Source organism: Arachis stenosperma, chromosome 2 (assembly GCF_014773155.1).
Source record: "Arachis stenosperma cultivar V10309 chromosome 2, arast.V10309.gnm1.PFL2, whole genome shotgun sequence".
Taxonomy (NCBI): domain Eukaryota; kingdom Viridiplantae; phylum Streptophyta; class Magnoliopsida; order Fabales; family Fabaceae; genus Arachis; species Arachis stenosperma.
The window spans coordinates 113,354,857-113,416,842 of NC_080378.1; the positions used below are offsets into that span (position 1 = coordinate 113,354,857).

General features: G+C 30.8%; 4 protein-coding genes and 1 non-coding gene across 7 annotated transcripts; 2 read left to right on the plus strand and 3 right to left on the minus strand.

The window, feature by feature from the left end:
• The first annotated feature begins 2,986 nt into the window (after positions 1-2,986).
• Positions 2,987-3,090, plus strand: LOC130965105 (small nucleolar RNA R71). Its single transcript, XR_009081159.1, has one exon. It is a non-coding gene; the product is annotated as a small nucleolar RNA R71 (small nucleolar RNA).
• Positions 3,091-8,015: 4,925 nt separating this feature from the next.
• Positions 8,016-9,039, plus strand: LOC130963475 (protein MAIN-LIKE 1-like). Its single transcript, XM_057889587.1, has 2 exons — positions 8,016-8,087; positions 8,365-9,039. Exons 1-2 carry the CDS (start codon positions 8,016-8,018, stop codon positions 9,037-9,039), a joined length of 747 nt encoding a protein of 248 aa, XP_057745570.1.
• A 21,167-nt stretch (positions 9,040-30,206) lies between these two features.
• Positions 30,207-35,456, minus strand: LOC130963476 (uncharacterized). The gene is made up of 9 exons (XM_057889588.1): positions 35,294-35,456; positions 35,106-35,183; positions 34,564-34,597; positions 33,783-34,475; positions 33,547-33,740; positions 32,578-33,468; positions 31,964-32,290; positions 31,052-31,873; positions 30,207-30,991 (listed from the first exon to the last, which is right to left on the minus strand). The coding sequence occupies exons 1-9, from the start codon at positions 35,454-35,456 to the stop codon at positions 30,207-30,209; spliced, it is 3,987 nt and encodes a 1,328-aa protein (XP_057745571.1).
• Positions 35,457-40,858: 5,402 nt separating this feature from the next.
• On the minus strand, positions 40,859-42,642 carry LOC130963477 (uncharacterized). Its single transcript, XM_057889589.1, has 6 exons — positions 42,384-42,642; positions 42,179-42,275; positions 41,968-42,089; positions 41,311-41,395; positions 41,107-41,233; positions 40,859-41,029 (listed from the first exon to the last, which is right to left on the minus strand). The coding sequence occupies exons 1-6, from the start codon at positions 42,640-42,642 to the stop codon at positions 40,859-40,861; spliced, it is 861 nt and encodes a 286-aa protein (XP_057745572.1).
• Positions 42,643-47,553: 4,911 nt separating this feature from the next.
• On the minus strand, positions 47,554-53,382 carry LOC130960256 (replication protein A 70 kDa DNA-binding subunit E-like). Of its 3 annotated transcripts, none has more exons than XM_057885624.1 (14): positions 53,087-53,382; positions 52,764-52,893; positions 51,537-51,620; positions 51,311-51,455; positions 50,935-51,217; positions 50,277-50,373; positions 50,050-50,177; positions 49,870-49,954; positions 49,634-49,766; positions 49,355-49,512; positions 48,471-48,594; positions 48,185-48,367; positions 48,017-48,082; positions 47,554-47,903 (listed from the first exon to the last, which is right to left on the minus strand). In XM_057885624.1, the coding sequence occupies exons 3-14, from the start codon at positions 51,545-51,547 to the stop codon at positions 47,754-47,756; spliced, it is 1,563 nt and encodes a 520-aa protein (XP_057741607.1). In that variant the 5' UTR covers positions 51,548-51,620; positions 52,764-52,893; positions 53,087-53,382; the 3' UTR covers positions 47,554-47,753. The 3 variants fall into 3 exon arrangements, with proteins under 3 accessions (XP_057741607.1, XP_057741608.1, XP_057741606.1); XM_057885625.1 differs by lacking the exon at positions 51,537-51,620 and adding an exon at positions 51,621-51,709; XM_057885623.1 differs by having other exon boundaries at positions 51,537-51,709.
• Positions 53,383-61,986: the final 8,604 nt, after the last annotated feature.

Sequence of the window (61,986 nt, forward strand, 5' to 3'; positions counted from 1 at the left end):
GAGAAAGATGAATTGCTTTTCACTTTCTTGGAAGTATTCTGGGTGCATTAAGTTGTACATGTAGCTATCTTTTCATGCAGAACTTCCTTTTCCCATGTGTTAGTTTCAAAGACTTGTGAACTCCCTTTTTGACCAAGCACCGTACCTCCCCCTTTGTCTTTTTCATCCATTCTTATCCTTCCTTTTGTACCTGCACAAACAAACAACTTTGCTATCATTTTTTTCGGTCCATGTGAATAATGAATAGTACTTGCACATGTTTTTCATTCTTTTTGAATTGTAAATCAATGATTGACTTCATGAGCTTATAGCCGTGACCCTTGTATGTATGCACACTTATTACTGGACACCAAACTTAGTGTTTGGTAATGTCTCCTGATGACATGAAATCCATGTTGGTTGTCCTTAATGAATGTGCATAATTCTAATAAATCATAGTCACTTTGGCTCTTTGATCCTAAACAATTTTACTACCTAAAGTAATTGAAATCAAAGTATTAAAACATGCAAATGGTATACTTGTCATGAATTTCTAAATCCAGAGGAACTTCTTGCTTTTCATTAACTGTGTTCAAAGAGGAACACCAAACTTAATGTTTGGTTGTGCACCTTGAATGAAAGATTGAATACAATTTGAATAAGATTTGGGGTGCCTTCAGGCACACCAAACTTAGAGACCAATTGTATTTTACATGCAATGTTTAGTGCACCTTATCAACAGTTGTCCTGAGGATTCAAGTTCATGCATAAGAAACCATGCTTTATTAGATGCAAAGCAAAACAATAAAGAGTAAGGATACTAAAACATGGGTTGCTACCCATGAAGCGCTTCTTTAACGTCACTAGCTTGACGGTTGTCCCTTGTTAGGGTGGATTGTAGTGCTTGATGTCCTCTCCTCTCACTATGAAAACGTCCCCATTTGATTCCTTCATGATTTCCAAATGTTCCATAGAAAGAACTTTTCTGATTGTGAACACTTGAGGGAGCTGGGAAGGAATGGTTTTGAGGCCAGGTGGGATTGGCAGATAATGACTTGATATCACTTTATCTCCCGGAGAGAAACCTTCAGTGGGAATTTTCTTGTTTCTCCACCCTCTTGGCAATTTCTTTACAATTCTTCCCTCTCTCTTGAGGATTTCTTCATTGACCCTTATGCCAGGAGGATCCTTCTGAGCTGTTTCTATTGATTCTTGTGGCTTTAACTCTTGCAATTCTTGTTTGCCTTCCAAGGACTGTTTCAGAGTTTCAGCTGCTGGATTGCTTTCCTCCAAACACAGATGGCTACTATCATCCTTAGGCTTTTCAGGTTCTGGTTCAGGCTCAGATGCAGGTTTGAAAACATGGAAAATGAGCTGTTCATCATGTATTCTCAAAATTAGCTCTCCTTGTTCTACATCTATGAGCGCTCTAGCAGTGGCTAGAAATGGCCTTCCCAGAATGATAGGGTGTAGGTAGCTTTCCTCCATGTCCAAAATGACAAAGTCTGTGGGGAAGAAATAATTTCCCACTTTCACCAGCACATTCTCAACTACCCCTTCAGCTTGCTTCTGAGTTTTGTCAGCCAGTTGTATGATTACATCAGTGGATCTCACCTCATTCAGTTGTAGCCTCTTCATAAGAGTCAGAGACATCACATTTATGCTAACTCCTAGATCACAGAATCCTCTGTCAATTTTTGTTTCCCCTATGATGCAGGGGATATGAAAACTTCCTGGGTCTGTTTTCTTAGAGACTATGTCCTTCTTGATGAGGGCACTGCATTCTTTGTTCATTATTACAGTTTGTCCTCCCTTCAAAACTCTTTTCTTGCTCAGCAATTCCTTCAAATACTTGATATGTGTAGGCATCTGCTGGAGAATTTCAAGAAAGAGAATATTGATATGGAGAGACTTAAATGTCTCTAAAAACCTTGAATATGTTTTCCCTTTTTCACCTCCTCCTAACCTCTGAGGAAATGGTGCTTTTGGTTGGTATGTTTCCAGCATGCCTTTATTTTGCAGTTCCTTGGCTTGCTCAGTTTCACTTTCCTGCTTAGCTTCTTCCACACCTTCCTTCAAGATTTCTGGCTCCTGTTCTGAGGGTCTGATTCCTTCTTCTTCTGAGGCTTCCTTCAATATGGTGATGGCCTTGCATTCTTCCCATCTCACTCCCTTTTGTTCCCCTTTAGGATTCTTTTCTGTGTCACTAGGGAACACTGCAGTTAACTTGGGGGCCTGTTGAGATAGCTCTCCTACTCGAGACTCCATCCTCTTGAGTTTTTCACCATGGTTCCTTAAGGTAGATCTCACATCATCCCTAAAGCTTTTCAACTCACTTATGTCCTGACCCATGTTTGCAAGCATTCCTTCTATCCTGTTTAATTGATCTTGAAATTGTTGGTTCGGATTAGGTTGGGCAGGTTGATTATTTTGGCCATGATATGGTGGTTGGGAGTAAGTGTTTTGTGTGGCTTGGTATGATCTTTGGTTGGAGTTTTGGTATGTGGAATTGTTTTGTTGGTTGGGGTTGTAAGGTTTGTGATTTTGTGGTTGGGTTTGCTGGTTTCCCCACCCAAAATTTGGGTGATTTTTCCAGCCTGGGTTGTAAGTGTTGGAATGTGGATCATATGGTTGCCTTTGTTGATTTCCCACATAGTTGGCCTCTTCCCAGTCACCTCCTTCAGTGCTTACTTCCTCTTGATCTTGTGTGTGTATTGCAGCCACTTGATTTGTTTCTAATTTCCTGGTGAGCTCTGCTAGTTGCTTGGCAAACACCTTGTTTTGGGCTAGAATTATATCAACATGGTTCAGCTCCATGACTCCCTTAGTGTTGTGTCTCTCTGAAGCATAGTAGTACTCATTCTCAGCCACTGTCTCAATCACTTCAATGGCTTCTTCCACAGTCTTTTTCCTGTTCAATGAACCTCCTGATGAATGGTCTACAGCCTTCCTTGATTCATAAGAAAGTCCATCATAGAAAATATGCAATTGCACCCAGTCATGGAACATGTCTGGTGGGCATTTCCTTGTCAAATCCTTGAACCTCTCCCATGCCTCGTAGAGAGTTTCACCATCTTGTTGTCTAAAAGTCTGAACCTCAGATCGAAGCCTATTGACCTTTTGTGGGGGGTAGAAACGTGCCAGAAACTTGCTTTCCACCTCATCCCAGGTTGTTAGGCTCCCCCTTGGGAATGATTCCAGCCACTTAGCTGCCTTGTCCCTAAGTGAAAATGGGAACAAGAGCAGTTTATAGGCATCTTCCTGGACTCCATTGGACTTCACAGTGTCGCAAATTCTCAGGAATTTTGTGAGATGTTGGTTTGGATCTTCATTAGCACTCCCACCAAATGAACAATGATTCTCCACCAGTGATATTAGCTGTGGTTTGAGTTCAAAATTGTTGGCCTGAATGGGTGGTTTCTGAATGCTGCTACCACAATTCCCAGAGGTTGGGTTTATGTATGAACCAAGAACCCTCCTCTCGGGAATGGCATTGTTTCCATCAGCTCTCTCATGGTTGTGAACTTCTCTATCCATGTTGAGATCTAGAGCTTCCTCAAAATTGTCCTCAGATTCTCCTTCAGATTCTTCTTCTCCCAGTACTCTCTTCCCTCTTGCTTCCCTTCTAAGTTTATGAAGGGTCCTCTCTGGTTCGGTATATGGAGGAGTTGATGTCTCTCCTCTCCTACTTGTCATACAAGAACACAGCACAGGCAACAAACAAGTGAAATACTCTTGGTTAATGGAAGAGTATGGTTAGAGCAGTTGAGGAATTAATTCAAATAGTTAGTGAGTCAGTGAGTTAGTTGCTTGAATTTAAAGGCATAAAGAAAGAAAGCAAGTAACAGAGTGCAGAAATTAAAATTCAACAAGTAACTTGAACTGAATTAACAAAACAAGAAAAATGCTCAATCTAGTTAACTTCCAATTTGAGAATTGTCAATCGAAAACCAATTCCCGGCAACGGCGCCATAAACTTGATGCTACGATTTTAGGAAATTGCACGATCGGCAAAAATTCCTTCCGGCAAGTGCACCGGTTATCGTCAAGTAAAAACTCACAATAGAGTGAGGTCGAATCCCACAAGGATTGGTTGAGTGAGCAATTCGGATTAGAAGTGTGTTCTAGTTGAGCGGAATCAAGATTTAGATGAGAATTGCAGAATGTAAAATTGGCGGAAAACGTAAATGGCAAGAAATTGAAATTGCGGAATCTTAAATTGCATGAATTAAAGAGCGAGAAGCTAAATTGCTGAAATTAAAAAGGGATCAGGGTGATTGCATGAATTTAATTGCAGAATGTAAAGAAAAAGTGGTAGATCAGAAATGGGAAATTCATTGGGTTTCAGGAGATATTGAGATCTCCGAATCAAAACATTTTATCCCTTCCTCAACCAATGCATTCATTGAATTTTGCTTGGCAATCTTATATGATTGGATCCCAATCCCTTGGCTCACCAATTCTCTCTAAAAACAAACAAATTCCCAATCCCTTGGTTTAAATGTTCATAAGAAGAGATGATGCTCGATCACTGATTATACCACACAGTTTCATGAACCACAATTTGGTAGGATTACATGTCACAATATCCATCCAAACCCCAATCCAATTCACTATGAGAAAGCTTCTCTAGCATGAATCCTCCATTCCTTTCCCAAGGTTCCGAAGGATTCCAATTATGGATAGTTTCTTTCCCAAGACAACTAACCAATGGAATTAGATCGAGAAGCTTTCTAACAAAATTCAAGAGAAAAGATTGAAGAAGAAGATAAAAACTATTATTAATTCATTGAATTACAATAGAGCTCCCTAACCCAATGAAAGGGGGTTTAGTGAGTCATAGCTCTGAATTCAATTACAAAAAGTATGAAAACTAGAAAAATGATCCAAAGTCCCCAACTGACTTAAATTCTATCCTATTTATACACTTTCTAAATTGAGCTTCTGTTGTGTTTCTTGGGCTTTGAGGCCTTTCCCTGATTTCCTTTTGCTTTGGGTTTATGATCCATAATCCTGATGAGGCTGCTGATCCAATTCTGTAACATTCATTGAGCCAACTTAGTGATAATCAAGTAATGACACATGACTCAACAAATTGAAATTCCAGACTCATCAATTCTTCAGGCCCAATCCCATAAACCATGATATTCAATTGGGTTTCATACCAGAGTACGTTTAAGTTAATGTTTGTGCTCAAATGCTAACTTAAAACTGCAATATCTTTGGCCCAGAAACCTTTTCAAATAGTGGCGTTTAAGTTGCAGTTTAAGCTTAAACTGCAACTTAAACGCCAGACACTTCCAGTGATGCCTTTTGTGGAAGCACGTTTAAGTTCCAGTTTAAGCTTAAACTGGAACTTAAACGTTGGACACTCCTGGAGGTGGTATAACTCAAGCACGTTTAAGCTTCAGTTTAAGGTTAAACTGAAGCTTAAACGTGAAAATGGAAGAAAGCAACCCTGGAGGGTAAAGTAGTCGAACACGTTTAAGCTTCAGTTTAAGGTTAAACTGAAGCTTAAACGTGGAAATGAAGAAAGCAACCCTGGAGTGTGAATTTGGTCGAACACGTTTATGCTTCAGTTTAAGGTTAAACTGAAGCTTAAACGTGGAAATGAAGAAAGCAACCCTGGAGGAGAATTTGGTCGAACACGTTTAAGCTTCAGTTTAAGGTTAAACTGGAGCTTAAACGTGGAAATGGCTCCCTGATGCATTTCTCATTTCTGGCGTTTAACTTCCAGTTTAAGGTTAAACTGGAGGTTAAACGCCACTTTCAGCTTTTCCTCAGCTTTCATGATTTTGGCGTTTAAGCTCCAGTTTAAGCTTAAACTGGAGCTTAAACGCCGCTGATAGTTCCCAGCATTATATGGCTTGGCAGTTTAAGTTCCAGTTTAAGCTTAAACTGGAACTTAAACTCCACATGTGATATTCAAGCTTCCTTTATTGATTTTGTTGCTTCCTTGCCTAGCCTCTTCTTCCCTGAAATCATCCAAACAACTGCATCAAAGTCTTGCAAAATTTCATGAGAAATCTTCCATTCATAGCATTCAAGTAATATAACTAAAAACTCATGGAATTTGCATCAAAATCATACTGTTTGGATGGTTCATTGCTTTGTTATTCATTTAACCATTCTTGTTTACTTTAAGCTCAAGAAAATGCATAAAACAACTAAAACTAACAGAAAATTGCTAGTGAAACTAGCCTAAGATGCCTTGGCATCACACGGCTCGCAAGCTAGCCTATGAGACTGAAAGGGCTTGGGGGAGATGTAAAAATAGAGTGGACCTAATGCTGAAAAACTTGGAGAAGGATATGGGCATAGATAGCGAAGAAGGGGCTGAAAACTCTGATTTTAATATCTCTCAGATGATTAATTACTGCTCTTTAATATTGGCACTTTTAGACTCAATTTGATACTCTATTTTGTAGGTTGGATATTATTAGTACCAAAACCTTGTGACACTTTGAATCTTTTGGGATAATATTTTGCATATTATGTTTCTTTTGTCAAGATCTGTTTTGCAGGAACCCCTTTGATGACAAAAGGGGAGAATAAATTTTTGAAAATTGAAACTGAAAAACAAATGATGACTCTCTCTGAGAGTTCATGATCACCTCTATTACTGATTGATAATGTATGCTAATAATGCATTCAGGTTTATATTGATAGCTGCCATTATTGATGTTTATCTTGGTAAAATTTGATGTTTATCTTGGTAAAATATGTGTTTACTGTATTTATAATACATTTGACTTACCTTAATAAAATAATTTATGTTAGACTTATCTTTGACAGTTCCTTTGAGTTCTTAATGATTAAAATTGCTATTTGGAAAGATTATATCATGTTTGAAAAATATTTTTTTCTACCAAGATTACTTTGATTTACTGGAAAATATTTTTCACTTAATTGAACAGCAAGTCTTTTGTCAAAAACAGATTTTGATTATGGTATGATTGAACGGAGAATCAAATTATTGATAACAAATGAGTTTTGTATATCGTTCAAATCTGCTCATAAATCAAACATTTAGCATCATGTAATTAATATACTAAATAACGTTGTTACTTGAGGCTTGATTAAAATGTTACAGGTTAGTGCTTTCCTTGGTAAAAATGGCATATATTAAGGAGGAGCCATGTGACATGTAGAAAAGGGAAGAAATTCAAATCTTCAAAGGGAGTATTCTATACTCTAATCTTTAATTTCTTTTCATTTCAATTTTTAATAATGTTTGTCATCAAAGAAGAGATTGATGAGTTTGAAAAACTCTAATTTAATTTTGATGATGAACAAACATTATTGAAATATTTAATCACAAAAATATTAATTATCATATGTTTGTTAAATGGAGATCAAATTAATAATTTTGTAATTAAATATTTCGATAATGTTTGTTCATCATCAAAATTAAATTAGAGTTTTTCAAACTCATCAACTTCTTTTGATCCAACCTCAAATCACTCACACAAATCTCTCAATCACTACCTTTTAATCTAAACTCTAACATAGAAAAAAGAGAAAGTATCAAAGAGGAGCATAAAATCACTAACTAAATAAAAAAAAGGGTAAAAAACCATAATAAGCCAAGGCAAGAAGTGTGTAACGTAAATACGCCAAACCGAAAATCGTTTCAGCAATAAGCCAAACACTATCTTTATGTAATTCGAACCAAGGTGCTTCGAACTACAAACCTTAGTAAATCGAACCAGGGTGGTTCGAATTAGGGGAGAGGAAGTTTTGACGTAATTCGAACCAAGGTGGTTCGAACTCATCATGCACGTAATTCGAACTGGTCTAGCTCGAATTATTCATTCGAAATCAAACCATGTAATTCGAACCAACCTGGTTCGAATTACCCTTGGCGTGCTCCTTCATAATTCGAACCAAGGTGGTTCGAATTAGGGGTGATTCGGCTATATAAGGAGTTCGAATCACCCTCATTCGAACTATTATTCCTCCCCCCTACCCTACAAAATCTCAGAGAAAACGACCCAGATTCTCTCCGAGGAAGACCTGAACGGAATACTCTGCTCATGGGGGACGATCCGGCACGGTTATATCGCTTGGACGGAGTCGCTCATATAGCCGGGGTCATCAACGAGGAGGTTAGTACAGAACTATTTTTGATTCTAGCGGTATTTGTGCCTTAGTGGTTTTGCATGTGGGTTAGATGGTGGTTTATGTTAGTGGTTTATGTAGGTGGTTTATGTTAGTAGTTTATGTTAGCGGTTTAAATTAGTAGTTTATGCTAGTGGTTTAGGTTTGTGGTTTAGGGTATGTGGTTTTATTTAGCAGAATGGTTTGTTGATGATTTATCGTGCTGCTTACGATTGTGGTTGGTTTTTATGCTGGTTCTAACTATGCGGTTCATTTTGTGCGCAGTCCCAGCGATGCATTAGGAGCATGCGGCGGCAGCAGGGCATGCGACTTAATGACAGATACGTTCCGTACTTGCAGATGGCAGGTCTATACCATCTTGCAAGGCTGAACGACCGATGGTTCCGGCTAGACGAGGCCCTTGTCAGTGCATTCGTGGAGCGATGGCGTCCCGAGACGCACACGTTCCATATGCCGTTCGGAGAGTGCACGATCACACTCCAAGACGTGGCATACCAGCTGGGTTTGCCAGTGGACGGCAGTTACGTGAGCGGGTGCTTGTCAGAGTTCCATATATACATCGAGGGTGGCCGTCCAGCCTGGGTCTGGTTCCAGGAGTTGCTCGGAGTTATACCTCCTCCCAGTCAGGTTCAGAAGTACGCAGTGAACTACAGCTGGTTTCAGGAGACTTTCGGTGAGTGTCCTGAGGATGCAGATGATGACGCTGTGCGCCGATATGCCCGTGCGTACATCATGATGTTGTTGGGCACGCAGCTGTTTGCGGACAAGTCAGGAAACCGGATTCACATCAGATGGCTTCCGTACGTAGCGAGGCTGGAGGAGCTGGGTACCTACAGCTGGGGTTCTGCCGCACTGGCTTGGTTGTACCGGTGCATGTGTCGAGTGGTGAACAGATATGTCGTCACGTTAGCGGGCCCGCTTCAGCTACTTCAGTCTTGAATCTTTTGGCGCTTTCCTCGGTTTAGGCCTGCAGGATATGAGGAGTTGAGCTGGCCGTTGGCCTCGAGGTACTATACTAGGCCTTATCTATTTCAATTTGACATACATAACTGCGTATTCATTAATATTCTATTGAAATAGATAACACCTAGTATAGTACCTCGAGGCCAACGGCCAGCTCAACTCCTCATATCCTGCAGGCCTAAACCGAGGAAAGCGCCAAAAGATCCAAGACTGAAGTAGCTGAAGCGGGCCCGCTAACTTGACGACATGTCTGTTCGCCACTCGGCACATGCACCGGTACAACCAAGCCAATGCGGCAGAACCCCAGCTGTAGGTACCCAGCTCCTCCAGCCTCGCTACGTACGGAAGCCATCTGATGTGAATCCGATTCCCTGACTTGTTCGCAAACAGCTGCGTGCCCAACAACATCATGATGTACGCACGGGCATATCGGCGCACAGTGTCATCATCTGCATCCTCAGGGCACTCACCGAAAGTCTCCTGAAACCAGCTGCAGTTCACTGCGTACTTCTGAACCTGACTAGGAGGAGGTATAACTCCGAGCAACTCCTGGAACCAGACCCAGGCTGGACGGCCACCCTCGATGTATATATGAAACTCTGACAAACACCCGCTCACATAACGGCCGTCCACTGGCAAACCCAGCTGGTATGCCACGTCTTGGAGTGTGATCGTGCACTCTCCGAACGGCATATGGAACGTGTGCGTCTTGGGACGCCATCGCTCCACGAATGCACTGACAAGGGCCTCGTCTAGTCGGAACCATCGGTCGTTCAGCCTTGCAAGATGGTATAGACCTGCCATCTGCAAGTACGGAACGTATCTGTCATCAAGTCGCATGCCCTGCTGCCGCCGCATGCTCCTAATGCATCGCTGGGGCTGCGCACAAAATGAACCGCATAGTTAGAACCAGCATAAAAACCAACCACAACCGTAAGCAGCACGATAAATCATCAACAAACCATTCTGCTAAATAAAACCACATACCCTAAACCACTAACATAAACCGCTTGCATAAACCACTCGCATAAACCACCAACATAAACCACCAACATAAACCACCTACATAAACCACTAACATAAACCACCATCTAACCCACATGCAAAACCACTAAGGCACAAATACCGCTAGAATCAAAAATAGTTCCGTACTAACCTCCTCGTTGATGACCCCGACTATATGAGCGACTCCGTCCAAGCGATATAACCGTGCCGGATCGTCCCCCATGAACAGAGTATTCCGTTCAGGTCTTCCTCGGAGAGAATTTGGGTCGTTTTCTCTGAGATTTTGTGGGGTAGGGGGGAGGAATAATAGTTCGAATGAGGGTGATTCGAATTCCTTATATAGCCGAATCACCCATAATTCGAACTACCTTGGTTCGAATTATGAAGGAGTACGCCAAAGGTAATTCGAACCAGATTAGGTCGAATTACCTGGTTTGGTTTCAAATGAATAATTCGAGCTAGACCAGTTCGAATTACGTGCATGATGAGTTCGAACCACCTTGGTTCGAATTACGTTCAAACTTCCTCTCCCCTAATTCGAACCACCCTGGTTCGATTTACTAAGGTTTGTAGTTCGAACCACCTTGGTTCGAATTACATAAAGATAGTGTTTGGCTTATTGCTGAAACGATTTTCGATTTGGCGTATTTACGTTACACACTTCTTGCCTTGGCTTATTATGGTTTTTTACCCCATAGTTTATTCAAAAACTATTCCATAATAATAAACAAAAGAATTTGTTAATAGATATGATTATATTTACGATGGTCTAACGCTTTTTTCAGTCAAACACTTCTACCTACTATACTATTATAGCATGACTTCTTTCTGAAATCTCTCACCCATTAAAGGGAACAGAAAGAGAACAAAAGAAGAAAAAGTAGGACAATGAATTGAAAAACAAAGACACCAAGTTTATAACATTAGCTATAACCTAGTAACTATTGATGACTATTTTTAGTATAGAATAGAATAGTTATTTGCTTGAATATTATGGTACATTTGGTTTGCATTTTCATTTTCAGCATTTTCTGTTTTCTGGATTCAACAATATAATCAAGAGATATGATTATTTTAGAAATGTATATTACTCACTCCTATTGACTCACCTACTCTCCTTAACTCACCTTCTCTCTTTGACTAAAGCTTATTCATACTTTCTCAATTTTGTGAAGGGGAAAAAGATCTAAATCAAGTACTACTTGTACAAAAAGATGAAATAAAAATGATGATTTATATATCTCTACTAAATTCATAAATCACGTATCTCTAAACAAAAATTGTTTCGATTATTTTTTTTCCAATACTCGGAGCTTGTCATGATTTTGACTCATTAGAAGATCCCAAACACAAAAAGAAAATTTTTTATTCAAAAAGCCTCATTATTTTAAGTATTTTAATTTAGCTTTACTACTCATATAATAGTATTAGTCTGAAGAACACCTAATATTATGACCTAAACACATTTTTTTATTAAAAAAGAATAAAAGAAAAGTACTCTGCTTTTATAAGAGCAATAAGTTCAGAATAGAATGTAATAATCACATTTAATTTTCATTACCTCCACAATAGCTTAAAGGTCTTAATCTATTGTAATCTTCTTAGCCTATTTCAAAAAAATTGAGACAAACCAAGACCCTCCCAAAACAAACTTGATAAATAGTGAACTAACTCACAAGCAATGTCCCACAAACCCAAATTCATGGTGCTCACATCCACAATAAGCAATTACCAAGGTCCTACAATAGATAATCCTCTTTGTGATTATGATTAGTTTATAAATATAAAAGGCTCCTATAACAGTATAGCCTCTGGTACTTCAACATTGAAGATCAATGCGTAGTTATTTCCAATTTCCTTACACAAAATGGTATTATTATAAAGAAAGAAGCTAAATTTTCCTTTCAAAAAAAACTTCACTTCCATAAACTTTTAGAATTCCAAAATATTCTTCTGCTTCTTTTTTTTTTTTTTAAATCAAGAAGCAAAATCTCTTTATTATAAAGACAAAATATTTAAGCAAAGCAAAGCTTACAGTCAAACTAACATTTGGAATCTAAACTGAATTTTAACAATTGCACAATTGTGGCCCTAATTTTCTGAATTTCCAACAAACAACAAATGATTTACAATTCAAATATAAATTCCAAAATTGTACATTGACCACTTACAATTAATAACATTGTCCAATCTTTTTTCTTTCTGTTAAAGAGTGCATTAACATAGAATGTAAAAGACATCAATTGAAAATCATAGCAGGTTGAAATAGCAAGATATGCACAAGATAGACCTACGAATTACTTGAACCAAATGCGATAGAAAAAGGTAAAATATGTGAACAGAGCAATGAAAGCAACTACCAAAGTATTAGTAACAATGCACTTGAATGTTGAAAGTTGCTTTTCATTTATTTCGTTAAGGAACTGACCTTGAAATCAGAGAACAATTGGTCCTTTTTCTGGAATGTGTCCATTAGCCATAGCAACTTCAGTTTCACAAGCTGGAATCTCATCCACTGGAATCCGCAAAACATATCACAAGCAACTTCAGAAGCATATTTTTGACTATTTTGATTCTGTTCACTGCATAAAAGCAACAAACATATCAATGGTGCCCTTAATTGAATTATATATTGCTTAGTCGTAGAAACCCAGATTTTAGCATGATAGTGGATATACAATCTTAATTGCATACTTCAAAATTTAAATACTTTTTGGAACTGATATGAGTTCATATTATTATCAAATAATGATGCAAGACTTAGTAAGTAAAAAAGATGAGATCTAAGAAGGGAGAGAGGGACAGCTGGTAATGCATATAATCGGTTCCTTTTGGAAAAAGAGCTAGCCATAAAGGATCTTGACGATCCTTTAGTGTCGAAAGCATATAGTGCAGTATTTACTATTTACTCATCTATCTCCTACTTCCACTCCACTGCAATGAACTTCATAATGTGAAATCCCCATCCAAAGACAGGTAATTTCAGGATTAATCTTATTTATCATATCCATGGTAGTTCTCATATTGAAATGGGATGAAAAGGTTGGAAAAAAAAAAGAGGCCAAATACTAAAATTTTATAAGAAAACATCACAATGGACTAGAAAAGAGCTGAGAAAACTGTGTCTCTCACAGCAACGAAATGGGAATTTGAAATTGAACATTCAGGAGACACAGAATAAAAACCCAAAAAGCAGAGAAAGAACAAAAGAAAGAATTGTAAGAAAACAGATCAAAATATATATAGCAACATTTTCCACCAATTTTGACACGCAAAAGAGGTAAATTGAATGGATTTTAGGATTTGCTATTTGTGCAACTCAATTCAATAACTTCAGTGTCAATATCATTATAGCATATAGCAAGATTGGAAATTCTATTATGTGTACTTAAAAACAACAACCATTTATTAATATACACAAATAATAATAATAATAATAATAACTCATTTGATTGATAAATATAAATTTTAAAGCACAAGATATTTGTTAAGAATTTAAGATTGCTTAAAATTGAAAGTTTTAAGTCTTTTTTAAATAATAAATATTATAAATTAAAAAAAAATAGTCAAAATTCAGAGCATATTGCTTAAAATGAGTTTATAGAGTGTGCACATCTTGAATATAATTAGCCTCTGAAGTATTGAGAAAAACTGTACCTAGATTTGAATCTCTGAACTACAGCCCCAGTGCCCCTGAACCAGCGACCCTCTATGTTTTCTGCATAATCATCAAAACCGTGATATCCATAACTACCGTCTCTGACCGTCGCAATGGTAGCTGGGATACCAGAGCTTGATGCCACGCCCCCGTGTCCCGCTGCTGCCTTCGTGGTCCACCTCACTGCAACCGATCTCATAACTCTCCTCTTCTTCCCCAACATCGCACTTCCTAGCAGCTGCAGCTACTCCATCAATGTAGGTGTCGATGGTCTGCCTCCTTTCAGGGTTCATGATCATCCGAAGATCTTATTATAATGGTAAGAGAATATTATTCATCAAATTCTTCTCATTTCTGATGATAAATAAATTTTAACTGAATATATTCTGGGAGAAGGAAACCCAATAATTCTTACCTTAACACGCTTAAAATGTTCCTCCCGTTGATGCATCCTCTTCACTTTATCCTCTTGCTTTCTCCTTTCCTTCTAACAGAAAATCGAAAAATAAGCATTCTTCACGAAGACCGAGTTCAAAAAAATAATTAAAATTATTCAAAAATACTATGAATTACATAAAAGAAAATCAAATTCAATCTAATGCCTACAATTTCTAGGATACATGAGAAATCCTAAATCAATCTAAACCCTACTAACCTCCGAGATCTAATCGAAGATCTTCACCACCGACATCACCAGATCGGAGAATCAGAAGGAAGAGAGTAATCGAACTTGTAAAGCTAAATATCTTTCACTCCCAGAAATCGGTACTCATCTCTCTAAACCCAAACCTAATAGCACAAGAGAGCCATAGCAGAAAGAGGTGGTAAATAGTAAAATATTAAATCAAACAACAGAAAAAGATAAGTGAAAAAAAGAATAAACGAAGGAATCAATGAAAATAGAATGCTCACCAGCCTGAGCAGGAGGAACAGGCTTAGAAGCGGATGAACTAGAGAAAGGAGAATATGCCATCGAATGTTGTGTCGTGTGATTAATTATTAGCTAAGGACTAAAGGTTATATAAAGAGCAAGTGAAGTCAAGTAGTCAACCATGATAGCTGGCTAGCTAGATTCTTCCCGATTGTTTCTTCACTTCTTGGTTGATTCCTCTTCCTTATTAAAAGTCTCTGATGATAGCTTTGCTTTTACTTAAGTGGGCTCATCCCCTTTCAATTACACTAGGAGTATACTGGTGTTTCGCTCTGTGATCCTCATTTAAGACATACAAGAAGTACTACAAAATAAAATACTTATTTTATATTTTGAGTTTTTATTTGTACTTTCCAAAAAAATCCTAAAAAAAGTAAGTAAGAAAAAAAAATATTTTTTTACAATGAAACAAATACTAATATTTTTAATATGAGATTTTTCTAATACACTCATCTTTAAAATTGAATAAAATTATATTTGGTTATTGCTTGTTAAAATTAAAACATCAATTTTTTTTAAATTGTTTTGGTATGCACACAGTAATATGTGTATACAAAATTTTGTTATATATATTTTATAATATTATTAAAAGAAATTATTTTAAATTAAAGTGTTAATATATAACATAGTTGTTTTTTATTAATAATTTATGTAATTATTCTATTTTATATAAATAATACAGAACAATACTTTTCAAACATAGCATATAATGTCAAATAATTTTTTATACAAGTATAATAGTGATGTGTTTGTTCACTTTGTTTTCAACACAGACAGTATTATCAATTATGTATGTGTATCGGTGGAGAGTGAGTATAGATTCTCCGTGTCTTGTTTAGACAGGGACAAGTAGTATTACTCTGCTATCTCTGTATTTGTCACGTGAAGTAGTAGCCATTATGATGGGGTATGGAAGCAGCAGAGTTTTGTCTCCAATAATTTGTGTTGTAATAAAATATTGTGATGTTAAGTTTTTCGTTGACATTATTGTCTTTATGGGCAAAAAAATGTATGGGCTTTGATGTCAATTACATGTATTTTTTTTTGTTTGAAGATTTTTTTGGTTTTGGTTTTCTTTTAAAATTAAAAAATGATTATTATAAATAAATAAAGTTATGAGAAAATATTTTATTGTTGGTCAAATTTAGTTTGTTTAACACTAAATATTTAAATAAAAAGTTACAAAATTAACTGAACCAATTAATTTTTTAAAATAAATTAAAATAGTTTATGAAAATAAATTAATTATTTTATTTTACTTTTTAAAAACTAATTGATTCAATAGGCTTAGTTTTTTTTTATTTGCCATTCCGATGCTAAAAAAAACTGAATTTGACATAAAATTCTCCATGTCACATATCACATATCATGGTTTCATTGTGTGATCGTATAATATTTTTTTTGTCATAAGTTTTTTAACTCCACTTTATATCCTAGTATCCACAGGTGAGGCGGTGTCCTATTATTTAATATACCAAAATTAAACAAAATTGTAAGCTATCCTTGGTTAAATTACTTAGGTAATAGTAGTACAATATGTAGTTAAAAGTTAAAATTTATTCTACTATAGAGAAATTTTCAGGTATTCCACTTACTTTATTGGAACTTCAATGTTCTATGTACGATTAAGTTGCAGGTTAATTTTTTTTGTCATATAGCTATTTATAAAAAGACAAAAATAGTCCTTCAATCATAAAATAAAAGGACAAAAAGATAACGTACGTAACTTGAACTTTAAAGAAACTTGCATTGCACATAGAAGCCATGTGCAGAAATTTTATTTCTTTATTTATTATGAGTTATATTGTTTGTAGAAAGGGTGTGCATGGGTCGGGTGAAATCGGATTTGATGTGATTTAGACTCGGTCCAAAATATATACCAGACCTATTTATTAGATTCGAACGACTCGATCCTAAACCTGATGAAACCTATACACTTTCAGGCCACGATTATACCAGATAAAAATCGAGTGAAAATCGGGCCGTTAACATTACATTACTTTGATACTTTCTTATAAGCTAGTAGGGGTGTGCATGGCCCGGCTCGGCCCGAAGACTCGGCCCGGCTCCAAACACTTTAGGGGCTATTTTAGTGTGATTTCACCGGGTCTAGGACCGGGTAAGGGTCTCAAAAAATAGATCCGGTCATTATTTCGGGTCGGGTCCGGGCCATGGCCCGGGTCACCCGAAGTCGACCCAGTGGCCCATTCATCATACACAATTAATATTTTGTGTTATTAGTGATGGATGATGGCTATTCTTAAATAGAATTTAAGTATTGTAAACCTTAATATTTTGTGTTATTAGTTATTATAAGATTATAAGTTAATGTTTTATGTTTAAAATGCATAAGATTTTAGACTAATGCATAATATTGTGTTATTTATATTGATTTAAATATTTGGCGTTATTAGACAATATTTGTATTGATTATGGTTATGCTTTAATATTAGAGAAGAGTTGGTTCTTGTTATATTTTTCTAAGTGAATTTTACCATGTCAAATAATGGTTGGAGACTTGAAAATTTGGATATTTTCACATGCTAGCTTATACGAAGATATCAAGGTAATGTAATGTTAAGGCCCGATTTTCACCCGGTTTTTATCCGGTATAATCGTGGCCCGAAAGTGTATAGGCTTCATCGGGTCTAGGGCCGGATTCGGGTCTAATAAATAGACCTGGTATATATTTCGGGCCGGACCTGGGTCACATCAAACCCGGTTTCACCCGACCCATGCACACCCCTATAAGATAGCATGTGAAAATATCTAAATTTTCAAGGCTCCAACTATTATTTGACATGGTAAAATTCACTTAGAAAAATATAACAATAACCAACTCTTCTCTAAAATTAAAGCATAACCATAATCAATACTAATATTGTATAATAACACCAAATATTTAAATCAATACAAATAACACAATATTATGCATTGGTCTAAAATCTTATGCATTTTAAACATAAAACATTAACTTATAGTCTTATAATAACTAATAACACAAAATATTAAGGTTTACAATACTTAAATTTCACATAAGAATAGCCATCATCCATCACTAATAACACAAAATATTAATTGTGTATGATGACCGGGCCACCGGGCCGACTTCGGATGATCCGAGCCATGGTCCGAACCCGACCCGAAATAATGACCATGTCTATTTTTGAGACCCTTACTCGACCCTAGACCCGATAAAATCACACCAAATTAACCCCTAAAGTGTTCAGGGCCGGGCCGAGTCTTCGGACCGGATCGGGCCAGGCCATGCACACCCTAATTTGTGGAATCTCATAAAAAAAAAGATTTTATTTACAAGATGCTTAAAAATAAAATTATTTACAGTAGTTTGAGCTAAATGTATAAAAATAACAAATTTATTAAAAGACACAACACTTTTTTATATTTCAAAAATTATATATATCATGTTATTGTATATTGATTAAATAATTATGCATCTATTTTATATATTATTTTTTAATTTGAGAAGTTATTATTTATATAATTGACACATTGATTTTAATTAAAAAAATTAAAAGAATAAATTTTAATCTTATTTCATATATGATACATGACAAATTATTAAATTTATAAAGACTTAAATTTAATATTTGCAAATATGATAACATTATGTTGCTACAATTTACTTCTTCATTGCTCATCAAATAAAATTATTTAATTTGAATAATTTATTTGTTATTTTTAAAGGTATAAATTGTAATTGTTAATTATGATAAATGATATGCCTAGTAAAAAAAATAATTAAAACTTATTTTACTTCTATTTTTTTAAAATCAAAATATTATTGGTTTTTAGAAAACTCAAAATAAATTTTTTTAGTAAAAATTTTTCTTTTAAATGTATCAAATATGTTTAAAATTTAATAAAAATACTTTACTATTTTAAAAAGTGTTTTTTTACAAAAAAAATTCTAATCCAAATAAAATATTTTTTAAGTAATACTACACATCTAAGTTTTTTTATGAATCAAGTCTAACTAAGTTAAACAATAAGATTTGGAATAATATTAGCTATAACTTATTTTTGTTATGTTAAACTAATTTGGTTATACTTGGTTATTCAATATATTTAATATTAATATTATTTCTCTTTAATAAATATAGATGAACTAAAAAGACAATCATACTTACCTTGTATATAATGACTTCTTTCTTATATAATAGTATTTAAATATAGCATAAACATATCAATTTAAAAATATTTTTATAATATATTATTGAAATTTGTCTTTTAATACTATATTATTTTAAACAAGAAAAACAAAGAGAAATAGAAAAAAAAAACTAGTGATAAATATTAAATAGATCTCTATAATTAAAAATGATTTTTTTCTTTTTATTTTTTTCATTCTTTTTAAATTTTCTATTTCTTTACTTTTATTTATCTACTTATTTATAATATATTAAAGGTGAAATTAGTCACCAAAAAAAATATTAAAGGTGAAATTTAATATTATTATCTTAAAAAATTAACACATAATATAAGTAAAAAATATTGTACATACATCTTAATAATAAAGTTGATATATTTTTTTTCATTTAATATTTTCTTCGTCCATCTTTAATTTACTAATATTAAGATCTTTTTGTTTCATTTACTTTTCTTGATTATAATAGGATATGGAAAAAAACATTAACAATAATACTTATTAAAATCTAAATTAAAAGATGATTATTCTAAATATATTCTAAAAAATTACAACAAAAAAGTTCATATGTGCTCATTTATTTTTTGATAAGAACTATCATTATCTTTTAAAATGTTAAACTAAATTTTATCATAAAATAAAATAGGAGAAAAGAGTCAAACAAAAGAATATTAATTTAGAACAATTATTATTTTTGCCTGATCGGGCCGATGTATAGCTCGTTCTTTGATGGAGATCGGCGAACTTCTTTATTGGAGCGTAGTATACGTCGGCAATGGAGGAACAAAGGAGGTAGGTACCTGCAAAAGGCACTCCGACGTTCAAGTAAGTGAACAGATATATGGATAAAGGTTATTTCTTAAAAAGATTGCATACCTTCTAAACTTTTCTCGTCCTTCTTTATACCTAAGAGGACGAGGTCGACCGTTTCTTTCGAATAATAACGCCTAGGAAGAAAATTAACTACATATCTGACGTTATAGAATAAGGATCGGTTATTATTATAATTAACTATATTAATATGTCGGTTATGATTTGAATAAAAGTTTTACGTTTTCGAGTAACTCGTCGTATCAATTATAATTCTAAAATTTTTCATCCTCAACTGTAAGCAATTAGTTAATAAAACTTAACGAAAATAGATTTAATATTAATTTTAAATTTATTTATTAAATGATATTTTATATACAAAAAAATTAATTCATTATGGGTTTACAAAATTTGTGAGTCTATAATTCTAGCTTTTTTTTTAAAATTTGACTACGGTTTGGTTTAATAAAACTTTTTGAAGAGGTGTTTGTGTTTTTTAAAAGTACAAGCTCTTGCTTATGTTTGCAACTTTTAAAAAATCGAAATACTTTTGAAAGCAACTAAGGTGAAGCTTATTAAAGTTTACTTGTATTTTTCAAAATTTAAAAGTCTAATATAACCTCATATATTAACTAATTTTCGAATTTAATGTTTAAATTTATGTCTTTTATAGTATTTTTAAATTGAGAAAATTCTACTCCCCTCTCCTGCAAGATACTAAAATGACACTCTCCTCCCCTCTATTTTATAAATGTACATTCCCCTCCCTTCTAACTTTTAAAAAATCTCCTCTTTAATCCATATTAAATTTTGTGTTAACTAATATTAACTTTATCCATTTTTTAAGAAAAAATAAATTATTTTTTGAAAAAATACCCATTAACAAAAATTTTAATTTTTATCATTAAATTTTGCTTACCAAAATACCCTTTAATAAATTATTTTTTTATTGATTAAATTGTACTTTTACAAAAATACTTTTAAAAAAATTAATAATTAAATTATTTTTTTTCTAAGATACCTACCCTTCAATAATTTTTTTAATTATTAAATTGTGATTTTACCAAAATTTTTGTTAACAATTATTTTTATATTTTACTATTAATTTTTTTATATCAATATTCATTATTTTAACATTAAATAAAAAAATCTTACCACTGTTATTATGTATAACAATTAATATATATTGATATTGAAAAATAATCTTACTAAAATTTTTTATTTAATGTTAAAATAATATATATAGATATCAAAAAATTAATAGTAAAATATAAAAAAATTATTAACAAAAATTTTGGTAAAATTATAATTATCTGGTGGTACACGACAGCAAAAGCAGCTCCAATGAAATGCCCAACCCAAAAAAATCCACTGCAATGAAGAAAAGAACATATGAAATTAAAAAAAAAATGAGTGAGAAAAAAAAACCAAAAACAAAAAAGACATATTTAATCATTCTATGCATGATTTCTGTTGAAGATGATAGCAGTACCAAGGCTCCTAGCTGGGTTTATCCCAGTTCATGTTATAGGAATGGTTGCTAAGTGGACCAAGAAGACAGTAAACCCAATCGAAAGCAGCGACGACTGGCGAGGAGCAGTGACGATCGGCGACCGAGCAAGGAGGAGAAACAGAAACGGCGAACAAAAAGCGGCGCACAACGTCCACCCTCCCGAATCTGCTGGCGTCAATGTCGAAGAACAACGGCGAGGAGCAGCGACGGTGGAGTCCCTTCCCCTTCCCTTCCTTACCTTCCCTTTCCCCTCTTCTTCCATTAAAAATCTACCCCAGCCTGATTAACCTTTTTGCTGTTCCCCAGCCTTTAACCCATTTTTTTTTCTATATATTTTTTAATTAGGGATAATTTGGTAATAAAAAATAAAATTTTGGTAAAAAGGATGATTTTAAGGTTAAGTTAAATCTTTGAGACTATTTTGTAGCAAAAAAAAAGGACGGGGATGAAATAAATTTTCAACCCGTACCTTAAAAACCAAAATCATACTTAACCCTTTTACCAAATTAAGCCTCCATATATCCTTCACTTAAAGATGTTAATTAATGATTTAATATTTTTTTTAATAAATATTTTTCACTAATAATGTTAACTATGCACAAAATTTATTATTTATTTTTTCTATCAACCCTTATTATTTATCTATTGTCAATTTTTAAGTTGTTCTTGACAAGTCCTACTCATAAAACTATCTATACTATTATCCTATATCATAATTTAGTTAACAAGAATGATAACATTAGCTTTTTTCCTAAGATTTATCATTGATTAATTTATTGAAAAAGATTTTAATAAATTTATTTTTTTAATTAATGAATACCAGATAAAATTAATTTATTGTGAAATTCTATTTTATCCTTAAAAATTTAACACATTAAATTTAATACTTATACTTTGAAATGAATTTAGTTGATAAAATTAAAATATAAGTAATATTATTCTTGTACAAATTTTTATTAATATTATTACAGTGTGCTGTAACGAATAGAAAGAAGTTAGAGCACGCTAAGGTTAACCATGCTACCTATGCAGAAAATAGTAATAACAATCATGCCTTAAAGTCACATATATTGGAGGAGGAATTAGTTACAAGTCAAGGACAGATGGTAAGCAGGGGTAAACCAAGGCTCAAGAAGAAGTGCAAGAATGAGAACCACTAATAGGCGGTTAGCGAAATACGTTCGTTAGCGTGATGTGGTAATTCTCACTCTTTTCTGTTATTTTTTCTAGCCTTTCTATTCTCTCTCCTCTTCCCTTTTTTCTGTCATAGAAATTCTTCTCTAATCTCACCTTTCCAAAATTCTGCACAGGTCTTTAGATGAGGAGCGTGGGATTGTCTTTAATGCCTTTCCTTCACAATTTTGCTTCTCTTCTTTATTATACTGACTCTGTTCTTGTTATACTATTACATTGAGACTTGAGTGCTCCACAGTATATGTGTTATACCTGCTACTGTTATTATATTAAATAAAATTCATATTACACCCTTTCAGGTGTTTACTTGAGCAATTAAATTTAATTTGTACTAATATTAAAATTGTCGTATTTATTATTCTAATCATTTAAAATAATATATTTTTATCTTATTTTACATTCAATTAATTAAATTAAAAATATATTTAGTGACAATTCCAGTCAATATATCATTTTTTTTTTCAATAAATCAAATAAATAACACCTACCTTACTAGTAGAGTATTATTTTCTATGAAGCAAATTTTTTTTATTAAGCAAATATGTAAGCTCATTTTTTTATAAAAGAATAGAAATCTTACAACAAAATCATCCGTCTAACTTGCCCAATGATACAGTTTTAAATATATCTAAAACTAGTTTGAAGCTAAATTGAGCAAAAAAGACATTTTCAAATCAATTAAACTGTTCAAAGGATATAACGATTGCATGTCTATCATACAATTTCTTTGTGAATGTCCACAAAATTTTATTTTCTTAAATTTAGACTATTTGTATTTTTTTTTTTATATTAAATATGGTTGATTACAAACAATAAAATAGTCATATTCCAAAAAGTAAACTGAAACAGATGAAAAGCTTCCTGTATGTTATTCTATCTAGGATTTTAATCAAATTAAATAGCCACTGTATGTCGAGGATTGATGGGTTGAAAACAATTCTTATATTCACTTTTCTAAATAATCATTTTCTATAGTTTTTTTATGATGATGACACTTAACAGATCTATGTAGAAAATATATATTTGGGTTGAAGGTTATGGAAAAGACAGGCAAGGTATCAGAGGAAAAGGGTTCTGAGCAAAAACACAGAAAAGCAAAATTCCAAATAATTTAAATGTTGTAAAAAAAATTATTGGTTGGTGGTAAATTATTCTTAACTTAATTATTATACAACGATAGACCAAAAATGAAAAAAAAATTTGATATGTTAAAAGGTTAATCGAATGACATGGTACTTACTATGTAGTATGTGACACTATGAACGATGATATCGGATTAGAATTTCATAGATGTTATCATAGTTATCATATTTTGGTTTAGGGTTTTTGTTTGAGGAAGATTGTGTTATTAGGTGGAAAATATGTTTTCCAAATTTTTTAATCGCAAAAATATATATTAAATATGTGAGTTTTTAATTATAATGTCCTTTTTATAAATTATATATTAATACCATAAAATATCTAATATAAAAATTAATTGCTTAGGAGAAATGGAAGCAAAATAGAAAGGTCATGTCTTTCTTTGGAAAAATTGGCATCGACACTGATTAAGAATTTAACTATATTATTTAATTTTAAGAAGAAAAAAAAAAAAACATAGAACAATAAAATTTATGAAATGTCTAGGATCCTTATAAGTCCCAATCTCTTGTAATATTATCTTGGCCTAGTCTACAAACCAAAAAATCAATAAATTAAAAGTTTAATAGCAACTTCTAGTTAATACCAACTTTTAAATTTTTTAATTATAATTTTTGGTCTATTAGAGTTGTAAGTACTCTACTAGAATTTGTATAATTTAAAAAGTTTTTCATTGAAAGGAATTCTAATTTTACACAACAGCGAGATCAATTCTAATTTTTTATCGCCACATTAATAGAAGATAGTAGATCAAAAATTGACAGTAATAAAAAACGAAAGAGACTGAAAAAGGAGAGAGTGATTCTCTTTGATAATAAAGACATTAAAGAGGGTTTGGAGGTGTGTGGGAGAAATCTTGCAGGAAGGATTATAGCTGATAAAATCTTTACCATTGGCACTATTGAACCAGCTATGTACACTATCTGGAGACAGCCAGATGGGTTCTGAGCAACTAAACATGGAGATAATGTATTCCTTTTTTTTTTTTGGAAAAAAAAAACAGGACATGATCAAAATAAAAAAAGGAGGTCCCTTACATTGTCAACATTAAGTGATGGAGTAAGAATATGGAGATTAATAATGCTGAGTTCTCTTGTGTTTCGATTTGGGTTCAATTATGGGGTTTACCAGAATACTATAAAACTTGTGACTTAGGACGAAAGATTAGAGAAGCGATTGAGGAAGTCTTGGAGGTTGGGCTGTTTGCCATAAGGGGAAGAGAATTTTAAATTGTTAAGGTTAAGATAAATTTAGGTGTCACCCAAAAACTCAAAAAAATTGTTAAAGTGGCTGGGGCAAATAAAAAGTCGTGGAAGTGTAGCTGAAATACGAAAGAATAAGATTTTACTGCTCACTATGTGGATACTTAGGACAGGAATCAAGAAACTGTAATGAAGAGGTAGTGAATTCATCCAATGGGAAGGCTGTGGAGGAAGGTTGGGGGAATGGTTGAGAGCAGAACAGTTGAGAAAGAAGATAGAACCACAAAGGAGAACTTAAATCTCAACAACAAATCCAACACTTTTTACAACAAAAACCATATGCGAAGGCCTACACTAGTTAATTTTCTTAAAAGTATGACAACATTATCAGTGAAAGAGAAGAATAATTGTGACCAAGCTGATGGAGTGGAAAGAATGGAGGACAGGGAGATAATGGTGGGAGGAAAAAGCACAATTATGGTGGACCTTACCAATATCCAGAGTTAGGAAAGATGAAATGTAAGAAATCAAATAAGAAGTGAGAAATGGGCACTTTCAATTGTACGCATTGATCAAAACTCAAAAGATAGGCAGAACACAATGGATGTAACTAAGGTGATTGGTTTGGACAAAACGTATAAATCAATAAGAAGCAGCAACAAAAAATCGAAACTCAAGCATTTTGCAAGAGGGAGAGGAACACCTATAATGAATATGGTGGGTATCAAGAGAGGGGCAGGTGAAATAAAAGGGATGGAGGAATGGCAATACAAAGGATTGGATGAAATGGAGGTTGCTGAAATGGGAAAGGTGCCAACCCACAAATGGCACTCCAAATGCCATGAAGATGATGATGTGACCGAGGGTTGAAAAAAATCTTGGCAGTTCACAATATACAAGAGATCTGAAGATCCCATTCCCGCGAAGTGATATTCTTGTATGAGACAAAAAAAATAGTGCTTTGTTCGTTCGAAAACAGTGTGAGAAGTTGGATCTTAGCGAGTTTGTTTATGTTGATCCCCAAGAAACAATGAGTGACTTGGCTTTGGCTTAGCAATCAAGTGTTCAGGTGAGAGTGATTGACATGGGTGAGTTCTTTATTCATTTTACTTGGTATGACAACCTTAAAAACAAGACTTGGGATGTAATCGGAGTTCACTTGCACAGTAATGATCAAATGCGTAACACTCAATATTTAAAGATGCTAAGTATGCTAGAATCAGTTGAAGAGTGGTATATGTGGTAATAGGAGATTTCAATGCTATCTTGGCTTATCATGAAAAGGAAAGAGGGAGAGTTAAATCAGCAAGTTTTATAGATTGGGAGAAAGTTGAAAAGACACAATAGAAGCAGCAATGAACATGCATGGGCAATGAACGTCGTAGTGTGTCATATATATACCTAGCTATTTCATCATGATGATAGATTATAATTATTAAATAATGAATTTTGTAGTAACCATGCTTTTTATTTTTACCTCTCCTTGATGATTAAAGCTTAACAAGTTATCAAGCAATGCATTTGAACTAGGAAATAAATACATACTAGGTGGCTAACTTGGAACCTATATAGTGAAGAAAGAAACAAGACCAAATAGTCATGTTAATATGAAAAACATTCTAAATTGGAAAATATGCCCTAGGCTCATTAGGTAGACGTAATACTGCTTCAGCTTCACTTAGATCTATCCGAAAGCTAAGCATGATATAAATAGTGGACATTTAGAACCTTTTCTTTCCCTCTAGCTCGACGAGTTAAGTACTAATCCATCACGAATTTGAGCTTCATTCAAAAGTTTGTTGTTCGCCAATGAATTACTATATGCATAAGACGGAATTTAAACTCTATCACTTATGAACGAGTGAATTAAGCAGAGGAGGTGCAGTAATTCATCCCATCATTAATATGCTAAAGTATTTTTTTGTGGAAAAATTAGTAAAATTCTAAGAAAATATCTTTCAATAATATATTGCATATTAAAATAAAGAAAGATTTTATCAAAAACCAAAATATGGTATATTCCACTCAGCAAGTTATTTATAATGTACGGATATGAATACAAATTAAATATAGAACACAACACAACACGAAATATGTAAACACACGAATATTAATTTTTATAAGGCACGGAGACACAATATATATATATAAAATATGAAATATTTTTTAGATAAATTCTAATAATATTTTTAATTATATAAATTATTTAAAAAAATTAATAAATAATAATATATATTATTTTTAAATTCATTTCAATAATATATATTAATAATAAAGTTGAATACGCTAATACGTTATGATATTTAAGTGTGTTCAATCGCATCTAATAAATTTTTTTTTTTAAGATTCAATTAAATGCAGAAGTCAAAAAACATATATATCATTTTATCTAAAATATGTCTAACATGTATGTAGACACTTTAATTTAAGGAGGTGTATGTCCGTACTTCTTAGCAAACTATGTACTTCTGTATGACTGTATTAATCTAATGATCCATTTTAATTTGCCCTTAAGCATCAATTTCATGCACTTACCCACAATTCAGTTTAAAATTTAGTTTTACCATTTCTATTCTAAAGCTTATGTTAATCATATACATATAGGCAATCCCAGATTTAAAAAACACCTCATGCAACGTAATTATTTCTGAACAGAATTATTTATCAGGATTTCAACGTAATAATATTTCATTTCCTATTATTTTATATAGTATCACGGTAAAAAAATGTCACACACACGTATAGAAATCAAACTTCGAGTATTAGCGAAAATCACTAATTCCTTGCATAATTAGATAAAGAGTAAAGTATTAAATTAGTTTCTTAAGTTTAAATGTAATTCTGTTTTGGTTTTTAAAATTTAAAATATTTTATTTAAATTTAAAAATTTTTTATCTAATTTTAATGTAATCTCACTATAAGATAAAAACAAAAATTTCCATGCAAATTCAATAAGCAAAAATATTAAGACTAATTGTGTCGCCCAAATCATTGAATAATCATAAAAGTAACATACAAAAGCCAAATTTATCTAAAATCAGAGAAGTAATCTATGAGTGACGGATCCAAAAAATTTTGGTAGTGGGGACAAAATTGTTAATGTTGCAAGTATGAGGAGTGTTGAAATTAGTCCCACATCAAAGAAAGCATGGAAGAGTGAGGAGTTTATAAGATGAGAGACCCATTAACTTGACACCTTAAGGTTTTGAGTTGTATGTGGTGTCTTCTCATTTTATGTTCTCTCGCTTGATTCCTCCCCGAATCTCCCCGATTGTCGAGAGCTCCCCATCCAACAAAAATTTATATAACTTAGTAATAATTTTTATAATAAAAATAATATATGTATATAAAAAATTAAATATTAAATTATCTATTAATCACTATATATTTGTGTATTTTTTTTGTGACTATCTGTGTATAAATATATGTATTGTTTAACTTATTTTTATTGTATATTTTATATTTTATATAGATAATTAATTTTTATGTACATATAGCATAATTATTGTTATGATTATATTTTGTTATTGTAAAATATGATTAGCCTTCAAAATATCTAATATATAAATTAAAACACTAAAATAGTAATTTAAATAATAATATATAATTTAAAATTTTATTATGTTAGGTTTTATATTTTTAAAAAATTAAGTAATTTTTTTCTTAACACTACCATCAAAATTTTTCTCTTTTCATATATATTAATAAACAATTATTTAGAAATTCACTTCCCAACACAATTAGAAACCGACTCTTATTGATATTCATAGTTAAAAAAGTTTTTTCAATTAATACAGTTGCTACGTAAAAATTAAAGCTAATTTAAAAAGAAGATAAATAATATTCTGTTAGTTAATTTTTAAAAAAGAACACTAATTTTGTTTAAATATGAGAATTGATCATTCTAACGAATATTTAATATAAAAATTTTAAATTGACGATTAAATACCAAAATTTGAGTAAAAAATTATTGTGGGGTCAAATTTAATATAGGAACAAATAAATATTATTATCATATATTACTAAAAAAAATTCCAAATTGTAGTGGGAGCGCTTACCCCATACCTCTATACTTAAAACCGTCCCTAATTATCTATCAAACTAATTTAAAACTTATCGGAGGTGAATTAATCAAATAATTTGTATTCAATGTTAAATATAAAGTATAACAATTGTTCTTGATAAAATTATTTTAATTTTAAAATTTAAACTGATTTTAGTATATATAAAATAAACAGTAATAAATAATATAGTTATTTATAATAAATATAATATTATATTACATTTTTTAGTTTTGATAAATTTGAATTATTTTAAAAAAAATATCTCTTTAGTTATTTTTAATTATCAGTAGCTTTTAAAAATTAGGAGCACAAATATCAAATACAAATTGAAAGTGAAAATGTTTTATCAAACCAGATCACACAGAAAAAGTGTGTGAAAAATGTGATTGCGACAAGTAATTATTGTATTTGTTAATTTTCTTTTTATGAAAATAAGTACTTTAAAATAAAAACAAAAAATATTATCTTTGACCATTCTTTTTCTTGTTTCCAACTCATTCAAAAATTGATTTCATTAGCAACAATTTAAAAACTAAACACTGATTATATTCTTGCCAATTACGCATATATTATTTTAATTGCCACTGATTTATAAAATCTACTATCAAATCAAACTTGCCAATTGTCCAAGGATCTGATGTCCATAATATACAAATTAATATTAATGAAATGGAAAAGTGAGATATTGCAATATTAAATGTATTGGTGAAATACATTTCATAAGTTTTAATTTATGACATTTTCAAAGAAAAACTGTTAAAGTTTATCTTTGAAAATAATTTTACATATTTATAGGTTTCTGGATACACTTAGAAAAATTGAAGGGCTGGGTTATTAAGACGAGTTCTTTCTTTCTTTCTTTTTTTTTATTTTGTGTGGTTCGGATTTGAGTTTATAATATTAGTGCCATTATGTTTTTAGGTTATTCTTACGGCATAATTTGGGTTGATCTAACCAATCTGAAGTAATTATATCGTGGGATATCAAGGTGCCTAATGTGTTTATGTATGTGTTTAATTGTTTATACTTTATATATTTCAATAGTTCTTTTAATTGACATTGCATAGAATAAGTAAATTTAAAATAATCAAAGTAAATAACAAATTCATTACACTTTCGTATATTAAGTTTATATATGTAAAGCCCAAAATTAAGGTCTCAGTTATTATTATTATTATTATGGAGCTCTCAAAATACATTTATTTTGACCTATTATTAATTATACTAGTGTATAAACCCGTGCTCAGCACGGGAAAATTTATAAAGGTAAGAAAAAAAATTTATATGCTTCGATACTTAAAACAAAAATATAAAATAATTATTATTTTAAGATATTTATAAAATTATTATCAAAATCAAAGTTTAACTTAAAAAAAAAAGTAATAATTATTTTATATATTTTAAAGTAAAATAATTATACACTGATACAGAATTTAAAATAAAATTAAAATATTTACATTAGAATACTATTTTTTTAAAGACTTCTCTATAAACAACATTGATAGTTGAATTTGCAGACATTCCTACGTGATTCATAAGTAAAACTTTTAAACCTCTCTTACTCTTAACTCTTGAAAGTGCCACATATAGTTGGCCATGTGTAAAAACTGGTCTGGGCAAGTACAATCCAACATGAGATAAAGTTTGTCCCTGAGACTTATTAATTGTCATGGCAAACGATACTATTATGGGAAACTGTCTTCGTTGGAATCTAACTGGGACGGTTTCATTTGTTGGTACCATATTCATTCTTGGAATCAAAGCAATATGACCAACATTGTTACCCGTTAAGACTTCACATTCTATGACATGATTTCCAAGTTTTCTAACTTGTAGCCTTGTACCATTACAAAGACCACTGGATTGGTCAATATTCCTGAGTAACATCACCGGAACACCAATCTTGAGTATTAATTTATGTGGAGGCAAACCAGAGCAATTTATGCTATTTAGTAATTCAGGACCATAGAGATCTAGTTGACTCTCCATATTCCCTTCATCCATACATATGGAATCCGAACTAAGATATAATTTTTCTCCTCCAGGAATGATAGCCATCAAATGGTTGTTGACCTCTTCAACGATGTCTAGTGTGGGAGCCAGTATAGTTCTTGCTTTGAAAAAATCCTTTGAGGACATGTTTTCCAGAATATTTGGATAAGAAAAATGAACTAACTCATCAAATGCCTGGTCCGAAGAAGGAATAACAATATCTCCTGGAAGACATATCTCAGATTCACCATCCATATTGTCACCTATTAAACCATCACCAACTTTCAATAACCACTCACCAAATTGCTCTGTCTCGTCTTGATCTGAAGCAGTCGTCCCTACAGAGAGTCTCATATTTTTTGTTAGTTTGAGCACCTGGCAAAACTTCCAAAGGTAAGACGAATTCACGGTTGAATGAACGATATCTTGTCTCGATCCTCGTGGAATGACAGGAAGAATTTGTCTAAAGTCTCCACCTAGTACAACCACTTTTCCTCCAAAGGGCAAATCTTTGCTATATGTTGGAGAACACCTCATGATGTCACCCAAGCATTTGTCAAGCGCTTCATAGCAGTACCTACTAACCATTGGGGCCTCATCCCAAATTATAAGTTTGGCTTTCAACAGTAACATTGCTTGAGGGGAACCAGGTTTGATGTTACATACAGAATCCTCAGTTATATTCAGCGGTATTTTGAACCTTGAGTGTGCCGTTCTTCCATTGGGAAGAAGTAAAGATGCAATACCACTCGAAGCAACGTTTAACACTATATCACCCCTTGAGCGAATCTCAGCAGACATAAGGTTCCAGAGAAATGTTTTTCCAGTACCTCCATGACCATACACAAAGAAAAAACCCCCTTCATCACAATACACAGCTGTAACAATTTTATTGAATGCATATCTCTGCTCAGGTGTTGCGATGGCTAACATGTCTGAGGCATTTTTCTTTAAATCATCCCTGTTAAAGTTTAGCTCTTCCCTTATAACCCTTTCGGTTAACAAAGAATTATCAACTTCAGTTGCTAAAGGCATAGGAGGATAGTCTTTCAAGGTTTTACCATAGGAATATAAGATCTTGTCTATATCCATTAAGCACAACTGCTTAATCTCATCATCTGACATTGTTAACTCTGCATATTATACGATACCATAAAAATTCAATCAAACTAAAAATGATCAATAAGGAAGAACTTTTATCGTTGTAATTAATAGAAACTCACCGCTCATGTTCATCACGGCTCTCTGTCGATACAAAATATCATCTGAGAGTTCATGCCAACATCTATCCCAAACATATTCTGGTCTTGAGATATTGTTGGATGTTAATAGAATGACAAATAACCTCCTAACATATGATCCTGAGGCCCATGAGCTTGCTTCCTTAATTGCATCAATGAATTCTTTGTCATCTTGCAAGAGTCCAAGGGCGAAGCATGCATCTCTATACGTAGCATAAATTGTTCCTCCAACTGTTCTTATATCTCGAAAACTCGTACATCCTCTTTGAGTATTCAAGAGAAGTCGTTGGTAATATTCTTCGGTATTTGCTGCAAAAAACTTAGTTAAAATCCCACTCTTAAGTTATTAAATGGATTAAGCTACGCTATTTTAATTATTATGTAGCTTCACATCCGCTTAAGAATAATTTTTCTAAAAAATATAGAAAAATAATAAATCGTATAATCTACAAATTATAACTGTTGGAAGTTATTTGAACATTTATTTTCTAGTGTAGATAAATTGAATAAAATGGACATGGGGTACAGGCTGTTAAGATTTTAAATTTAAATCCTTAAATAAGTAAGATCAAAATTGAATGTAAACTCGTCATTACCTGCAGGTACATGAGTCAACCTTCCAATTGCGAAGCCTTTCTTTCTAGGAAACCACTTTGAAGAATCGTCCTTCCAAACAAACTTGGTTGGAAACTCAGCATAAGTCAGACTTCGAGTATAAGGATATGACATGTTTGCTGCCATCCATCCCAAAAACATGGACTTATGAGATATTGCTTTTTCGACGATATCATTCACATTAGAAGTTTCACCATAAACCACAGGTTGCTCATCCTCCAAATGGAATGGAAGTCTAATCACAAATGGTTCTTTCTCTTGGATTTCGTATCCAAATAGACGCCAGACTGCCTCACATGCCGAAATATACCTACAATCGTAGTAATTCCTAATTTCGTCAACAACTTGTGTGGCTTCTGACGGATCACCAGCATTGTATAGAGTAGCTGTTACGCGGTCATTACCCTTGTGTACATACTTAAACAGATACTTAATAGAACTTGTTTGGCATGTGTATTCCACATTTATGTGGCACCCGAACTTGAGCAACAATTCTGGATTATACGGAACAATGAACTTATTGTCTAGTACACATTCCCTTTTCTTCACTGTTCGACCGTTATCAGTACGCCTATATTTGGGAAATCCGGCCTCATCAATGAGTGTTCGCTGTCTAAACTCTTTAGGATAGAACTTTGAACAGGATCCATTCTTCATGCAAGGTGAATTCTTGTTGTACAGACCACATGGACCATGTACCATGTAATTTTGAACAGCTCCATGTAGATTTGGCCTTTCATTTTCATCAGAAATCTCAGCTGTTATATGTTTGTCTATGTCATCTGGTGTTTGTGGCTTGAACTCGTTACTCATGAATAAAAGGATATGTGCATGCGGAAGCCCTCTCTTTTGAAACTCTACAGTGCAAACGTCTGAAAATTGAAAAAGACAAATGAGCAAAGCATTACAACATAGGATTTTAATAAAGCGTTGCATAAACACAGACTTACATCCCAAAATTTTGCCAAAGATTTTTCCCTCTTTGAGGTCATCTATCAAACCATCAAGCTTGATCTTGAAAATTCGACACAATATATCAGGACGGTCTTCTGCCTTCAATCCAATGGAAGTTACTTCCCTTCTTATCTCATCCCATTCAGGGTTACAGGTCATGGTGATAAAATAGCTAGGATATCCTGCATATCTGCAAATTGCAAATGCATTTTTACAATTATTCATCATATACCTAGGTCCACCGGTAAAAGTACTGGGAAGAATGATTCTTTTGCCAAGCCTTGCAGCATCTACATCCCCATTTATAAGACTTTCATGCAGACATTTGTATTTATCAACCCTCAACTGTGGTTGTTTACACCTAAAGAATTTTAACCTCTCTGATTCCACCATTGTGTAGGCATCTACCAGAAACTGTTGGAATAATCTCTTTGATCTCAGAATTAACGGAGATTCACCCGTCCTTTTCTGTAGTCGAAAAGCAAAGAATTGTCGCAAAGTGATTGTTTTGTTTTTCTTTGTAGGTCTAGCGGAGATAGAATCTGATGTTGCAATACCCAAACGAAATCCATCCTCCCCATACGGAAACAACAATGGATATTGCAAGGCTAAATAAGATGGATGAAAAACATCAATCCGCTGGAGCTTTCTAGATTGACTCTCTATAATAATATCTCTATCTTTGCTAAGTTGTTCGACATCGCCAACAATCAATGCAGCCACTTCAGATGCAGATGGCAAGTTGTATGTCCTGCCATCTGTAGTCCTTTTACTAATCAACTTAAGCTTTATGTTTGTGCAATTTTCCTGTTGGTACCTATCTCTTGCATAGCGAAAACTCTTTGCCAAACTATTATATCTGTCTAGCATATTTCTTAATATTGCCACAATTTCTCTATCCCGCTCATTTATAGCTTCATTGGAACTGCGAAAAAAAAAACAATAAAATTTATGTTATTTTCTCTCACAGATAAAAAATAACTAAAAAATTTGACTGGTTGCATGAAAATTACCGAAGTGTGCCTATTCGATTATCAATCTCATTCTCTGTGTCATAGATATATAGCTGGGCAAATGTTGGTCGCAAACTATCAGGAGGAAGTAAGCTACCAATGCTATGGTAGTTTTGACCCCCAAGCTTAAAATTGGAGGAGCAGTCCCATTGTTCACCCCACGGTCAATTTTCCAGCCATTGATGTAAAACAAAACATTGAATTAAATGTCCTTATATTTTTTAGAAAATGAATACTTCTTTGATCTCCTCCAGTATGAAGCTGAATGAGCTCATCAGGAGGCACAGAAAGTAGAGGAAGCTCGATCTTTCCTTCCATACAACATAATAAAAACTTTGGTTGGGGCGATTGTTTGGATTTAGCAAGCCTTTCTCCAGACCACATCCATGCTTTATAGTGTTGACATTGATAAATAGGATCTCCTATATCCCAGACATCTGCCGAATGAACTCTCTTTAGCTACTCAGTTGTCATACCGATACAATTTAGTCCATGATGTACACAAAGATGTAAATAAACATACAGATAAAAAATTTACATACCGTCTAAGGTTTTTGAGGACGGTATAAAATTATCTTCCATATCCACATCCAACATTGAATCATCATAACCATTCAAAACTACCATAAAAAAATTATAAAAATGCAAACATAATCACTTTGATGTATTACTAATAATTCATATCTCTTGCAAACTATAAACTTAAATTCTTGATATAATGAGAAATTACCTTCATCATCAACAAAAGAGTCAACACATTGGCTACTGTGTGTGTCAGCGCTTGGTGGATGCGTCTTAACAGTCGATAAATTTACATCTTCATAAAGTTGTGCCAAATTAATAGCCACCGAAGCAACAACAGAGGAAGATTGTCCTTTTTGCACCCCAATCATAGTAGAACTTCTTTACAAAAAAGTTCAATTTTATTCAAATAAACCATAGAAATTATAGGGAAAAAAGAATATAATAATGATGATTATCTTTTCTAAATTACCTTTCTGTTAGGCACGATCGGTGGGAACCGGAGTGTGATGGAAGTTGATTTTGTGGAACGACTTCAGTTAGATTATTGGTGGGTCCTTGTACACTGGAGTATGCTAGAATTGTAATAAATCTATGTATATAAATAATTTTCGATGAAGTATACTTTTTGTTAAATATTGGTGTATGAATCATTTGGCAATCAATAATTATACGTACTATTTGTTAACACGGACAGTGGAGTTCTTGTCAATGAGGGATCCGTCTGTAGAGTTAAAGATTTAGATCTTATCTCTGATGTAGAAGGTCTTACATAATTAGGAGGAGTATTTTCCTGTCCAAAAATTCCATGCGAGGCACAGTGTATACCATGCATAGATAGTTGCTTCCCTATGAATGAGTAATGAGAAATATATAGAAAATTTTCGTCATTAAACCGATATAAATTAAATTTAGATAAATATGAGTCAATTACAGTGAAAAAATGTCACCTTTATCCTCACTGGATTGTAAACTGAGAATATTAGATGAGGTACCAGTTTATCGACACACTGTTCTTTGACTTGTAGTAATATGATGCACATTTTTATGTACGTCAAAATTTGTATTATTGTTGTTCTTCGACATTGTTAAGTCAAAAAAAAATAAATGAAACACAAATAATAATTATTTGATTAACTAATCTCGTATTTGATTTTATATAACTTTAGTAGTATACTTTTGTAGTTAAAATTTTTTTTGTATTGGTTTAGTTTTATTGAATTATTTTTTAAATTATTAAACTAAATCAATGAGTATTCATATCATATTATTCAAAATATAACCAGTCATCAGTTAAAAATAAATACAATTCAATTTAAATAACAAATAAAACTCTAAATTTAAATATAATTTTAAAATTTCAATTTATTTAAATCGAGTTAAATAGATATACTCAAAAGCATCAAATTTTATATTTTCCCAATTAGTATAGAGTTTTATGTATTAATTTAGGATAAATAGTATATTTTAAATTATGATAGAGTATATTTTAAATAATATTAAATAATTAATTAACCTAAATAGTATATGAAGATTTGAAGATTGTATAGTTTTTATGTAATTTATAGCTTATTAAATATGAGTTTAAAAAATTTTATAAAGATGAATAGTTATTTATAGTTTTCAAATTACTAAACTAAAATATTTAAAAAATTATGTATAGTACAAACTACTTCGCTAATATTCTCAACAACGATAATAGTTTAAACTGTAATTCCCATAAAAAATAGAAATTAAAGAAGTTTTAGAAGAACACTTACCAGAAGCACAAAAGAAAGCAAACTCATTATCATCAAGTCTTTTTCGTTTTCTTGCCAAAATTATCTTTCGTCTTAACCTTGCAACCTTCGATTGTGTGATTGGAGTGTGATACATTATCGTTGTTAAGTCCCTTATCTACAATGTACTTCTTCCACAACAATGAGCTACGAATACAAATTTTCAAATTTTAATACTTATTTTGAAGTTGAATTTTAAATATCCATTAACTTACAATACTGATTATTTATTGATTAATTTATGAGGTATCAATTTTTACTTAAAAAATAAAAAACTTAATTTTTAAATATGTAAAAATATATTAACAGTGACTTTTAATTCACAAATTAATAATCTAATTAAAATGAATATATATATATATATATATATATATATATATATATATCCATTTTAATATTAAGCAAACTAATTTTTATATCATATATTATCAAATAATTAATTAAAAATATACACTCCTGCACGACAAATTTTAAATTTGAATTTAGAAGTGATCAATAAATCACATTTTTTAATCAACGTATAACAAAAAAATTAGTTAAAGACAAAATATTCAACATAGAATAATTTTAGTCATTTAAAATTTAAATCTTAAAAATTAGATTACATATTAAAAATTAAATACAACTTTGTGGTATGCTTCAATAATAATAATAATAATAATAATAATAATAATAATAATATAATACTTTTAAAAGGTGGTACTACATGTTCTCTGTGATATAATTTTTAAATTTATTTTATAAATAATAAAATAATTTTTTTGAATAATTACATTAAGTGAATAATAAAAATTAGTATCCAAATTAACAAATTTTAACCTATCTGATAAAAGAAAATGAAACTTACATAAAACATATAAAACTTACATAAAACATAGTGTATTGTGTAGTAACAATATTTTTAGAGAGTGTATAATAGTCTTTTTTTTCAAATATTTAACAATTAAGCTATATTATATTAATTCTTTTCAATTACTAAGCTAATAAGTTTATAACATGTGAACAGTAAAAAAAATAAAATTGTAAAGAAGTTGAACAAAATAAAATGAAAACACTAATCAATAGAAGACTAATCAACACTTAAAAAATTTATCTGAAATGAAAAAAATAAATAAAACTTACATAAAGATGTGGTGCAATGTGCAACAGTAATAACACCTTCAAAAAAATATCTAATAATCAAATATTGAATATGAAAGATTATATGTAATTGTAGAGTTCTTATATAGAGCTATTGTATTTTGGGCTGGGCTAAAATATTAATGTGTATATGTTATAAATTGTTGGAAAGAATCAAAGATATTATATTATTTTAAATCAATAGTTTTCTTTTTGAACGAAATAAAAGTTTCTATTTACGGAGTCATAAATATAATATAACATACTTTAATGAGTCACAGCAGCATACAACACCAACACCCTAACAATCACTCTCATTCAGGAATTACTCTCATTTAATAATATTTTTATTTGATAATTTAACGTTCAATGATTAACTAATAATAAATTAAAAGTACTTTTTATTACTGTTATTATTTTATTTCGAAAAAATCCATATACTAATTTTTATTTGCGAATTTTGAGTTTAGGTTGAAAAATTTAGAATATGATTAATATATATTGATCTCATGTCATGATTACTTAAAACTTGTGCCATCTTATTCGTGAACCACTCCAATTTCTAAATATTTTTCTGATCTCTAAACAACTTCATGAATTAAAATTTTTCTCTAAATCTTGATCTTAAAGGGGGGGAGGAGGGAGAGTGGAAGGTCACTATTGTCAAAGTAGAGACAACGTATCAACCCTCCCACATCAGCTAACTGTGTGTTACCAGAAAAAAGAAGAGAGTTTTTATCAATAGAGAGAAAAAAAATTTTTAAGTAATAATATAATTAGAATAATTCCATAAAATTATATAATTTATTTAATTAATCTTATTAAAAATCAAGAGAATTAAACATAAGTCACCTAATATAAAATTAATAGTTCAATATTAGAATCTTAAAATAATGCTACATGAGAATATAATCGAAAATTGAAATTTTATTATTCTTAAAATGGATACTGAAACCTTTTTATTTCATTATTTTAATTTTCATAAAAAAATTTTCATTAAGAATAAGTTGAAAATAGCATATAATAAATAAGTGACTATTAATTAGATTTAGAAGTCGGTAAAATTTCTATCCTTTGAGTTAATACTAAATTATAAAATTGAAAGAAAAAAAAGTGTTAAGTATACTGATATTTAGGAATCCATGATGAACATTAAAAACAAACAACACCAAGAAGCTTAAATTATTGTATCTTCTTTAAAATACGATTATTGATCCCCACGCAAATAATAATAACTTGAGGAGTAAAGTCGCTGAATGCCAATGACTATTGTTTGATATACAGGTCAATTAGACAATTACTTTCTTGTTCTTTTAGTCAATTATAGAAATAGCAGATATAATTATATAGTCAAAAAATATGTATTCTAAAAGTATTCAATAAATTTTAATAAAAAAAATAACATCTAAAATAATATATATATATATATATATATATATTATACGGTAACAATACCCATAATTATCTAATTATATATTAGAGTCATGTTTGACTTGTATCAAAAATAAAAAGAAAGTACTTTCAATGTCACAGGCATGTCCCAAAAAACATAGATAATTAAATAAAACAAAACAGCAATTATTTAATTTAAAATATTTTAAAATTTGAATAGTATCTGTTCTCTCAATAAACAATAGTCATAGCCAAGACTCCACCAAACCTTTAAAACATGCTCCTTTATCTCCATTACATGAAAAACCTCATGTTTCACAGCAGCTACTTTTTAATGGAAGGAGCACCAGACATGTTGAACTCATCCAACAGACGCTTCAAACAAAACAAAACAAAAAAGTATAATTAAGATTTTAACCAAAAAATAAATTCCAAAATATAAAAGAGGCTATATAAGTGAAGACTAAATGAATACCCTCACAACAGGTCTTTTAATAACAGACAAATTTTCCACGATTGGATCAGGTGACTCATCACAAACAGAACATTCATCTTCACCTCGAGGCTACATAAAAAACAACGAAAAAAATAAATAAACAGCATCTCATATTTGGCAAATTAAGTCTTAGTATACATAGTCTAAAAATCAACAAAAAATAAAGAAGAAATCATACATGCATAGGGTTAATAGGACCAGCACGGGGTACACCAGATTTTACCGGGCCTTGAGTGTCCCTCCACCTCGGTAAATTGGTAGTATCAGAACGTATCACCGATACATCATAAGAATCGCACCATCCAGTAGTTTCTACTTCGACCTTGAATAGAAACTCCTTATCAAGGAAAAAACTCATTAAAACCAGTAGGATCTTTGCTTGCTTTCCCTTTTTCCTACACCAAAAATTTTACATTTATATCGTTCTAAATAAACAAACATATCTTATTGACAATCATGATGTGTTCAACAAAAATTGGTTTCACGTACATTCAACTCTTTCACCATCTCAGTACAGGTTCGTCCGAATAGTGCTGCGACCTCCTTATCGAACACAACAAAGTTCGTTGTACCAGTACCATCAAAAACCAACAAATTCAACTTATACCTATTTTTTTTTTTTAAATTCAAAAACATCAATTAACACCTGGCCTATCACCCTTTAGTTACAACAAAATCATAAAAATGATATTCAACATAATTTAGATGCTCAAACACAATTTTTTTTAGATTTATCAGTTTTCTAGATTTTAGCCTAGCAAAGGAGACTTTGGTATAAAAGTGTTGTAGGTACATGAATTTTTTTCTGTGCACTCTATCTTTGTTTGCCAGCTTTTTTTTTGTGGCTAAACCAGATTTCTATCAACCAAAGCAGTTTTTGTTTTTAATAAATATTACTATTAAGCCAGATATTGCTAAATCATTAAAAATCAACATAATCAATTAGTTAACTATATTGCATTTTTATGAAAAGATTGCACAAATAAATCTAATTAGAGTAATACCTGTCAACCACATTATTCACATCCCTATTACAGCCATCGCAGAAGTATTCATCCGCATTAGCTTCTGCCTTCACGCTGCAAACACATGATTTATACCACCAACTTGGAACGGGTTCAACATCAAGAACAGTGGCCCGAACAACATAGAATCCAACCTATATAGGAACAGTTTGAAAGTTTTTTAAAAAAAATTAACCAAACGAAAAAAAGTAGTTTTATGTAAAGCACTCACATCCGCTGCAGCACGTAACTCCTTTATTGTCTTCCTCCCAATGGAATATAAAATTTCATCTTCATCAAGATATGCTGGTTTGCCAGAAACTACAGACAGGTACTGCGAGATCTCTCTATAGTACACACTACTTATCAATCACGATGCCACAAAAATACAGTCAATATGCACAACCATAAATAATTCACAATATTATTACAATACCTTTTTCGAAGCATCAAAGCCTCAGGAATATCTGGATTTATCAAGAGTCTAGTACCATACATAATGTTCTGCACAATATTGGTACCTATATATAACAATCATTGTTTAAATGAGTTGTACAATTATACATGACAGAAGAATTATCGAATGGAAGGTAACCAAAAGTGTACTTAGATTTAAAAAAATAACTATAACCTACCGTGAACCTAATTAATTATTAAAACTTTTTATTTTAGCAATGACATATAAAAAAAATATTCAATGCAAATATAAAATAATAAAAAGTATTATATAATAACAGAAATATAGTTTAAAATTATATATTGATTAATTAATTCTCGAGTAATTCAACATAGGATTTACAATCAACGAAGAAAAAAAAACTGCTGATACCTCGTTTATCCAATTTTAATAATAATAGTTTGTATCACTTCAACCAATTAAATTTTAGAAATTAAAAACAAAAAAGAGAATTTCCAATGATATTTAAAAAAATCTCTACTTATCTCAACAGTTTTTACTATATGAAAATATTGATGGCATAACCTTCCTTCTATTGACAACCTTTCATGAGCCACCCATTTTGCATCTCAATAATTAATAGAAATAGTTACAATAAGAATATAATCATTTGATAGTAATCAAATACTCACGTACCTCCAGTATTTTTTACTCTTGCAAATTGAAGAATAACTATTGGCAGTTGTTGATCGCCCGATGCTAGAAAATTCTTGATCCGGTCCACCATCTCTCCAAGAACAACAATATTAAGCTGTAAACTGTATAGGAATGCAAATTATTTAGAAAATAAAAGATTACTTATTTAAATATATTAAGTGGTGAGTAAGGATTGTTGGAAAAAACGCACCCGTCATTCTCAATACGAATGACCATCATGTTAATAAGTTTGCCATCGTTCATGTATTTTCTCTCACCCTCTACGCCGGCCATAACTCCAGCAACGTCTTAAATAAATATCAAATAGAAAAATGTGCCCAAATCACACCTTTTAGTGATATTTTGTCATAATGAAAAAAATCAACTTGTGTACTTGCCATAAATTATACACTTACCAACCAAAAAAGGATGATGAGGAGAGTATCCCATAATTTCCCTAAAAGGGACCAACTTAATACCATATAATGGTATTGCATCACAGAAAGAGGGTAAGACAGTAGTTCTATCTTGAAAAAATAACCGAAATTGATGCGATGTTGTGCGATACAACCCACAGTTGTTGTTAACTCCAAAGTATGTAAAAACATACACAGTTCCTTCCGATATCAATGACTCGAACACAGATATCAGATCCTCACCTACAGAAGCATGCATAGTTGTTCCCTATTTTATTCACTTTCTACACCCAGTACCAATAAACTCCAACTAAATAAACAAACAAAATTTATATAAAAATTTTCTTTCAATATTTATAACTGAATAAATTAAAAATATGATTTAAATCTAGAATATTAAGTATTAAACATTAATAACAGATTTATATGCAACCAAAGGAAGAATATACACATAATGGATTCAAATGTTTAATACTTTAATATATACTATCGTTATATTTTAAACATATATTTAACTATATATTGAAAATAATTAGAATATTTAATTTTAACTGTATATCTAATTAGAACATTTTAAAAAGTTTGCTAAAAGTCTCTCAAAATTCCCTCTTTATTGGCCAAATATCCCTCCCTCCATTCTCAATTTAAATGATTCTCTTTTCCATTATAGTTCCTCATGGCCGACAGTGAAACCTTTTGAATCTTTTTCTTTTTCCTGGTGTACATTTTTTACAAAAAGAAGAGTTAGTTTTATATTTTGCACCTAGATTGTGTTCTTTTCTATATATATATGCGTGCTAGTCACACTTATTGAAAGACTTGGTATTTGGATTGAATTATTTTCATTTAAATTGACTCTTAATGAGGACATATACTAAATTACCTAAAAAATTGATGAAATAAAATACAACAAAATAGAAGGCAAAGATTAATTTTTCTGATACATGTAAGTCGCAAGCAAGATGGGGATCTCATTGTGACATGACTTCATCATATTGAAGATAAAGTTGCTTCATATATATTAAAAATAAAAATATAGAATACTGTTAATAAATAGTTATGGCCTAGAATATGATTAATATATATCGGTCCCATGTCATGATTGCTTAAAACTTGTGCTATCTTTTTCGTGAACCACTTCTATTTCTGAATATTTTTCTGATCTCTAAACAACTTCATGAATCAAAATTTTTCTCTAAATCTCGATTTTAAGGGGGGGAGGAGGGAGAGTGGAGGGTCACTGTTGTCAAAGTAGAGACAACAACAGCAACTCTCCCACATCATCTAACTGTGTGTTACCAGGAGAAAGAAGAGAGTTTTTATCAACAAAGAGAAAAAAAATTTTAAGTAATAATATAATTGGAATAATTTCACAAAATTATATAATTTATTTAATTAATTTTATTAAAAATCAAGACAATTAAACATAAGTCACCTTTAATAAAATTAATAGTTCACTATTAGAATCTTAAAATAATGCTACATGAGAATATAATTGAATATTGAAAATTTATCATTCTTAAATTGATAATGAAACCTTTTTATTTGATTATTTTATTTTTCATAAAAAAATTTTCATTAAGAATAAGTTGAAAATAGCATATAATAAATAAGTGATTCTATTAATTAGAAGTTGGTAAAATCGCTATCCTTCGAGTTAATACTAAATTATAAAATTGGAAGAAAAAAAAATGTTAAGTGTACTGGTATTTTGGAATCCATGTTAAACATTTAAAAAAAAAAACACCACCAAGAAGCTTAAATTATTGTATCTTTTTTAAAATACGATGATTGATCCCCACCCAAATAATAATAACTTGAGGAGTAAGGTCGCTGAACGCCAATGACTATTGTTTGATATACAGGTCAATTAGTCAATTACTTTCTTGTTCTTTTAGTCAATTACAAAAATAGCAGATATAATCATATAGTCAAAAAATCTGTATTCTAAAAGTATTCAATAAATTCTAATAAAAAAACATCTAAAATATATATATATATATATATATATATATATATATATATATATATATATATATATATTATACGCTAACAATACCCATAATTACTAATTATATATTAGAGTCATGTTTGACTTGTATCAAAATAAAAAGAAAGTACTTTCAATGTCATTAGCATGTACCAAAAAACATAGATAATTAAATAAAACAAAACAGAGCCAATAACAAATTGAAGAAAAATTTTATTAAATAATACAATTTTTTTTAGTTCTATACCTATAACAAAAAATGACGCATCAGCCAATTCAAATGAAATACACTAAATATAAACATATTATATAATACAATCATATTGATAAATTATTTTGGCTTATAAAATTATATTTCCTTAATAAAATTCTTTAATGCAGAATTTAAACCAAAATAAGACACATTAATTTTTAAAGCATTATTTAATTGTTATAGGACATTATAAGGATAATAATTAAAATTATATAAATTTTCTTATGAAACAAAATTTAAATGAAACAATATTTAACAGAGTTAAAATTTAAATCTTTTTTTACTGTAAAATATTCTTTTATAAAAAATTTTCTTGCTTTTCTTGCAAGGAAATATACAATGGGTTTTATTCTTGTTCAGTTTTTAATTGAATGGTCACAACAAAACCATAAAACTGTTGAGATTGAAATTGTAATAATTATGAGAGTGAGGAACATACAAATGTAGGAATATATGTATAAAAATAGAGAAATAATTGTGTGGATAAATAAATTAGAAGTACCTGCTCATCCATCAACACCATTTCAATAGAACTACTGGATTTGGGGTCTTTGAATTTTGGTAAAGACCAGAGTCTAAGTATTCTGACATGAATCTTCCAGCTCTCTTTTGGCGGTGCAATCACCTCTAACAAATCATATTGTCTATCCATTTTTTCTCTAGATAAAAAAATTAGAGCAAGCCGTAAATTATAGCAAGTATGTGTGATAACAGTATAAGACCATACTTCCTAGGCTTTTATAGCAACTAAGAAGAGGTATATTTTTGGATAAATCACTTTAAAATTAGACTGCATCCAAAATCATATTTCTTCCATAATCCAAAAGAAGAAAAAATCTGTCTTGATAATTTAAAAAAAAAAGATTTGAATTGAAAATACAGCTCTTATTCTATATCATAAATACTGTCAATTAAAAGTAAATTGAGTAAAAAAAGATATGAAAATAACAGCTGAATTCATGTCTTCCTTTAAGAAAAAAAAAATATATATATATACGTATATAATAATACCCATAATATATGTATCAGAAAAATCAATAATATATACGTGTACAGTAATACACATAATATATGTATCAGAAGAAAGATATTGTATTATTTTATTTCGAAAAAAATCTCATCATTTTATTATTGTTTTCTAAATCATGTATCGTACTTAGCAAATTTAAGATAATTTTATCCAAATCATATGTCTTTTTTATGAGCTTAAATTATTAGAAAAAATAATTTTATAACATAGTATCATATTTTCTTTAATTTAAAATTTGAGGTATTGATTTTTATTGACTCCAAAAAAAATATTGCAACATAAGACAAATAAAAAAAATATATATAAGATTTAGACAAAATAAAAAAAATTACGTGAAAAGACGTATTAAAAGAGGGATCAATTGTATGATAAATTTAATTATATATGGATCGCATGCAATTTGGGATTAGGTTTTAAATTACATATATTAATGAATTAGTTCAGAGACTTACCATGATTACAACCAAGGTTCTGAGAACAGGGAAAGGACCCAAGAAAGGATCCATCGGGAAGCTGTTGTTAGGACTGGGCATGTTTGTGTGCAAGTGTTTCAAGTTATTGGTTTTTTTTCTCTATAATCTAAAACACAAAACATACAACGGTGAGCTGAATAATCAAATAATAATCTACAAATTTCACAAAAACACAAAGCAGCAGCAGTACAACAGATCTAGAACCCCAAAATCAAATAATCATTCAACAAAACAAAATCCTATAATCATTAAATAATTTGTTGATTTTAGAACAGAGATCCAGAGAATAAAATGAAAATCGAAGAATAGGTGCACACCAAAGCCACTGACCTTCGAGATAATGACGCCGAGACGACGGCGACAAGACGACCGCGAGCAGCAAGAAGAATCCGACGGAGAATGGGCGCCGAGTGATGAAGAAGACATCAAATAGGGGATCTGAATTGGAAAAACACCGACAGTACAAAGAGAAACTCTTCGGACAGCCACGGACGGCGGCAACCGGTCACTCCGTTCGGTGGCGGTGGAGGCTAGCTAGGGTTTTCTCTTCTTGTTATCTTTAAATGAAAGAATGAATAAAGGCAACAAAAGAGAGGAGGGAAGACCAACATGCAGTAAGTGTTATTCCCTTTTCGTTTTCTTTTGTTTTATTTATCTATTCTAATTTATAAAAGTAACAAAAGAGAGGAGGGAGTAAGTGTTATCCCCTTTTCGTTTTCTTTTGTTTTATTTATCTATTCTAATTTATAAAAGTAACAAAAGAGAGGAGGGAGACCCGCTAACGTGTTCTTGTTTTCTTTTGTTTTTTTTATTTATTCTAATTCCCTTTCTGTTTTCTTTATTTATTTTAATTCCCTTTTTATTTTCTTTTGTTTTCTCTATTCATTCTAATTTATAAAGAGTATAATTGTGATTGATCAGATTCTCTATACTTATTGTGATAAACGAAAAAATTGATTAAAAAAAGTTTTTATTTCTGTTCATTGAATAAATTTTGTCTATTTTAAAATAATTGTTATTTTAATTTTAACTTTTAGATTCATTAAAAAATTAAAATATGCATTTTAAATTAAAATAAAAGCCATACCTATTTTAAAACTGAAGAAGTATATGATAATGATAATAATAATGATGCTGAATGAGCAAATAATTTCAGTAATGCATGATTTATTCCCAAGTTCTCAAAGTAGTAATCATATCCATGTGAGAGAGGGGATTCCAATGCAAGGTTCAAGATATTCCAAGACCAAACATGCTGTGCATAGTTGAATTTCACTCAACTCTCCTTGCAATTGCCAACATATTATCACCACCACCAATATTACACTTATTTCTTCAACGGGCTTTCATTTTTTTATAAATTATTCAAATACTAATAATAATAATAACAGTTTATTAAAAGAAAACACACTCAAAATCTTGGATTAAATAAACAAATATAAGAAACAACTCTTGTATCAAGTTATAAGAGATAAATTAATGTCTAACACAAAAACTTTGAAAAATAAACTACTCATATATTGTAGATCCTAATAACTCTCAAACAACCATAGTTCATTCAAATAATAGTTTAAATAAATTATTCTCCTATATTTTAAATCGAACTGTGTAAAGGCATGTTGATTTAGTCCTCCACCACAACCCACTTCCCTTTCTTAGATTTGGATGAAACTGACTCCTCTCCAATCTCTTCATTATGTTTCTTAGCTCCGAGAATCTTAGAATTATGTTTCTCATCAACTGCAGGTGATGGAGTTGGCTCACTCTCACAAGCCTGGGATATGCCATCATGTACCAATAAATATAAGAATAATAATATTTTAGTTACTATGTAAAAATTAATAACATCACTGTAACAATTTAAATTGGAAATCATTTGACACAAACCTTAGAAGTGTTGTATGGACCAGTAGACAAACTCAATAGTTCAGAATTTTCATGGGACAAAAGGCCCTACAAAACAATTGATCCAATAAAAAGACATCACCAAAATCTGGTTGCTCTGTTTTTCTAATACAGAAACAAAAGAAAAAGTTATTAGACAGAGGGAATTACAGTGTCAGGATTGTATTTATCAAGGAAGGCAGAGACCAGAGAATTCTCATTAGTCATTCTCAGCACATGAATCACATATGGTTCATAAGAGTTCAGATTCCTCATCTTGAGTTGCACTTTGAAGATGAACTTAATATCCCTAAGCTTATGAATCTCTTCGGGACAGGAATTTTTCTCAACACCCTTCACAGTTAGGGAAAAAAAACTTCATTCATGCTCTCATAAGTAATAAAAATTAAGGTATAGTCCAGACTATTAACACAAAAAAATGAATATGACATCAAACCTTAGTCACACAAGACTGCCTAAGGTCCTTAGCAGAAACTCCAAGAAACTTTGCAGCTTCTCCATCGAACAAAACAAAAGAGGCAGCATCGGTGTGGTCTATCACCCTTACGTGGATGATGTACCTATTATTCACCAAAAAATATATAGTCCAAGAATAACACACTACATAAATCTTACCAATAATCAGTGTCTATACTATGCTATTACTGAATTGGATGCAAATAATTTTTTAATGGCTTACCAAAGAGTCTCCATCCCACAAGGAAGAATAAAATGTATCAAATGGAATTAAAAAAATCTAAAAGCAAGTGACCCCGTGAACAAATCAAAGCTAAATAAACCAGTAGCCAATAAATTTTTTATATTTCCCTTGTGAATCAGAATCCAAAAACACAGAAATAGCAAGCCACGAAAGTAACTTTGCAATGTGATTTCAATAATAGTTAATCTAAATCTCCAACCCCACATTCACAGAATTATCACCGACTGGCTATAACAAAAGCAAAAATTATGAGCAGTGCCTTTTAATTAAAAAAAAATTACTAATCAAGTAGAATTTTACAACATGTAATCAAGAAAAAAATAAGAATAATGAACAGTGTGAAACTTCACATCAAACTCAAAAACAACACATAAGATTCCATATTCGATCTGGAAACTCAGAAAGGGGAATTATCCAAGAGTCTCCATCCCACAAGCGAGAATAGTTTAAAATAATCCTTATTATATATAATTCATAAAAAATGTTATAAAAATACCTATTTGAATAATAATAATTTAATAGTGTCTGAGCAAATAATACAAATGCATAGATTACACCATTATCTTCGAGGACAAAGAGTATATAATGTGTGAATGTTAAAGAAGTATCGTGAGTCATACCTTGGCTCATAGAACCCGTAGTCTCTAATGCAATTGGGACAGAAATATTTTTTATCAAGTTCCCTCAAGCCACGACGACACTTCTTACATCCTTTGTACCACCAACCAAATTCAGTCTCAACTTCTTTAATCGTCCTGGCTGTAACAAATACAGCATCCTAAAATCAATGGATAGGAGGGTACAACACAACAATTGAGATTATGATCCAACAAACATTGGAACTAATACAATAAAAAAATACAATAAAAAAAGGAAGACTAATAAAGAAAGAATTTTACCTGATTATGCTCCTTTATATCTGCAATTGTTTTGTAGACTGACAGACGCAAAAAATCCTCCTCATCTGAAACAGGTTGACCACAGACCAGCGGCATTATGCCTTGTCCATCAACAGGATCCAATTTGTTCACCCTTGCATTTTTAAATGAGAAATTATGAAATTTGTCAATAGTTTAATAATCAAAAGCATTGTATAAATAATCTGCTGACCACAATACTGATCTATATACTGTACCTCGCAAAGAAATCCCTGGCAGCTGGAAACTCAACATTGATAAACAGTTTCGAATTGTAGTTTGTGTTAGATACACCCATGACCCCTACAAAAGACATAACAAAACAAAGAAAATACCATAAGCATATGATGACAGAAAACATGCATTCAAATACCAGTAAAATAAACAAATAAACAAACCACTATAAAATTTCATCTTGCCCATTTGGAGAATAACCACATAGGTAAGAGACGGGTGTTCCTCTAGATATTTGAGCAATTCAAAAGCAAAAGACTGCCACAACGTTACTCTTAATTTCTGTCCACCCCTATAAAAAATAGCAATTCTTGTAGATTAAAGAGAGACACAAAATTCCAAAATAAGATTTTAAAACAAAAGTCACTATCAAAAAGATATTAAGCATTACTCAAGATCATCAAGTTCTATGGTGATATAACTTGACGGCTTCCCGTCCCGTGTGAATTCGACCAAGTTACCCTTAGAAGCAAGCTGACCTATCACATCTACAAAATAAAGGCACCAATCTATTGATTAACAAAACTCTATATGCCCAAATTTTTCTCTTTGGAATCAACACATTTTATTCATGTTGAAATCAGACCCCTTAAATTCTCTTAAAAATAAAAATATAAAAAACTATTAATAAATAGTTAGGGCCTAGAAATCAAAGTTTCCGAAAAAACAAAATTATAGGACATTATAAAGATAATACACAAGATTATATAAATATTTTTATTAAACAAAATTCAAATGAAACAATATTTAACTGAGTTAGAAATTATATTATTTCTTAATATAAAATTACAGCAAGGGAATATTTGTTACAGGAAGGGAATAATAAAAAAATTCTTCCTTAATATAATATCTCAATGAAACAAATTTTAGATTAATATTATATGAATCTACAATAGTTGAGACTTGAGAGGAATAGCAACAACCATCAATTGAATCCATATCTGTCCACTATATGCTCATAATAAAAAAAGACAGCAAAGGATACAAAAATTAGACTTTAAAGAATTAAACAACACATGCATCATAGATTAATCTAACAAAGTACTTACCAACTAAATAACCATCTTCTTTAGACTCTGATTGTATTGTTTTGAACGGAACAAAATTAAATCCGTTCAATGGAAATGAAGAATCTTGTACCGGACGCACAATCGTGTCCCTCTTGAAATGGATCCTAAATTCGTGTCTAGTAGGCTTGAACTTGATGGTATTTAAAGCAACTCCAAAATTAGTGACCACGTACACGTTGCCCTCAGCGAGTAAGCCCTCAGCGAGTAAGCCCTCGAAAATAGGAACAAATATGTCTTTTACAGTGCATTGAATTGTATCTCCCTGAATGCATTAATTTTATAGAGTCATAGATAAATAAGGTTTATTGCTCAGTCATTACCAAAATAAATCTAAAATGAAAAGAGAAAATTTTACCTCTTCATCAAGGACAACCATCTCAATAGGTGCCTTCATCCCAGATCTTGCAAATTGAGAAACGGTCCAAAGTCTAATGACACGTACTTTGAGCTTCCACACCTTATGCGCTGGACCAGCATTGATACACTTGATGAGATCATACCTAAAAATCAAAGACCTCATATTTAGTGAAAGATAAAAAAAAAACTTATTGTGAAACAATCCACATGGCACATGAACTCACCTAGCTACCATTGCTACCTGCCACTACAAAATTACTCAAATAAACTGAATTTCAGTGTAGATAAAGAACAAATGTGGTGATCACCTATGCCAAATTTATAGAGAGTCACAGCACTGTTCAGCCCCAATATTGGTAAGGATTGCAAGAATCTTTATATTCCTATCAAAATCCAGCTAAAAAAAAGGGAAAGTGTTTAGACTATTCAGGATTAAAGAATCTGAATCATATCAATAAAATCAATAAATCAATAAATCAATAAATAAAATAAAATTCAAAATTAGGTTAGAAATCAACGGCCAACATTTACTGTGTTCCATTTACATGGCAAACTGGAGTTTAATTCTGAAAAATCAAAATAAGAAGCAATATATGCTGAAGAGGAAATCACCATATTTACATATATTAGTAATGTAAAAATGAATTTTCTACTTAATATACTAAAATTGAATAAGTAATGTGAAAATGAATTTTTTTAAATTATATTAAGTAGAAAATTCCGAAAAAAATATATTAGTAATGTAAAAATGAATTTTTTTAAAATGAATTTTTTATTTAAAATTAATTTGGCTTATTAACCTAAACAAAATTTTTTTAATCAAACTTAGATTTATTTTTTTTTGTTAATCTTAACTATATGTATTCCTACATATTAATAATAAATTTAAAAATAAAATAATTATATTTATAAATTTTATTTTAATATAAATACTAATATATTTCTTTATTAAAATTTGTTGCCTCTTCAAATATTTTTTTTAAGTTCCGTCTGTACTCCCACGTACTCTCATTTTTTATTAAATTAATTTATATTTGATGTAGAAAATCTGGAATCATAAGCTATTTTAATTTCAAGAGGTACAGACTAAAGGCGTTATGAGAATTAAATTTGGTATTTAGCACCAATTTTTTGTTTCCTGATCTGATATAATTCCCAAAAGGTTTGTTATCAGTACCTTCCATATATGACCAAAGATTGTGTTGAGAGGATAGTATCATATTTTCTATAATTTAAAATCTAAAGAATTAATTTTTATTGACTCGAAAAAAAATATTGCAACATAAGACAAATAAAAAAAATATATAAGATTTAGACAAAAAAAAATTACGTGAAAAGATGTATCAAAAATAGGATCAATTGTATGATAAAATTAATTACATATGGGTCGCATGCAATTTGGGATTAGGGTTTTAAATTACATACATTAATTAAATAGTTTAGAGACTTACCATGATTACAGCCAACGTTCTGAGAACAGGGGAAGGACCCAACCAAGAATTCATTAGGAAGCTGCTGTTAGGACTGGGCATATTTGTGTGCAAGTGTTCCAAGTAATTGGTTTTTTTTGTTCCGTGTAATCTAAAACACAAAACACAAAACACACAAAGCAGCATCAGTACAACAGAGCCAGAACTCATAAATCAAATAATCGTTCAAAGATTTCAGCAAAACACAAAACCCTGTAATAATCATTCAATAAATTGTTGATTTCAGAACAGCAATTCAGAGAATAAAATGAAAATTGAAGAACAGGCACACCAAAGCCACTGACCTTCGAGATAATGACGCCGAGACGACGGCGACAAGACGACCACGAGCAGCAGGAAGAATCCGACGGAGGATGGGCGCCGAGGGATGAAGAAGACATCAAATAGGGGATCTGACATGGAAAACACCGACAGTACAAAGAAAGACTCCTCGGACAGCCACGGACGGCGGCAACCGGTCACTCCGTTCGGCGGCGGTGGAGGCTAGCTAGGGTTTTTCCTTTTTGTTTTCTTTGAATGAAGAAATGACTGAAAGTAAGAAAAGAGAAGAGGGAGACCAGCAATCAGTAACGCACTAACGCGTTATTCCTCCCCTCCCCCCGAAACGATACCGCATTAGGCAATATACCGGTCCGGTCCAAACCGGCCGCTGGGCTTTTATTTTTTTTAAGCCAAAGGATTATAAATTAATGTATTATAAATTAATGTTAATTGATATGTAGTAGATAAACAAATTTAATTAGAATAAATAACAATTTATTTATTTTATTTTAAACTTTTATTTTACTTTAGACTTTATAAATAAGAAAATGAATTATAATTAATATAGTATTATTAATTAAGTAATATAAATGATAATAAATTATCTAAATTATATTAATTATAATATTTAAATATATAATCAAATCAAATCAAATCAAATAAATTAAATCGGGAAACACTCTCTGAAGCATGCCACGTCAGCTTCATCATTAAGTGCAGACATCCGATTTTTATATAATAGAATAGATTATGGAAACAAGGCATATATATTATAGACACACGCATGCTATTATTCTATAATTATGGTAATTATTAGGGGTGTTCAAATTCAAACTGATCCAAATTAAACCGATCATTCAATTCAATCTAAATCGATCATTCAATTCAATTCAAACCGAAAATCGATTAAAACCGTACTAATTCGAATTTGATTGGATTCTATTTTTTACAAACCGCTGGATCGGATCGGATTTCGGATCTACTTTTCATAACCGATCCAATCCAATCCAAACCACATAATGTGCTATAATATTATTATTTTATTATTATATTTACAATTATACTTATTATAACATGTTCAATTTTTTATAGATTTTTATATTATTCATGTATTATTATTATTTAATAAATATTTTATGTTCAAAATGTTATTTATTTATTTATTTTAACTAATCTATAATTTTATTTCTATCGTTATGTTATCGTTGGTTTTTTAAGATATTATTGAGACTTGTTATGCTATTGTTGATTATATAAAATTTGATGTTGAGACTTATTATATGTATTTAATTTTTTTAATTTATAAACCGCAAATCCAATCCAATCCAAACTGCTTGAAATTGGATCGGATCGGATCGAATTTTTTTTTTAAAGCATCCAATCCAAACCGCACCACAAGTAAAATTAGTGTTCGGATCGGATGAGTTTTTGACTCAAAACCAATCCAAATCGTACCGCAAACACCCCTAATAATTATAGTAGCTATATAAATTTAACAACTTAAAAATTATTATTAAAATTAAAGTATTGTTTTGTTTATTAGTTAATGACGCTTTTCAATTTAAAAAATAATAATATTATCAAAATAAAAAAAGTATAACTTCAATTGTAATGATGCTTAAAATATATTAAGATTTAGTTAATATGTATTTTAAGGACGCATAATAAATTTATTATTAGTAAAAAATTTTAAATATTTTTATTTAATAAATATAAAATAAATATATTAAAAATTTAAATTTTTTATATTATCAATAAAAACATTTTTGTTTTGTAATCTTAACACATGTCCTAAGAATAGGATATATAATAGATAAACCCAACATATTATTATGCTTACATATTAGGTTTAATTATTTTGTTGGTCCCTATAGTTTCAATTTAGTCCTTACACTACTTTAATTTTGTAATTAAGTCCTTTCTAGTATAAAAAATATTAGAATTAATTAAATATTTTTTGCAAATTAAAGATATTTATAATAAAAAATTTAATTAAATCTTTGATCACATGTATTTTGGTAAAAATATTATGTTAATTTTAATATTTTTAACATAAAAGAACGTAATTACAAAATTAAAAGATTTAATTAAAAAAATATAAAACTTAATTAAAAATTTAATAAAATTATAAAAATCAGCATAATCATAAGCACTTGCCATAAACTGTAATATGCTTATATAGCTATTATAATCATCATAATCATAAGCACTTGCCATAAACTTCAGTTAACGATCAGACAACAACAACCTAGTGGAGTAGGAGTAGTAACACAATGTCCTATAACATAGTACATGTCTTGACAGTACTTATAGCAAGCATCATCTTTTAGGTGCTGAGGATCTGGACAAAATAATTTAGTTGCTTCATCAAAGCACTGCATACTCTGCTTCTCATACATTGTTCTTGCTGCCATTGTGCAAATTGTTGCTTCTGCAATATTCAATACACATTGTGGTCATTAGAATTTGTATGTGCAAAAAATATATAACTTCTTTGAAAATAAATATATTTGTGAAAAAATTATAATATAAAGACAAAATTGGTTTTTACTTTTATAGGGCATTTTTTTCCTTTTTCTTCAGAAAAGTATAATAAATAAATTCCCTTAATATCTATCCAAAATTTTAACTTTGTTCTTAAATTTTAAAAGATTTTAATTTTTTTTTCTACTATGTTTTTTTACCACGACAAACTAGGGACTAATATGTTGCAAATTATAACTCTATTTAAAGGTTTATTGTTAACCAATGAGTAGTTATATGCACAGAATAAAATTTAAACATATGACACTTGTTTAAGCACATAAGTAAAGTAGTAAACTAACCACTTGACCAACCCAAGTACGAGAGTACGCGGATCGAATCCGATTGGATATGACCAAAATCTCTATCCAATACACCCTAAAATCATCATATCGGATTTAATGTGTTTCAAATCGAATCTAATATATTTTTTGAGAAATACATATTTAGTGTTAGTTTTTTTGCAAGATTATCTAACATTAAATATGTATTTCTCAAAAAATACATTAGAGATTGAATTTTGATACCATTTTTTGCAAGCATGATTAAAAAAATGAGATATTATTATCCTTAAAATTTGGTAATTTTTCGTTAAGTATATATTTTTTTGTTAACAACTAATAATACTTTTAAAAAATTATAAAAAATATATATTTATAAAAAAATTACCAAATTTTAAAGAATAATAATATCTCATTTTTTTAATTATACTTGCAAAAAACATTTCAAAATTTAATCTCTAAGGCAATTTTTAAAAATATATATTTACTTTGGACATTTTTATCGCATTTTTATATTATTTAAAAAAACTTTTGTCAATAATAAAATTTGGGTGTATTTTTATCGATATTTAAATAATATAGAGATATTTTTTGTGGTTAACCTATATATATATATTGGCTCGGCCTTCTTAGAGAGCCTTCTTGCAAAAAAATCCAATAATAATTTATCAATTCACATATTTGTTGTATTCGTTCTGTTTCAAAATAACCGTGGTTTTATTTTTTAATACATTAAAAAATTTAATAAATTTAGACCTATTTGTATTAAACACACCATTTTTTAATATATAAAAAAAGTCAAAGAAATCATTATTTTAAAATGGATGGGGAAATATTTTTGCTTACCTGAAGCCAAAAGCAGAGCAACAAGAAGATTGCATAAGAAGATTTTTGTATAACCGTTGATAGCCATTGTAGCAAACTTTGTTTTGTTTTCTTGAAAGATTAATAATCAACCTCATTGTTGACATTATTTATAGTATCATGGAAACTAATTAAGGGTGTGATTTATTAATGATTTTTTCCTTAAAAATTTGTGAATAACATTATCTTTTGGTTCCACAACATATCCTTGTTCTAACTTCTAAGTAATATTTACTTTTGGCCTTTGGGTCAACAAAAAATATCCATATATGTTTAATGCCGAAAGGAAACTTTTTTTGGGGTAGAAATAATAATTAATTAGAAGACATAAAAAGGTTAAAATCATAAGATAAAAATGAATTTGAACTTAGTTTAAAGATATGGATTATTTAGTGTGTGTTTGGATTACAGTTTGTAAACCAGAGTTTGCATAAAATTGATTTTGTAAAATTGATTTTGATGATAAGTTAGTTTGGGTTAACGTGATTTATGTTTGGTAATTTTTATATCAAAATTGATTATAGTAAAATAAATGTTGTTTGGATTACACTACTCAAAATCACTTTTAGATGAAAAATTACTAAAATAGACATCAATTTTATATACCTGCAAAATCAGAATACTATAAAAAATAATATAAAAAATATTTATCATATAAATAAAATAAATACAATAAAAAATAAAAATATAAAAGAGAGTACTATAAATTTTATAATGTCACATAAAAAGAAAATATTCTATAATTTTTTTTAGTATCGTCAGTACTCTTTAATTTAGTATTATTTTAGACTATAAATTTTTATTATTTATGATTCTATTGTTACTTATAATTAATTTTTTATTTATTTTGTCCTTTTTTTATATGATCATAATTTATATTATTCAAAATTTTGATAATAAACGTAGTATATAATAATTATAATTACAAATTTTACAAATTTAAAATAAAAAATAAAAAAATTAATACAAAACAAAAATAGAGTACATCAAAGAATAGAAAAAAAAATTATACAGATAAGAAATAATAAAAATTCCATAAAACCAACAACATATATCATATGAACAAAAAAATACCATAAAACATAAATAAAATTTATATGAATAAAAACAAATAAAAATAAAAAAATTTCAATTTGTTAGTGATTGAAATAAATCTGAACGATTTTGATGAAAAAAATGGAACTAAAAAATTATGAAGAAGTAGGAAGAACTACAAAGAATGACTGTGAAGATAATAGTTACTAGTATCATTCTTATAGAAGAAAATGAAGGGTAGGGTTGGTAAAAAAAAATATTTTAGCTTCTCCTAAACGTAAAACGTGAAACGCAGAAGCTACAAATTAACGTGGGTTCAGAGGCAGAATCAATTCTGCGTTCACAAAGATAAAAATTGCCAAACATCAAAGTGAAACTTTCAAGAAGCTCAAACGGGCTTCTCTCCTCCCCAACGTATTTGCCAAACACACCCTTATTGATTGATTTTGGGTAAAAGTAAATACAAATTTGATATCTAAAAAATTTTTATATCGATAAAATAGTATATGACTTTTGTTATTTACAAGGAGATTTTTCTTTAATGTTCAAAGATAATGTTATTATAATTTCTTAAGGAAACAAATCATAAACAATCACACATTTACTTAATTTATCATGAAAGACGAATTAGATCAGACATATTTATATAAATTTTATAAAATAAAAAAATCTTTAAAAATCAAATTTCAAGTTAAAAAAAGCTCAAGTTGTATAATACTTTTTTAAGAAATTTAAAAACACAACCATAATTAGTTTTTGTAATACCGTAAATAATCTCATCAATGTTATATTTAAGAGAAAAGCTCTACATACAAGCCATTAGGGCTTGTATGCTTTACAAGTTCATTAAGCAATAAACTCACAAAGCGCGCTGCATGCCCTACGTTCAATACACACGCTATATAAAAATCCCGCGTATATGTAACTACCAAATTTAAAAGATTTGTTTCCTTCTTTGTTCTCCTTATCGTTCTTCTTCTTCTCGTTCTTCTCTCCTTATTTCTAGATTTGTTTTCTTCTTCGTTCTTCTTCTCGTTCTTCTTCTTCTTGTTCTTCTCTCTTTCTAACTCTAGCTTCGTTTTCTATCGATTTTTGTTTACTGAAATCAAAGTTTGGATTCGTTTTGAAGATAATGGATGATTCAATCTCAGATTCTCAGCTGAATCAGGGCGAAGTGGATTATGAATTTGAATCTAACGAAGTTCCTGAGGTTTGATTTACATACGTTTACTCTGCATTTTGTTGCAGTAATTTGTATAGCATTGTGTAGCTGAATAATTCGTGAACATTGACTGTGAGACTAACGTGTCAACATAAATCTGTGGATTGAATGTAATGTATTTGATTGATTATCTGGAATTTATAGCAGACGCTCGGGTGTAGATCAAAACTTGTTTGGGTGTATTTTTCTGGAGTGTGGGTGTATTTACAGTTTATGGCTTTTTCTGTTATTTTAGCTGAGTTGTTGTCGTTCGGGTGTATTATATGAGACATGATTGGGTGTATTTTTAGTTTTCGTCATGGTGTATTTTGCAGCCTGTGTATTTACAGCTTATGGCTTTTATTGTCATTTTGGTTGAGTTGGTGCCGTTCGGGTGTATTATATTACCAATGATTGGGTGTATTTCTAGTTTTTGACATGGTGTATTCTGCAGCCTCTCTCTGTTGTTGATGACCAGTTTGTTCCAAAAGTTGGAATGACCTTTACCACCCTTGAAGATGCTGGAAAATTTTACAGGAACTAGTATTTCAGAGATGTTATTTCATTTGACACCACATACAATACAAACAGGTAATAAACTGTCCCTTTTTATGATTCTAAATTAATGTGTTTTATGAATCTGCCACAGAGGTGTATATTGGGTGTTTTTTGGGTGTATACAAAGCATTTGTTGGGTGTACGTAATGATTTTCCATTCTGCACTATGGTAATTTGTTTTAGGTATAATTTGGTTTGTGGTTCTTTTGTCGGGGTGAATCACCACGGTCAGTCAACACTTCTTGGATGCTCTTTGATGAAAAATAAAGAAATTGAATCATTCAAATGGTTATTTCAATGTTGGCTTCGTTGCATGGGAGGAAATGCTCCGAAAGGGTTTTTCGCCAATCAATGCGCATCAATGAAAAGGGCTTTAGAGGCCTGTATGCCAACAACAATTCACCGTTGGTATATTTGGCACATCATGAAGAAGATTCCAAGCAAATTAAACGGGTACAAGGGACATGCAGAAATTGAACAAGAAATGAGCGAAGTTGTTTGGAACTCTCATAATAAAGACTCATTTGATAGGAATTGGAATGAATTTCTGCTGAATTTTGGTCTTGTGGACAACAAGTGGCTTTCAGGTAATGTTTGTTTAAAATCTGCAGCAGAGGTGTAAATTTAATTTTCTTCGGGTGTATTTATAGTCTGTGTTTGAGTGTATTCTGCAGATCTCTATGAAAACCGTCATATATGGGTTCCAATCTATCTAGATCACCACTTCTGGATAGGGATGAGAAGCACGCAAAGGATCTTTATGTTATAAAATACTGTTTATTTTTTTTTTACAATGGTTTAAAGGTTTTGGGTATTAGGGTTTAGGATTTTATGGTTTACGGGGTACGGGTTAGGGTTTTCTAAGTGTTTCGTGTTTAGGGTTTTAGGGATAAAGCATTAGGGGGATAGATTTTTTGGTGTATATTCAACGTTCTTTGGGTGTAAAAAATAGCAAGTTATGGATGTATATTTGGTTTGATTTTTTCCTTCATATTATAGTACCTGTAATTCATACATTTTGAATACAGCAGAGAGATTTTAATTATTGAAAGAAATTTTACAATAAACAGAACTATAATTGGAAAATTTTTACAGCATGTGTTCAATTTGTTACAGGACTATATAACATTTACATTAAACAGTGTCAATATCCTCAAAATCTATCTGACAATATGGACTCAATAAAAACGAGGATGGCTTGGACAGTCTTATTGCATTACTTTTCCTAATGGCTTCAGCTTTGTCTAGATTCATGTCATGGAATAGAATCCTGGAAGCATATTCCACTCTAAAGTGGTCCACCTCGTCCTACAGTTAAAAAGAATATTCTATTTAATCAACCATGTTAATTGAGAAATGTAATACAGAGTTATTTACTTTTTAAACATATTTACCTAGCTGACATTTATTTCATCTAAGCACACTTACATTTCTTCCAACTTGGTTTCTGGTTGCCATTTTTTCTGAAATAAAAAATACACTCATATATACCAGCAAGATACACCCAAGGATATAAATAAGATACACCCATAGATATGAGTCAGATACACTCATAGATATCAGTCAGATATCACTCAAACATGCATTAATATACAAGGGCAAGCAACATTACAAGGTCAGCCAATATACACCCATGGACAATCAAATATTAGAACAGTGAAACTGTTGAATATATATTACAGTATATCAGTTCAGAAAAATACACCCATAGACATTAGCAAGATACACCCAAGGATATAAATAAGATACACCCATAGATATGAGTCAGATACACACATAGATATCAGTCAGATATCACTCAAACATGCATTAATATACAAGGGCAAGCAACATTACAAGGTCAAGTAATATACACCCATGGACAATCAAATATTAGAACAGTGCAACTGTTGAATATATATTACAGTATATTAGTTCAGAAAAATACACCCATAGATATCAGCAAGATACACCCAATGATATAAATAAGATACACCCATAGATATGGGTCAGATACACCCATATATATCAGTCAGATATCACTCAAACAAGCATTAATATACAAGGACAAGCAACATTACAAGGTCAAGTAATATACACCCATGGACAATCAAATATTAGAACAATGCAACTGTTGAATATATTACAGTATATCAGTTCAGAAATATACACCCAACAAAGTATGTGATATACACCCAACAAGTTACTCCATATACACCCAGCAAATTACGCATTATATTCCAAACAATCAATTACCAGAAGAACTAGAAAAACAACTACAGTAATACCTAGAACAAATAAGAAGAACACTATAACCTAGAACCAAGAATAACAGTAAAACGTAGAACAAGTAGAATATTAAAAATTGTAAAATGAGACTTAGAACAAAAACAGTAAAACCTAGAAGAATGTAGAAGAACAGTAAAACCTAGTTCTTCGTTTTCGAAATCTGGAAAATATAGAATATGAGTGAAATAGTAAC

Excerpts from the sequence above, each read along its gene's own strand:
- LOC130960256 (XM_057885624.1), bottom strand. Across the intron at positions 48,368-48,470 it reads GGCAGTCTTGTGTGACTAAG|GGTGTTGAGAAAAATTCCTG; the intron begins GTTTGATGTCAT and ends CTAACTGTGAAG. Across the intron at positions 47,904-48,016 it reads GTCCATACAACACTTCTAAG|GCTTGTGAGAGTGAGCCAAC; the intron begins GTTTGTGTCAAA and ends GGCATATCCCAG.
- LOC130963477 (XM_057889589.1), bottom strand. The coding sequence starts at position 42,642 with ATGCATGCTTCTGTAGGTGAGGATCTGATATCTGTGTTCGAGTCATTG. Across the intron at positions 42,276-42,383 it reads TCATCATCCTTTTTTGGTTG|ACGTTGCTGGAGTTATGGCC; the intron begins GTAAGTGTATAA and ends TATTTATTTAAG. Across the intron at positions 41,396-41,967 it reads AAGAGTAAAAAATACTGGAG|GTACCAATATTGTGCAGAAC; the intron begins GTACGTGAGTAT and ends TGTTATATATAG.
- LOC130963476 (XM_057889588.1), bottom strand. The coding sequence starts at position 35,456 with ATGATTGGGGTGCAAAAAGGACAATCTTCCTCTGTTGTTGCTTCGGTG. Across the intron at positions 34,598-35,105 it reads GTCCTCAAAAACCTTAGACG|AGAATGAGATTGATAATCGA; the intron begins GTATGTAAATTT and ends TCTATGACACAG. Across the intron at positions 33,469-33,546 it reads CTTTGGCAAAATTTTGGGAT|ACGTTTGCACTGTAGAGTTT; the intron begins GTAAGTCTGTGT and ends TTCAATTTTCAG.
- LOC130963475 (XM_057889587.1), top strand. The coding sequence starts at position 8,016 with ATGGGGGACGATCCGGCACGGTTATATCGCTTGGACGGAGTCGCTCAT. Across the intron at positions 8,088-8,364 it reads CCGGGGTCATCAACGAGGAG|TCCCAGCGATGCATTAGGAG; the intron begins GTTAGTACAGAA and ends TTTTGTGCGCAG.